The 71637-nt window shown below is 36.9% G+C and overlaps 4 protein-coding genes, 1 long non-coding RNA gene, 1 other non-coding gene and 1 pseudogene across 8 annotated transcripts; 5 read left to right on the forward strand and 2 right to left on the reverse strand.

Moving 5' to 3' along the window:
* The first annotated feature begins 7559 nt into the window (after nt 1-7559).
* Nucleotides 7560-18290, forward strand: LOC121748554 (uncharacterized protein Cbei_0202). 2 transcript variants are annotated; one of them, XM_042142985.1, is made up of 13 exons: nt 7560-7962; nt 8185-8247; nt 14756-15199; nt 15515-15586; nt 15735-15860; nt 15979-16191; nt 16572-16619; nt 16771-16932; nt 17165-17326; nt 17461-17554; nt 17631-17749; nt 17826-17870; nt 17974-18290. In XM_042142985.1, exons 1-13 carry the CDS (start codon nt 7618-7620, stop codon nt 18205-18207), a joined length of 2127 nt encoding a protein of 708 aa, XP_041998919.1. In that variant the 5' UTR covers nt 7560-7617; the 3' UTR covers nt 18208-18290. The 2 variants fall into 2 exon arrangements, with proteins under 2 accessions (XP_041998919.1, XP_041998920.1); XM_042142986.1 differs by having other exon boundaries at nt 14762-15199.
* Nucleotides 18291-23307: 5017 nt separating this feature from the next.
* Nucleotides 23308-28756, forward strand: LOC121749634 (AUGMIN subunit 8-like). 2 transcript variants are annotated; one of them, XM_042144215.1, is made up of 7 exons: nt 23308-23637; nt 25063-26495; nt 26737-26856; nt 27843-27959; nt 28035-28124; nt 28206-28313; nt 28429-28756. In XM_042144215.1, exons 2-7 carry the CDS (start codon nt 25212-25214, stop codon nt 28531-28533), a joined length of 1824 nt encoding a protein of 607 aa, XP_042000149.1. In that variant the 5' UTR covers nt 23308-23637; nt 25063-25211; the 3' UTR covers nt 28534-28756. The 2 variants fall into 2 exon arrangements, with proteins under 2 accessions (XP_042000149.1, XP_042000150.1); XM_042144216.1 differs by lacking the exon at nt 23308-23637 and adding an exon at nt 24626-24975.
* A 2547-nt stretch (nt 28757-31303) lies between these two features.
* On the forward strand, nt 31304-31414 carry LOC121749956 (annotated as a pseudogene).
* Nucleotides 31415-31612: 198 nt separating this feature from the next.
* LOC121749955 lies at nt 31613-31718 on the forward strand. The gene has a single exon (XR_006039757.1). It is a non-coding gene; the product is annotated as a small nucleolar RNA snoR103 (small nucleolar RNA).
* Nucleotides 31719-33188: 1470 nt separating this feature from the next.
* Nucleotides 33189-35497, reverse strand: LOC121748723 (F-box protein SKIP1-like). Its single transcript, XM_042143209.1, has 2 exons — nt 35054-35497; nt 33189-33935 (listed from the first exon to the last, which is right to left on the reverse strand). The coding sequence occupies exons 1-2, from the start codon at nt 35410-35412 to the stop codon at nt 33362-33364; spliced, it is 933 nt and encodes a 310-aa protein (XP_041999143.1). The 5' UTR covers nt 35413-35497; the 3' UTR covers nt 33189-33361.
* A 5119-nt stretch (nt 35498-40616) lies between these two features.
* On the reverse strand, nt 40617-41160 carry LOC121746928. The gene is made up of 2 exons (XR_006039090.1): nt 40959-41160; nt 40617-40875 (listed from the first exon to the last, which is right to left on the reverse strand). It is a non-coding gene; the product is annotated as an uncharacterized LOC121746928 (long non-coding RNA).
* An 18821-nt stretch (nt 41161-59981) lies between these two features.
* On the forward strand, nt 59982-64223 carry LOC121749849 (signal recognition particle receptor subunit alpha-like). The gene is made up of 10 exons (XM_042144500.1): nt 59982-60086; nt 60859-61856; nt 62218-62302; nt 62450-62545; nt 62698-62850; nt 62945-63052; nt 63154-63273; nt 63499-63624; nt 63716-63799; nt 63907-64223. Exons 2-10 carry the CDS (start codon nt 60883-60885, stop codon nt 64030-64032), a joined length of 1872 nt encoding a protein of 623 aa, XP_042000434.1. The 5' UTR covers nt 59982-60086; nt 60859-60882; the 3' UTR covers nt 64033-64223.
* The last annotated feature ends 7414 nt before the right edge of the window (nt 64224-71637 follow it).

The raw sequence follows: 71637 nt of genomic DNA on the forward strand, positions 1-71637 counted from the left end.
TCCAGTTCGGCGAGCTGGCTACTGAATGTACCTCAGCTTCATCAATGCTTCGGTGCATCAATTCCTCCACCTTTGAGCTTGGATATGAGGCTAACTTACTTAAAGTATCTGCTCGGCTGTTTTCCGCTCTGGGAATGCGGATTATCCGAAAATAAGAGAAACTTCGGCTAATGCTTTGCGCTTTGTCCAAGTATTTCCTCATCCTCTCATCACGGGCTTCACTTGTACCCAACAGGTGATTCACTATGACTTGTGAATCACAATGGATTTTGAGAGACTTGATAAATAGACTTTGCGCTAGCTGGAGTCCGGCAAGGAGAGCTTCGTATTCGGCTTCGTTATTAGTGGTTGGGAACAAGAACCGAAGTGAATAAGTTACCTCGTGTCCGTCGGGAGCGATAAGTAGAATACCAGCTCCACTTCCCGTTTTATTCGAAGCTCCATCTACGAATCCGCTCCAGCAATCCGGCGGCTATACTTCGGATTCCAGGGGCTGTGCTAGTTCGGTATTGGCAGAATTTTTCTGTTCGGCAATGACAGGGATTACTTGATCGAACTTTGCCTCTGTAAGAAAATCTGCCAAGGCTTGTCCCTTGATGGCTTTCCGAGGTAGGTATTCGATTGAGTGTTCTCCCAACTCTATGGCCCATTTGGCGATTCTGCCTGATGCTTCTGGCTTGGTCAAAACTTGCCGAAGTGGCAGATCGGTTAAGACGCATACCTTGTGAGCATAGAAGTATGGCCGCAGTCTCCTTGCTGCATTTACTAACGCCAGAGCAATTTTTTCCAGAGGTTGATACCTTGTTTCTGGACCTCTTAATGCTCGGCTTGTAAAGTAGATGGGAAGCTGCTTTAGGCCTTCTTCTCGTACAAGCACCGCGCTAATGGTTTGATCTGATGCCGCTAAGTATAAGAATATTACTTCGGCATCTGTTGGAGCAGAGAGAATTGGAAGCTTGGCTAAATAACTTTTGAGCTCGTCAAAAGCCTTTTTCTGCTCGGCTTCCCACTCAAACTTTGGTGCCTTTTTCAACACTTTGAAGAACGGCAGTTGCTTTTCGGCTACTTGGGAAAGGAATCTATTCAGTGCGGCTAGACATCCAGTTAGCCTTTGCACATCATGTATGGACTTCGGCATCGCCATGTTCTGAACAACTTGAACTTTTGAGGGATTTGCCTTGAGTCCGTCCTTTGAAACCCAACAACCCAGAAACTTTCCCGAATCTACCAAAAAGGTACATTTTTGGGGATTGAGTTTGAGGTTGGCTTTTTTGAGCACGTCGAGGGTGGATTTGAGGTTGTCTTCGTACTCCGAAGTGCTTCTGCTTTTGACGACTATGTCGTCAACATACACTTCAACCTCTTTTCCGATCAAATGCCGAAAAAGCTTATCTACCATCCTTTGATATGTGGCTCCGGCATTCTTTAAACCGAATGGCATCTTTTTATAAGCAAAGATGCCGAAGTCAGTAATGAAAGCCGTTTTTGAAGCATCATTCTCATCCATTAAAACTTGGTGGTAGCCTTTGTATAAATCAAGAAAACAGAAAATTTCGAAGCCGATCAAAGCTTCTACTTTTTTATCTATGTTCGGAAGGGGATAGCAATCTTTAGGACAGTGCTTGTTTAGATCGGTAAAATCTATGCACATCCGCCATCCTCCTTCTTTTTTCTTGATCATCACAGGATTGGCCACCCAAGAAGGATATTTCACCTCGAATAATACATCCGCTTTCAGTAATTGGCGGACTTCGTCATGGATGACTTGATTTCTTTCTGCCGCAAAGAGTCTTTGCTTCTGTTTTATAGGCCGGACTGAAGGATCAATATTTAACCGATGAGTGATTACCTCAGGGGGCACTCCGGTCATGTCCAACGGAGACCATGCAAAGACATCTTTGTACTCCTTGAGGAGCTGGATGGTCTTTTCCCGGAGTAGAGGCGTTCCCGCGAAACCGATCTTGACCGTTCTGGATGGATCATCTTCGTATAACTGAACGGTCATTGAGTTCGACTCTGGTGTGACTTCGGTCATTTCGCTTGCCTCTGACTCCGGCTGCTGTGATTGCTATGCTTGATAATGCCGATCTGATTGCTCGGCACTTTTAAGCGCAATCTGCAGACACTCTTTTGCTCTCTTTTGATCACCTCGGATGACCGCTATCCCACCTTTAGTGGGGATCTTGATGGTGAGGTGATAAGTAGAGCAAACGGCCAGAACTGCGTTGAGCCAGTCTCTTCCCAAGATGATGTTGTATGGGGACCGAGCTTTTACCACAAAGAACTCGATCATCGTACTGGAGCTTGTAGGCGCTTTTCCCACCGTGATCGGAAGGCTGATAATACCTTCAGGGCGGGTGTCCTCCTGGGCGAAACTTTTCAGAGGAAGTGGAGCCGGACTGAGCCGAGCTGGATCCACTTCTAGTTTATCGAAACATTCTTTAAAAAGAATGCTGACTGACGCTCCGGTATCCACAAACACTCTGTGGATCAGTTTGTTTGCCACTCCGGCTTGGATGACAATAGCGTCTTGATGAGGAGAGATGGCCGGGACGGGATCTGCATCTGAAAATGTAATCACTTCGTCCTGCTTCAGCCTTTTATGCGTTGGCTCCTCTCGATTGAAGCCTCTGCGCTCTGACTTCAGGGACGATTTAGTCTTCCCGGCAGGGAGAGCATCAATAGTCAGGATTACTCCATCATATTGCAGCTCGTCATCGTCTTCGGGGTCCTGTTGCTTTTTCGGATCCTGAGGAGCGCAGTTCGCACCTCTCTGCTTTTTGTTCTTTTTCGGCTGCTTGCTTTGGTATTTTTTTAACGTCCCTGCTTTCACAAGAGCATCAATACCTGCAGCCAAATGTCGGCACTCCTCGGTATCGTGACCGTGGTCTTGATGGAAGGAGCAATATTGATCCTGAGGTCGACGCGCGGCCGATTTCGTCATCCGCTTTGGTTTTTCGAACATATCGGAATGCAGTTCGAAAATTTCCGCTCTCGACTTGTTCAATGGTACGAACTGAGCGGGCGGCTTCTCAGGATTGAGACGTGGCCCCAATCGGTCTTGCACCGGAGTCCTTTGAATCCTTTCAAAAGGAGTTCGGCGAGGATGTCCCTGATCGCCAAAAGGAGTTCGGCGAGGATGTCCCTGATCGCTATGATCGGGCTTCCTCCTGTCTCCTCGGGATGAGCTGTCTAAAGACCGTTTGCGACGGTCTGCCTCATCGGCACGGGAGAACTGGTCCGCAATGTCCCACATCTCTTGAGCTGTTTGCGGACTGCATTCCACGAGCTTTCTGTAGAGAGCTCCGGGCAGGATTCCATTTTGGAATGCCGAAATGACAAGTAGATCATTGAGATCATCTACTTGTAGGCATTCCTTGTGGAATCTCGTCATAAAGTCGCTGATCTTTTCGTCGCGACCTTGACGTATAGAAAGCAGCTGAGCCGAAGTGATTCGGGCTTCCGCTTTCTGAAAGAACCTCCTGTGGAAAGCATCCATTAGATCTCGGTAAGATCTAATGCTGCCTTGGGGGAGGCTATCGAACCACCTTCTTGCGTTCCCGATAAGCAGCTCGGGAAACAGCTTGCACATATGGACCTCATTGAGACCCTGGTTCGCCATGTTATACTGATAGCGTCCCAGGAAGTCATGAGGATTCACTAACCCGTCATAAGTCATCGACGGAGTTCGGTAGTTCTGTGGCAAGGGAGTTCGGGTGATATCGTCCGAGAACGGAGTCTTCAATGCTCCGTACATGGCGAACCCGACATCTCTTCGGTATGGAGGAGATGGAGTTCTCCTGTGATTCCGGTACCGAGGAGGAACAGGAACATGTCGGGGTTGAGGATTCTTCTTCCTGGAAGACACGGCACTACTGCGGTTGTGACTTTCATGTCTGGATGAGGAGGGAGAATCCACCGTTTTCGTCTCCGGCTTTTGGCCCTTTTGCAGGAAAATTAAGAACTCTTCCTGCTTCTCGGCCAAAAACAACTTGACAGCCTCGTTCAAATCGGGCTGCTGGGAAGACTCGGTGCGATGAGTCTTTGAGCGGCTTGTTCCTTCTCCGTGAGAACTGGAAGTAGATTTCTCCCGAGGCTGTTTTCCAGACCTGCGGGCTGGACTAGCTTCCTCATGGTTATCACGAACGGTATTATGGGTGTTACGTGATCTGGTATGCATTTTTTTTTTTTGGGGTGGAAAAAGGGTCAAAAATTCGCTTTATCACAAATTTGGTTCTCTGTTTCCCACAGACGGCGCCAGTGATGGTTGGACGAATTTTTGATAGTAATAAATGCGGGTAAAAAAAATATAGATCACGACACAAGGAATTACGTGGTTCGATTTACTGAGGTAAATCTACGTCTACGGGAAGAAAGGAGGGTAAGATTGTATTGCTTGATCTGGTTTACAGCTTACAAATACAGACTTGCTATATGATATTTGATGTCTAGAGAGCTTTTTTTCTCCTCTAGTCTATCTGATCTAAGTTCTATTTATACATTGAACTAAGATCGTGGCTTGCATCACCACTAACTAGGTCGTGGATGTCGTGGAGGTCATGAGATCCTGCATGGGTCCACTATCTCTTTGTTTGGTCCGCTATCCTGCATGAGATCCTGCATGAGTTGACACCACTAAATAGATCGTGTAGTGGAGGTCGTGGAGGTTCTGCATGAGTCCACTATCTCCCAGTTCGGTCGAATACTGAGACCGAACTGCTGAACTATTGCCGAGCAGCTTTTGCCGATCTGAGAGTAGAGCTTGATTGGTCGGCTTTTACCGAGCTGTAGGCTGGGGCCGAACTCTTTGGTAATGCCGAACTGATACTCTTCCTTGGGCTTTGGGCTGATGGGCCGTCACTGCTATTGGGCTTGTTTAGTACGTACCCCATCACATTATAAGCATAGAATGTTTAATTTGCATTATATATATATAGATTGATTGCTTTTGTATACAACTATTTTGCATTATAGACATTAATACAATATTTAACAATCTACACTGCAATCCACCTATTACTATCATGCAATCTGTAGTAACTAATGAATATTGCAGGATAACGTGTCACGTGGCAGCACGAGGTTAGTGGTACGTTGTCACTTTAAAATTGGTATCACCATAATGCACCCCTCAAATGATGTACAGAAATAAACTTAAAAAACAACTCTTCGTGAAGGGTATCGACACTCCAAGTTCGACAAATCAACACGGAAAAGGAAAAGAACAAAAAGAAACCAAATTATGTATAAATATTTAACAACATAATAATGTGCCAGACTAACAAACTCAATTTACTAGTAATAAGGAGAATATTGCGTTAATTAAAACCGGCCAAGCCAGCTAGCTATATGATTATATTAACGTGCAAAACACACACACACAATAATACGTAGTAGCAAGTATATGTTTTCACACACCCAACATGTATATGTGTTAGTTATTCTTCATATTCTACTCGTACTGCTTTGAGATGACCAATTATATGAACGTGAGGGGAGCGCTGGCTCGATAATAGCCTCTCGGTGAGATGAGACCAAGCCACCGTCAAGAGGCGCGACTGATGTGGATCTTATTATTGGATCTCTAAATGAATAAATGTGGGTATAAAAAAAAGGAAGAAAAGTAAGAAACAATGCATCGAATCTCATGATCACGAATGAGGAGGATTTTTTTATTTTCTTTCATTGTAAATGCCACCTTAGATTACACCCTCTCCATCTCCAAAAAAATCCTCTTTCTCATTTTAATCCATCCTTAAAATTAGTCTACTTCTATTTTTACTATTTTTTTCCTTTTTAACGAGATGGAGTTTGCTAACAAAACAATTTTTATATTTTTCATATTTTTAATAATTTTGGATTAGAACTATGTCATTTTCAAATTCTTTATTTATAAGACAATGGAATACGTTCTTTATTATTTATTAATTGAGTCATTATATTATTTTGAAAAGTTTCAACTCTTTTATTCTTTATTCTCTTTTAATTTCTTCAATTCTATTTTCTCTCATATTTTATTCTTGTTTGACTAAAGGCCCTTTTTGATCCTAAACATATGAAGATTTTATGATTTTGGTCCAAAACATTATCTTTTGAATTATTAAGTCTCTCACAAATAAAAACGGGTCACATTTAGTCTGAATTGGACAGAAATGGTTAAACTTAACGATCAATGAATATTAATTGAATTTTGATCGGATTAAGTTAATAATTATATTAATATTAAGTTAAAAATTACACTGAATAATTAATCTGCAACTTCATTATATGACGATGAATTCCCTCCGCCGCAGTTCCGATCTTCATCCGCATTGACCTGGAAATCGTCGCAATTTGCAAAAGGAGGAAAAGGAAATGGTAAATTCGTGAGAATTGAATTAAGGAGCTAGCTGTTGTTTATAGTATACTTGATTTCGTTGTTGCTATTCTGAAATTAAAGAAATAATAACAATGAAATTGCGATGAGAAGAGGCGGAAATTTGGAGTGAGTTTTCAATTGAGCGGAATAGTAATCGTCGGTGTGGGGGTTGGACGGCGGAGGATGGTAGTAATAGAAGGGGAAATACGGCATAATTGGATTCGGCGGCGTCGGAGTGGGGTAATCGGTGGAGCTAGGGTTTGGCGGTGGATAGTACGCGCCGCTGCGGGAAGGTGGTGGATAGTAAGAGGTTTGCGCTGGTGGAGGCGGCTGATAGTAGTAGACGCCTCCGTAGCCTCCGCCGCAGGACGGCGAAGGCGGAGGGGGACAATTGACACCGTATGGTGGCGGGGTAGAGGGGACCGGCTCCAGCGGTGGAGGGGAGAGGACCGGCTTCGACAATGTAATTTTTAACTTAATATTAACTTAATCCGATCAAAATTTAATTAATATTCGTTGACCGTTAAATTTAACCATTTTCGTCCAATTCGGACTAAATGTGATCCGTTTTTATTTGTGAGAGACTGAATAATTCAAAAGATAATGTTTTGGACCAAAATCATAAAATCTCCATATGTTTAGGACCAAAAAGGGCCTTTAGTCTTCTTCTTTCAGTTAATATATTGAACATTCATTTCTTAAAATCCGTGCCGAAAAAAATGACTCAATTAACAAAGAGCGAATGATGTATAATGCATCACTTTAATTTTGTTTTAGAAGATAAATTTAAATATAAGCTTTTAATATGCCATGTCACTAATATGATGTTAGCAATTTAATACTATCATGTTCCTTAAAAATAGAAACTATTTTTATTTTGGATCATCCTATAAAAATAATTTTTTTTAAATTTTCAATTTTAAGAAATGGATCCCACAATCCACTAAAACTCTATTTCTACTATAGTTTCTCTTCATCTATGTATTTTACTCATTTTTCGTCTCCGCTCTTATTTTACCAATTCTTTTATCTTATTTTAACAATTGTACATTAAAACTCATATTATTTCAAAAGTTTTTATTTTTTGAGGAATGAACGATACGATAAAAAAAGTGTTGAAAATTGAAATATTACTAAAGATATGAACCCAATTATAATTTGAAAATACAAATAAAATGAAAAACAGAAAAGAAAAGGATAAACCTCTGCAAAACTAAAGCCCAACTTTGATTTCTTTTCGGAATTCTCAACAGCCGAGAATGCCCGTTGTCTCACATAATCTCACTGTTTCCTTCAACAATTGCTCCACCTCAACATTTTACAGCAGATTCGCATTTCGGAATCCCAACCAATATGTCGAATTCCGACAATTTCCCCGAATATATTGTGCTAAGAAAGCCAAAAGGACCGGGAAGTTGAGGTACCCATCGGAGAAAAAGAAGTTAAGAGAAAAGAAACAGACTAAAAGCGACGCTCCGACACGTCTAGAAGGTGTTTGGAGAATTTCCCGACTCGCAGTTTCGGTTCAAGATGACCCTGGAAAGGACTTCTGGGATATCTCTGAGCCTCTGCTTAAAGAGATTGCCAAGATTCTTGAATTTCCGGTGAGAGATTGAATTTCAATAACTGAGCTCTGAATTTTTGCTTTTTATTTGATGAGGGAGCTTGGAATTGGTTCTTGATGATGCACCATTTGGTAAAAATCGTGTTCTATCATGGAAGTTGTATCAATTTGAATGAAAAGCATGTTCCTAAATTGGATATTCTTCTGTTGCTTTTGGATTTTCTTTGACTACCTATGAAACTGTTTATGTAATGGTTTGCAGGTCTCCTCAATGTTGCCACCAGAAGCGTTCACCGTGGTTAGAAAATCCTTTGATGCAAGAAAGGTACGGAGATTATTTCTTTTAAAGGAACATGTAACTATTTGAGCTGCATAATTGAGATTTTTTATGTGCAAATTTCTCACATGGATTAATGATTAAGAGGAATGTGTGCAACTATCATTGGAGTAGTATATATGGTTCCAAAGCAAACTTTAGCTTAAAAGAAAACTAGCCTGCAATAAAAGAGCACATGGTTCAAGGTGAAGTGCTAACCTTTTTGTGTCTGGTGGCAGAAGCAATTACAGTTCTTGGAGTTTAGGGCCACACACAAACGTATGTGACATAACATTGCCCCCGCTACAATACTAACATATACTTCCTTGTAGGCATACCTATGTGGTCTTGTTTCTAAGTGCTCCTCGTAATTATAACATAGATTATGTAATCCAAAAACTCAAGATGAGCCATTTACCGACTTCTCAGATTGAGAGTCGTGACTGTCTACCAATGGTTAGATACTTGATGATGTTCGTGTAGGAGTTTTGATGCTAGCCACATGTGATGGGCTGATAGCACATGAGAGGAGACTGGTAAAGCAGTAGGGTAGGTACTTGATGAAGTTTGTATAGGAGTTTTGATGCAAGCGACATGTGATGGGCTGATGGCACATTAGAGGATACTTGATAATATACTTTCTTTCACCTTTAAGAAAAAAGTAAAGTCAAAATATAGTGCTATCATGCTAGTTGACTTTGTGCTCATCTCCCGCAATATAAAGTTCAGCTTTGACTTAGCACGGGTTTAAGAAATGTGAAGAAAAGTGAGTGAGAAAAGTTAGTCCACTATTATATACTCCCTTTTGTCGCAGAGTAGTTGTCACACTTAAAGGATGACACAAGATTTCTTATTAGGTGATACTCCCTCCGTCAACCAGTAAACGTCCCATTTTGCCTTTTTCGTAAGTCCCATTTCCTTTTTACTATTTTTGGTTATGGACCCCACATTCCACTAACTTTATCTCACTCACATTTCATTATAAAACTAATATATAAAAGTCGGACCTACCTTCTACTAAACTTTTCTCACCAACTTTCTACTATATTTCTTAAAACCCGTGCCCGGTCAAATGTGGCCTTATAATGATGGACGGAGGTAGTTTAGTGTGTTAAACAGAGAGAGAAAAGTAGTTTAATATATTAGTGGATAAAGAAAAAAGGTAATTGAAGTAGTGTTGTTAAAATAGTGCCTGGGGCACGGGGTGTGCCAACTGAATCGCCCCGAGGTGGTTGGGGTGAGCCACATTCACAGGGCGAGCCTTGGGGCGACCAAAAATTTTAAATCAGAAAATCCTAAAGACTAATTTTATCAAATCTTCTTTTCCTAAAATAACTCAATCATAATTTGAAATCTGATCCTTTAAATCTGATCCTAATCCCTTCAAATCACCAAAAATACAACCAAAAAGTAATAAAATTTGTAATTTCTCCAAAAATAAAACCGTCCCAGCTCTTCTCCTTTTCTCAATACATTAATTATCCCTAATTATCCTCTTCTCAATTAATTCTTCCTTCTTCTACTCAAATTATTTTTTAGTATAGCAAGAAAAGAAGAATTCTAATAGTGCGCCTCAGATTTTCACATAATCGCCATGTTGCGCCCCACACCCCTAACAACACTGAATTGAAGTAATAGTAAAAGGAGAGAAAGCAAAACATGATAAAAACACACGTTTTAGGTAGGATAACTCCAAGATAGAAGAGTTATCTACCCTACCAACGGTTAAAAGTTCTAAGCTATTGAGAAAGCATCTTAAGCATCCATATTTTTTCTTATTCTTTTTTTTGGGGAGGGGGAGATAATTCTCTAGTTTATTTGTTTAATTTTTTTTCATTTTTATTGTGATAAACGCCTTTTCCAAGATTGATATTCTATAACCTTTCATAGTTACTAATTCTACTATGCATGCAAAGATGATTACTTGGCCCTTCACAAATATTTATCCAACTAAGCAGCATTTGAGAGCTCAAAACATTTATTAGAAGCAATCCAATTGAATTGATTAAAATTGAAAACAACAGCATAAAATAGAGGCAGTATGATTAAAGCTTTAATGATAAGTCGAGGCCATCTTCTGGGTGTTGAACCTCTGCATTCTTGATTTGTCTGTGATGCTCTGCATTATCATTCTTTGCAACGGCTGTGGATCTCACATCAGATGTACTTGCGCCTTGTCCTATTGTACACGTCCTTCTCCCAATTGACATAACAGGGGGTATTTCCACGCTTTTGTAAATGCTACCAAGTTCCATAAAGGGATACGGTTCCTTATATCCATGAGAAGTTGGGAACTTGGATCCTGGGTAGTCACAGGCATTCATTTGCGGTTTAGAGGATTGTTTTGGGATAGTGCAAAAGCCACCAAATCTAAACGGCTGAGCTACACCAGATTCATGAGGCATGGGGGAAAAGGAGCCCGGGCACTCATACTGCACTTGATGCTCCATATATTGTGGGTAGTGTGCGCTCTTAATCATTTTTGGAACTTGGTCGAAGGAATTTGGAAAAGGGAAGGAGTTAATGGCATTACCTGGATATCCTAAAGTAGCTTCTTGTCCTTGTAGAGCTCGCTTTTGCCCGACCTTCTCAATTTTATGGGCGTTTTGATGTCCACCTAGCGCTTGCTTATTAAAGAACTTCTTTGGGCAAAAGTTGCAGCTGTATTCTGGTTCCTCCTCGCGTACCACATGCTGAAGCTGCGATGCCTTTGAGGGGTCCAATTTACTGGTATCTGTCAAGTTGGGAAATGGATTTAACTGCAGATCCATTTCTTCTGAGGATTGATTCAAATCTAGTGATGGACAACCTTTTATCACTGATTTATTTTTAATATTCTTTTCCTCAACCTCTTCACTTGGAATTTTTTCCGACATTTTGGTGTAAGACATGTTTTATGTACTTACCCTGGCTCTAGGAAAAGAGAGAGGTGAAGTTTTGGCTAGGCTAATTTTACCTTTTGTAGTGACGAATCCCTTAATTTTTAGAGAGCGGTACCAATAACGGTATTATCCTGCAGAGTGGATGAGACGGCTAATAAAGATGGTATCAGTTGAGGCGGATGTAGATTTTGCAGATTTTATTAGTAAGCCATTATGATTTTCCTTATACATTGATTTACAGGTTTGCGCCTGCCTGTATACATTGGCATTGGATTTCCAAGTAATTTCCTAATATGGTCGGATGATGAATTAGCATTGCGAATTTCAGTTGGATTGACTTACCAAATATGCGAGATTTAGTATTAAAGTATCTGCAATCCATAGCCACACAATTTGAATACAGTCTTGTACCTATCCCATCCACTGCGGACATACAATTAGTAACCTGCCTTTCCTGCCTGTGCTGGGCTGGAACTGGGACAATCTCCTACATATCTTAATATTCCTTGTGTTGAGACCACCCTCGCCATTAGTTGGAAAAGTTTAAAAACTTATACCTTTTCACAAAAAAAGAAAGGAAATATCATGCCTGCTGTCTGTGCTTCTATAAAATAAGAGTTTGAAAAAACTAAAGAATAATTGTAATTAAAAATAACTATTTGAAAAAGACCATTCTAACTAATTAACTAAAACATTGATGATTTCCTATAAATGAAGAATAAATAAGATGTCCTTGTAACCAGAGTTTAAAATTGAACCAGAAACATAGTTCCTTGATTTGTTAGTATGTCCTTGTAAATACACTTTAAAATGTGCTGTTGATTGCTTTCATATTTCTCAAGTCCTCACTTCTTATGTCCTGATAGTTAATTGTGCCATTGAGGATATTAATTTTTTAAGGCTATAGATTTCTCAAGACAATTAGGTACTGCAATTTTAAGTTGCTCTTAATTTTAAGAATAGCAGCTGTGTGATAGGGATCGATTCCCTGTATTTTTTGTAGATATTTTCATAGTTTTCTTTTAGGATATATTTTGATTGGTTTCTGGTTGGAGTAGGAGTCTTGTAAGTTATATTTTAGCTTTTCCTTAAGTGTCGTTATTTAGCAGATAGGTTTTAATTTCCTTTTCCTAGTAGGAGTCTTGTTACAAACTCTACAAATACCCCTTCAATGATAGCAGGAGGTATCTGATAGAGATCATTGTGGACAGAAGTTTTCTGTGGCTCGAAAGAGGACTCTTTTAATTTGGTTTTGATATTTATCATTTAGTTCTTATTCATATACCTCGTGCACTTTAGTTATTCTCTCTGGTCTTTTATCATACATCCTGTGGGTAGTGTATTACTTTCTGCCTTTGCTCCATATCAGAGTGTGTTAGTTTAAGGTGAAGTTCTGTCATGCTTAGTGGTTTTGTTTTCACCTCTCTTGCCCCATCCTCCCGACCCCTTTGGATTTATATGTAAATCAAACATAATTCAAACATTATGTTTATGCTTCCAAATCTCACCCTATTCCAACTACAAATGACCATGAGCTGAATCCACATTATTCTATTCTTGTTTGGCTATTTTAGAGAATATTCTTATTAGTTTTTGGTAATTGAATTTAAAGGTTGATTTGTGTAGAACAGTAAAATATAGATATAAGCGGAAAAGTAAATAGACATAGTAGAGGAAGTAGTAGTGTATTTGGTGTATCTTATTACTCAACACAGCCCACATATATATAGTACAAGAGCCTAAGCTAGGCTATGTCACATCACCGATGTGGGACAAAATACTAATATTCTTAACACTCCCCCTCAAGCTGGAACATCTATATTGGCCAGCTTGGTACAAAGTTCTCAAAAATGTTTTTCCTCAAACATCGGCTGCAATAGTACTAGCCGAAACTATAGGGCAGTAGTAGTTGCAGCTGTTGCATAAGTAGAGTTGCAAGGCAGAGTAGTAGTAGCTGTAGCAGAGTAGCAGCTATAGGGCAGAAGTAGGAGCAGTAGTAGCAACTGTAGCAGAGTAGCAGATGCATGGTAGGAGTAGCAGCTGTATGGCAGTTGTTGCAACTGTAGCAGAAGTAGCAGATGCAGGGCAGTGACAGTTGTAGCAGAGTAGCAACTGTAGAGCAGAAGTAGTAAATGCAGGATAGTAGTGACAGTTGTAGCAGAGTAGTTGTAGAGGTGTAGAGGAGGAGAATAATAACTGCAAGAGTCAGAGCACACGTAGATAAAAAGCAAGCAAGAGCGCAGACAGATAATAGCGCAGAGCAACGGAGTAGGAGTAGAACATCAGGCAAATAAGCAGCAAGCAAATAATAGCGCAGAGTGCGTCAGAAACCCTAGTTTGGGCAGAGTAGTGGAGTAGAGCATAACAGAGCCGTAATTTCGGGAAGAGTGGTATAGCAGAACCATAATTTCGGGTAGAGTAGATCAGAGTAGGAACGGAAGAGCAGAGTGGGGATAGTAGAGCGGGCAGCGGCAGAAACCCTATTTTTTATTTTTTTATTTTTTTTGGAAACCCTAATTTTCTAGAGACGGATTCGAATCCGCTCTGATACCATGTAGAACAGTAAAATATAGATATAAGCGGAAAAGTAAATAGACATAGTAGAGAAAGTAGTAGTGTATTTGGTGTATCTTATTACTCAACACAGCTCACATATATATAGTACAAGAGCCTAAGCTAGGCTATGTCACATCACCGATGTGGCACAAAATACTAATATTCTTAACAATTTGTATTTGATGATATAGTAGTACTTGAATCTATTCACATATTCATATTGGAAATCCTTACCCTTACTTATTCTTGTTTGGTTCTTTGTTTTGCAAATTTTGGTAAATATTGTGACGTACTCACATTAAGGATATTTCCTTGCATCATCATCCACAAAACAGTTAAGCGTGACATCAAACAAAATTTATTTCATTTACAACTCTAACTTCAGCCTCAGACACCAATTAGTGTGTTTTTTACAGGTTTACTTTTCCTTTTCTTGATTGAGAGAGTGAGATACTTGAAATTTTTAACTGGATAACAGAACCGTGTATACTCCTGGGTGAAGGGAGAGAGAGATATTTATCTCTCCTGGAAAACTTCAGCATTGAAATCAACAAACAAAATAGTTAGTGACTTTTGTTCTCAAAGAATGACGCAACTTTTCTGTTCATTGAGCCTTTGGTTTGAAGGACTTCAAAGGGGCACAATATGTTAATTAAATATGATTTTGTTCTAATGATTTCATTTTGTTATGGTTGATATACATTTGTACTCCCTCCGTCCACAACCAAAATCTATTTTCTGTCTTGGGTCGTCCAAAAAAAAATAGTCATCTTCTATTTTCTGTAAGTTTCTCTCTCTAATAAGATGGACCCCATTTTCATTAACAATACTCCAACCATGGCCTTTATCACTCTCCTACTTTACCGATTTTGTATTAAAATCCACTACCAATGCCTTGGTAGTGGACGGAGGGTGTATGTGATATGGCATGTTTGTTGATGCTACTTTTATAGTCGGATTGAAGAAACTTCAAATTTCTACTGTTTTATTAATTTACAAATGAGGATGTTATATCATTCCAATAAAATGCTGTAACCAAAGTTTTACTAGACAAACTAACTTTCATTTGCTTACTTTAGCTGCAGAAGGAGCCAAAGTTTGTATATACTGTAGATATGGATGTTCATAAGCTCCTTCACGTTGAACCTCGTACCTGGGAGTTCATTTCGGAATTGGAACCAAAGAATGGGTGTCTAGAGTTTCTGCATTTTGACAAGACTTTTGGTGACATATCGAGTATTATACGCGAATGCCAAAAGATAAAAGAAAGTGCAACATCTGCAGAAGTTGTTCACAGCAATCATATTACGGGTTCTGAACACTTCTCTGCAACCAGAAAACCTAAAGTAGTAGTTGTTGGTAGTGGTCCGTCTGGTTTGTTTGCTTCTCTTGTGCTCGCTGAAGTTGGTGCAGATGTTACACTCGTAGAAAGGGGGGAAGCTGTTGAACAAAGAGGACGGGACATTGGTGCTCTGATAGTCCGTCGAATGTTGCAAGTGGAAAGCAATTTTTGCTTTGGAGAGGTCATATCTTTATCCAAATAGTAGTTTCAATGTTTTCTAGTCCTTGGTTATGGTTCTGTGGCATCTCTCAATTTTCCTTGATCTGGTTGTGCAAATCTGTCCTATAATTATATAATCAAAACGCAACAGCAGTTGAGTCAGCGTACTATCCAAAGACTAGGACTATATTAGTTTAACCATAACTCAGGCATTCAAATTACCCACTGTTTCAAAGGTTCTGTTCCCACTTCCCAAGTCCATGATTTTGACTTGTTACCATAAATGTATTTCTGCACTTGTTGCCATGGTTCATTATTAAAAGCTTATGTATGACAGGGTGGTGCAGGTACTTGGAGTGACGGGAAACTGGTAACAAGGACCGGAAGAAATAATAGTAGTGTCTTAACAGTAAGCGTTTCTCTCTCACCTTAGTATTTGGTGCAGCTTCCTGCAGTATGCAGGGTTTCTGATAATTTCTACTTACTGCTTCTTGCAACATATCAGCTACTTACATTTGATGGTCATTTCCTTTTGGCTTTATCTTTTGCATCAATAGGTTTTGAACACTTTGGTTAACTTTGGAGCCCCACGTTGTATATTGGTTGATGGGAAACCTCATCTTGGAACTGACAGATTAATTCCGCTACTTAAAAATTTTCGCCACTACCTGCAAGAATTGGGTGTGAGTTCCTTTGTGTGTTTGCTCATCTATAACCAGTTGTTGGGTTGTTCCTGTATAGCTATCAATACTCGGTTGATTTTCCTCTTAATGTTCATTTGTCATTAATCAATATGCTCAGGTAACCATTAGATTTGGGATGAGAATGGATGATCTGCTGGTCAATGGTGAAACTGTTTCAGGTGTTAAAATCTCTGATTCAAAAGGCAGCTTCGATTCTAGTTCGCAGAAGTTGGGATGTGATGCCATAGTTCTTGCAGTTGGCCATTCTGCACGCGACACTTATCAAATGCTTCTTTCTCATAATGTGAATGTGGTTCATAAGGATTTTGCTGTAAGTTTCTTTAGGATTTTTCTTTTCTCTCTCTATTAATTTGTCCAAATTTACTGTTTCTTGTGTTCACTGTTCACAAGTTAACAATGTCTCCCTCAGCTGCATTTGACATATTCATTTACTCATCGTAAATTATTATTGCATGCTTTTTCGACTAGAGCTGGAAAAACTTCAAAGTTGGAAAGATATCAGTGTGTTTTTATTAACCAAGAAGGTTATTATGATCAATAATTTATGTTTTTGGTGATAAAAAGCAAAACATAACAATACAGGAAACATAATGTATTTTAATTTGATTGTTCAGCGGTATTTGCTACGTTCATTTGTTGCAACTGGCTGCTACGAAAACATATAAGCCCATTTTTTTGTGAACTTTACAGGTTGGCTTGCGGGTGGAGCATCCTCAAGAATTGATAAATGATATACAGGTTGGTCACTTACTAGACTAAAATTACGTACGGCTTCCCTGATATTCCCTTTTAACGGGCGACTTTATTGTACGAGTCAAACTATCTGCTGCTTCTCAATTTAAAGCCTTGACGGTCTTATTCTGTGGATCTAAAATGATGATCTTTGCAGTATTCTGGATTAGCCAATGAGGTTCAGTGTGGGCGTGGGAAAGTACCAGTAGCTGATTACCAGGTTGCTCGGTATGTCAAAGGAACAGATACAAGCATACTCTCGAATATGGAGCCAGTTACTCGTAGTTGTTATTCCTTTTGCATGTGCCCTGGAGGCCAGGTATTGTTTATCGTTCTCATCATTTTTACGACAGTCTGCTGTTCATTCTCGCACTATATACGCATCCTTGGACGTACAAAATCCATGTTATCACCTATTCCCACTTCTTGATTAAGAAGCGACTTGCAATTAGCAATGATGCTTAGAATCTGTATATTATCGATACCATATGAAACTGGGTTTCCTCGACAACATTCGTGATTGATAGCCACATCAAACAATTACTATGCAGGTGGTTCTTACCAGCACTGATCCATCCGAACTTTGTATCAATGGCATGTCATTTTCTCGACGTTCATCTAGGTGGGCAAATGCAGCACTAGTAGTAAACGTGTCGTCAAAAGATTTTGAAGATTTAAACTTGACTGGGCCTCTTGCAGGGGTAGAGTTCCAGGTACTTTCTGATGTGGCTGGTTTTAATGGTTTCTTGAACTATTATAAACAAGAAAAACATGCTTAAGTTTCGACTTTTCATTTCGAAATCTCTCATCCTTTGCACATACATGTACGTTGTCATTCACTGTCCAGAGAACATTTGAGCGGAAAGCGGCTATGATGGGTGGGGGTGACTTTGTGGTTCCAGTTCAAACAGTTACTGATTTCCTCGATAACAGATTGCTAGGTGCGAATCTCTCTCTCTCTCGTTCTCGTTGCATTACTGTTCTTGAAGACTTATCTCGACTAGCTTTATTTTGCAGTAACATCAGTACCACCATCCAGTTATAGATTGGGGGTAAAGCCTGCAAATCTTCATGAGCTGTACCCCCTTCATATCACTGAAGCTTTGCAACGAGCGATTTCAATGTTCAACGAAGAGGTTTAACCCCTGCTCCCCGTTACACTTTTAACATTTAAAATTTACCCAAATTAAACTGTAAGAACGTGTATCACAGTTGCCCGGATTCATCTCCAGCAGCGCGCTTCTACATGGAGTCGAGGTAAATCCGCTTGTTCAATTACACTGCCTGTGTTGCAGTACTGCACATACGATTCTTGAAAATGGCGAACAGCTTGTTACGATCACATTCATGTTTCCTGCAGACGAGAACTAGTTCTCCCATACAAATCACGCGCAGAAGTGATACATGGGAGAGCACGTCGCTCAAAGGGCTGTACCCCGTTGGTGAGGGGGCTGGGTACGCCGGTGGAATAGTGAGCGCCGCTGTAGATGGGATGCACGCCGGATTCGCGGTGGCGCGGAATCTAGGCATCTACGACAGCAGCTTGGATTCAGTTGTGGGTAAGGCTCAGAGTGTTGGATTTGTCAAATATTAATTCTTGATCACTTTTTCAATTAACTATTGAGTTAATCGATTAGTACCCAATCTATAAAAAATTTCCCCAAATTTATTCTCAAACGAAATTTTCTTGATCTGCAAAGTATACAAGCCACTTCAAATTAATCACCCTACTTAATTTTCTGCTAGTAATTGATTAAAGTCGGTAATTTGGAATGGACTTTAAATAACTTGATATTGCAACTCAAATATATTTATATTCATATCATATTTGGGTATTATTTAAGGTTGTTGATAGAAAGGTTTTGGGTCAGGGGCCCAATTTTATCAGAAGTTTTGATTCATCCAAAAAATATCAAAGTTGTGATTGCAACAATTAATAAATAAAGATATGCTTTTATTGCTACGGTGTTAAGTACACACTTACTTTTATGATGTTAATAATAATATAAGTTTCGCCTTAGAATTCAATAATTTCATACGTACGCTATTAATTTCGAATAATGATTAACAAGGAACTAGAGTTAAACAATTATGTGATTATGGCTCTTGGAATTTATTGTACTTGTACATTACAGTAGAAGCATAAGCTTGAAAATATCCAGAAACAATCCATCTTGTTAATCCCCAAATTAATTTATTTTTCAGAATAAGGTGTATGAAATTTCACTCATATCATCACCACATTTTAATCATCCCGAAATATTTCTATTCACCAAAAAAATAATGAACAAAATGAGTCTAATTTTCTTGTATTAGATGGATAAACATTATAAATCAAAATTAATTAAGACCTCTTTATCTGACGTCACCGTTAGGATGACTTCTAATAAACAAGGATCAAATAACATTCAATACCCTAATTGACACTTTATTTAAAAAGACAAAGACAAACATCATTCCTAATAAAATTAATAAAATTGGTCGCAAAGAGTCGAAAGCACACATGAAATTGTCATAAACACATAATGCATTTGTTCACAAAAATGTGGTCACGCCTACATAAAGTGACAAATTGTGGGTACTAGAAAAATAAAATATTCCTAATAAATTAATTATATTTTCCCAAATGGTAGGCACTAGAAAAATAAAATATTCCTAATAAAATTAATTATATTTTCCCAAAGGAAAAAATAAACAGAAACCAAAAGCAATTTGGTTGGAAACATGTCTATGAATGTCATGTCCCAATTGATTTTGTCATTATATTGTGGCACATGTCTTTCCATCATTTGGCCTCTGGCCCCCTTCACTAATGAATTTTCATATTCAGCATTTATCACCACTAATTTTCAATTATATAACACAAGTTTTTATTTTATTATTGGAGTATTTTTTTTAATGGCCAATCCTCAAAATTATATGTATAATATTGTAGTGAATTCTAACGGTTTAAATTGAAAAAAATAGAGTGTATATTTTCTGATTGCATATTGCAATATATATTGAAGAATTCTGTTTGTTTCAGAGTTCAGCTATTAAAAACATGCTGTAATAGCGAAATACTAAAGTTATCATATTCGATTGCGGTCAAAGGGAGACTGTTGTCTAATCTTTGGCCATCGTGGTGTTTGGTTTACTTGATAAAATAATGCAGGAAAACATAATCTAAAATTAAGTTGTGAGATTATTTAGTAGGAGGTTGACTATGACTAATTATTTATATGACTATTCATCTAGAATTAAGTCATGAGAATCTCATGAACCAAACATAATACAAATTTAATCATAAGATATAATCTTGTAAACAAAACATGGGTACATGCGTATGTGTATGAATTTATTAGCCTAATAAAAAAAAGCATGACTAAATCATGACTTAGTTGAGACTATTATTATTTTATAAAGTGGAAGCAGTTATTATGAAAAGGGTTTGAAGTATGAGCGACTCCATGTGCGATGTTATTAACGAAATGGAATGGAAATAAAAGCGTTAGGTTAAAAAACATTGGGTTAAAATGTAAGGTAGGGACATTTAAAATCAACAACATCACATGTATCTTCATCACAACGTGGCCAGCAATTTGAGAATTTCTTTGGCTGTCATAGTTAATAACGTTTTAAAACAAATACCTATAGACTATAGTTAATTTATAGTATCAATACACTTGTTTTAACACATAGCAATAAACTATTTGTGCATTAGGAAAATTATAATTACACAAGATTTACCAACTCAACGTTCAAAACATAAGTACGAAAATATTACAGATATTCCAAAGCATTGATGGAGGGCTTTACAATTAACAAAAATCTGTAAAATCGTCGAATCCCGCTCGACGGTTTGAGCATAAAACTGGTCGTGAGCACCTGGGTCGTGCAAAGGTTGAAACTTCACGTACGATCTGTGCTAAGCCCACGCATTCTCAGCACCAAGTTTCCCAAACATCGCGCACAAGCTGCGCGACAAGGGACCATGCACAGATTCATGCCACGCTCTCGCTCGGCACACCAAATTTGCTAGATTTACTAGGGCGCACGGAAGCGCTTACCCGCATAGGTCGTGAGATTGGATTGTAAGTGTTGATTGATAACTAAGTTTGTGAAATCAATATCTCTTAAATTTCATTTTTCACCTGATTTGTAGTATTATTTACTTTTGTTTAATTTTCTTATTTAATTATTTTTTCTAGTTAAAATATACTTAAAATTTGTGTCTCTGTATGACGCACATTTTACAATAAACAAGTTGCAATCATATTCCCATGATCGATATCCAATATTGACCTTTGGTTATACTCCCTCCGTCCCTTTGTAGCTAAGTCGTATTACTTTTTGGATTGTCCCACTATAGCAGAGTCAGATCTCTTTTTTCTTGGCAAAAAACTCTCTTATATTTCTCTCTCTTCATCCCTCTACATTTTCTCCTTCCTACTTTATTCCCTATTCACTTAACTCACTTTTAATACAATTTCTTAAATCATGTACCGAATAAAAATGCCTCTACTACAGAGGGACGAAGGTAGTACCATTTTTACTTGAATAAAAAGTGCACTACCGACCTAATACCCATCGGATTTAGGCTACCTGAAACACGAAAATTATGGATTCGGGTAATTGGTGGAAGATTTTTTTGGAGATGGCCATAGGCCGATAGGGTAAATTTATTTAATCACTCTTAGTTTTAACAATGTTTTCGTGTCCCACTGTTTCAGCTTTAAGTTTCCTTCGCCACCACTACACCCTAAAAATTTACTCCATCCGTCCCTAGTAATTTGCCACCATTTGACTCGGCACGAGTTTTAAGAAATGTAATGAATAGTGAGTTGAAAAAGCTAGTGGTATGTGAGTTGTAATATTATATTTTACTTTTAAAATAAAATGTGAGTGAGAATGAGTTGGTGGAATGTTGTGTCCACTACCAAAATTGGTAAAAGTGAAAAGTGACAATTTTTTAGGAACGGACGAAAAATGAAATAAGTGACAATTTTTTAGGAACGGAGGGAGGGAGTATTATTTATTTTGAAATGAAGTAGTGTCTCATGTTTATTACTAGTATACTATGTCTAGTGATAGTATCATAATAACGAGAAAACTAAAACACTATTGAAGTGTTTTTGAATAATAGTAGTTAAAAAAAGTATAATATTTTAATTTCAATAACTCTATAATCGTCACAATATAATTTAGATAAATAGAATAAATTTAAAATATATTCCATGCTGCTTATTCTATGTGATACATTTTTCTTTTCTGGATGTCTCACTCTGATTAACACATATCCTAAAATAGAAATATTATTATCTATATTTTATTTTTTTCTCCACTCAATTCACAAAATAAGACCGTATAAAATCTCATGCCAAATAGCTAATATATACTTGGTTTAGAGTGGGACAGATGGAGTAATAATATCAAGTTTCTGGGTGCTCTGATCTATCATGTTCAGATACTCTCATCAAGTAATAGTGTGTCTGAATTCACACGCAGACCGAGCATCAGTAGCATATTTGAGAGAATTCGGGGATTGGATACCAACGATGAAGTTTGCCTTCTTGTTGCTCTCATTTATGGACAAGACAACTCGAATAAAATGGCTAAATAAATCAATAGAACTCTATTATAACTTTGCATTCAATGTTTCTAAACCAGTGAAACAAAATTCGTAATCATTAAGCCTTATGAGAGATCCAATTCACCGAAAAATAATTATTTCAAGAGTTTTCTTGTACTGTAATTAAACACTAATTAATGTTCACTTGTGTTGAGCATAAATCAGACTTGTTATTTGTTAGTAACCCCAATTAAAAGTTAATCCACCAAATCAGTTACGAGATGGGTTACATTCTGAGATTCGCCTCTTAGCGCATGTTTAGTAGGGATCAAATTGTATTGAATAAAAATGTCATTTTTTATAGAATTTCATTCCTAATCTACCAAACTTACTTTTATATTATTATGTACAAAAATAGAGTAAATAGTGGCTGCACTTCAATGTCATAAATTAAATAGGTAAATTATTTCATGTCCAATATAAATACCGGCTGCATTTAAATATCTAAAAATAAAGCTGTCCAATGAAATGCTAAGCGTTGATATTTAGGACCCATTTGATAGGAAAGATGGAATATATGAAGATATGTAAAACAAGATAAAAAATACGCAAAGTTAAGATTCTTTTTCATTGTTGTTTGATAGAAAAGATATTATCTAAATTTGTATAGTATATTAAATAACATGGCTTAACTTGACAAATTGATTGGTTACCTAAACATGGTTAAAATTATAATTTTGGTAAGATTGGAGAGGGCCCTTGTCTTATATTAGGCTTTGAATTAAGCTTAACTATGATATCAAATAATTAGAAATGTTCATATATAATTATCTATCTTGGTATTACTAACTTTATTAAGCACTAATCAAATTGATATATTTCTTTCTAACATACCAATCACATTAAATTCTTTTAATTTTTCCTCTCATATCGATTTACTACTTTGCTTGCTTTCATTCGAAACAAATCCGAATTAATTATTTCAGTGTACCAGACATCCTTTTAGTATACTTTATCCCAAAATATAAAAACAAAAAATACAGCAAGAAGAATAGTCATCTCCCCCACTTACCCTTGTTGTTAACCTACCCCATCCAATGAAGTCGCCGCCACCTCAAGCAAATCACAAGGGCAAAAGCGTCAACACGTTGCGTAGGAAAATGAAACTGAAAATGGAAATTGGAAAGTATGTGAATCAAAGTTTAATTAAATTAAGTGTGTCTCCGTATTTAGGTGGCGCGAAAACAACCGCCGCCGGCGCCATTCTGCTCCCCTATATCTCAGTCTCCGTTTACTAAATCTTCCTCCACTTTTAATTTTATTTTATATATATTCCATCTCACTCTATCTAATCCAAAATCTGTATCGGTTCAGTTATTTAATTCTTCATCAAAATCTGGAACGATTTAGATATCATCCTCAAATTCTCAGATTTTTCATAGAGTCCAGAAAATTTGCGGTGAAAATATACAGGTATTTTGCTGTTACTTCTTCTAATCTTGATCACGGATATCAGTCGTCTTTTGCGGCAAAACCGGTGTTTTAATTTTACTGTGTTTTTTTGCTTGGTTTGAATATTCAATCAGGTGTATGAATAATTATATCTCCCGATGTTTAAGTGTATATAAAACAGAAGAATTAAACTTCGATCCATTTGCTGGAGCAGATGTTTTACTGATTAGCATACCGAGTGATTTTTTTTTTTGGGTTTGTGAATTTAGGAACAAAATCTGACAGGGCAGAACTTTTATTTGTTCAATGTATATATTCACGTATAATTTGCAATTTTTTTAAAATTTTGGTGGTATCAAAAATTAGGAAAGCATCGGGCGTTGTTCCTGCATCCTCCTCAGAGTCAAAATTATAGTAATTATTTCTTTAGTATTTATGAGCATAACGGTGTTTTTTTAATGGTGGAATTAACTGTTTGTTGTTTTTTTGCTGATTTTTGTATTTCTTGCCGTCTTGATTTCATGGGGATGGACAAGCACATGGTCTTCCATTACAGTTCCCATCACCCCCCTACAACTTGTTTTCTTGTTATTCTTATTTTTTTAATCTTTTGATATGGATTAGTTTTGTTCTCCACCCTCTTTATTATGAAACAAATTTTTGTCCTTGTCTGGTGATGAGGTTTATTAGTCTAATTTGTTTTGTTAAACTCTGAATTTTCCAATCGATCCGAAAATTAAACTATAGTTGTTCTTTATTTACTTTTTACTTTACTATTGAGTTCTAATGTGAGAGCGAGGGAAGTGCATTGCGTGTGGGATCATTCAATCACACACATTAATCTCTCTGTGGGTGTTTTTTTCTGTGAGGGGTGGTGAACTAATCATTTTCATTGAATTCCCTTTCATGAAAAGGAGTTGGTGTGGGAAAGAAGGGGCAGGACAGAAGGGCTAATGTGAGTCTACCTTACTTAATGTGTGTATAAATTGCATATGCAGCTCCAGCCATGGTATTCTCGTGAGAGAGGCAAAGCTTGGGGACCGGAATTGAGATAAAAAAAAGTGAAATAAAATATCCAAGAGAGGACTTTCTTAGCCTAGACAGCTTTACCAATGCTTATTCTACTTCCTTTTCCCACCATTTTCATTTTATGTGAAACTAAACTAAACCCACTAGCTATTATCTCTTGCTTGTAAATAACTTGTATTTACTCTTCTGCAACTACTGGTGTTTCTTCTCATTATAGGTCTAGTTGCTATGTGGTCTGGGCTACGGTAGATGGTCACATGATATCTCATTTGTATTTGTTTGCTGGTTTTGTGGAATTGGATAGTTTGAGACCTGATTGCCTGTAAAGATGTATTCTTTTGATGATCTTTCCCGTTTTCTTCATGCCTGTTACTCTTTTCTTGATTTCTTACTTTTGCCTTCACATTTATCTGGCAGATTTGCAGAGTGGAAAAGGTTCCCCTTTAGAAGCATTCATTCAATTTTCCATAAATTAATTGGGTTCGGTTACAGCGAGTTTACTAGTATGGTCATACATGTTGTGAGATGATCACAGACATTAATGAGTTTTAGTTTGCTCGATTTGGATGGATGTATGTGAGTCAGAGAAAGCAGTAGGGAAGCAATTTATAACAGTGACTTCGAGGCCACCACTTGTTTCAGCTGACAAAAAGAATGGCGCCCCCACTCGGAGGTCCCGAACGAGAGAGGTCAGCTCGAGGTACATGTCGCCGAGGCGATCTGCAGAAGCTGTTCCGAAGCGCTGCCCCTCACCAAATGCCGGCAGGGCATCCACCCCCTTAACCGTGTCATTGCCAAAGAGAGCTGTATCGGCTGAAAGAAGACGCCCGACTACACCATCATCACCGCGTAGTCCTTCTCCATCAACACCAGTACGGGATACAGCTGCTGCAACGCTAGTGACACCAAGAAAGGCATCGGTTACCAAATCATCGCCAGAGTCTTTATGGCCATCTACAATGAGAAGTCTCAACGTTTCTTTTCAATCCGATGCTGTTGGTGCTCCAAATGGTAAGAAAGAAAAGACGATTTCTCGTACGCCTTCTGATCGGACTCTCAAGCCGCCGTCAAATGTAGCTGCTAAGGGCGAAACACCAACTGCAAGGAAGCCCACACCAGAGAAGAAGAGAAGCCCTCTCAAAGGAAAGAATTCTTCTGATCAGTTGGAGAACTCTAAGCCTGTTGATAGTTTCCATTCTTCTCCGCTAGATCAACATCGATGGCCGAGCAGAACGAGTGGGAGAGCATCCTCTATCCCTAGCAGAAGTTTTGTTGCTGATAAGGTCAACCAAACTCCTTCTTTATCTGATTCTAGGATTGTTACTAGGCCTTCCCTGAGGAGATTATCTGTGGATGGGACAAACAGACCTGTAAGGAAAAGTGCAAGTGGTCTTTTAATGCCCGCATCTCACGTTGAGACTGAAAAACAGATGTTTTGTGGAAGTGCATTTCATGATGGTTCACAAAAGTTACAGAGGCCTTCTTCTTCGAGTTCATCAGAAAGAGCGTCATTAATGAGTGCAGCAGCTAGGATTCAGTCATTACCAATCCCTAGATCACGGCCTCCATCACCCTCAGTGTCCAGAGGGGTCAGTCCATCACGAGGCAGGATTGGTAACCCGTCTTCTAGAGGTACTAGTCCTGCTAGGGTGAGGCCATCAAGCCCGTCCAGACAACCTCAGGACACTTCTGCACTTAGTTTTATTGCGGATATTAAGAAAGGCAAGAAGGCTGCTAATGACATTGAAGACGTCCATCAGCTGAGGCTGTTGTATAATAGACATTTGCAATGGCGATATACAAATGCGCGGACTGATGCTGCAATGCGTTCTCATAAAGCAAAAGCAGAGGTTTGTGACCATATACTTGAACTTAAGCCTTTAAGTGTTCCTTTCACCCACCCACATACTACTGTTCCTTAGTTGTTTTATACAGGTTCGTTATTAGTTTGTTGCTAAGTTCAATTCATGGAACAATTTCATCCCTGGTGCTAACTATGAAAAAGGAATTATATTTCTTTTAACTACCTGGTCCCTTTTCTTGTTTCTTGGAAGTTATGTTTCTGACCATCGAACTTTATTGATGGTGTAGAAAATGTTATACAACATATGGATGATAATCTTAGATCTGTCGGATTCAGTCAGAAAGAAAAGATCTAACCTCCAGCAGCTGAAGCTTAAGTTTAAGCTCTACTCAGTTTTGGTCAATCAAGTAAGACTTACTACTGTAGTTATACATGTATCTTCAAATGTGTTGAATGCATGCTGTCGTGTGGTTTTCATGCTTTCCTTATTGTTTGGATGTAGTTTATTGTGCGAAAGCTCAATGCAAAACAAGCTGGGAAATGAACATCTGATGATTTTATCTCTTAATACATTCCATCTGAGGAAGTACTAAATGTTTTACTAATCAGCGCAATTATTTTTTTGGAGAAGTTAAATTGTCTTCTACCCAGATATAGTATCTGTAGCAGCTTTCTAGCGCTGAACAAATATACAATAAATCTGTATCATGCTATGCAACATATAGAAGTCACCATGGCCCAAGCAATTTGGAAAATGATAATTGTTAGAGTCTTGTGTTTACTTCGAGCACTGAATTTGGAATGCATGCCAGTCAATGTGTTGCAACCGATACTGTTGTTTGTCTCTCATCTTCAAAAAGGCTACCCTAAGTCTATTTATAAGATAAAAACTTAAATGTTTCACAGTTTTGTTAGGAAGGCTTCTGAATGTTGTTTATTTAAGGTATCTGATAGGTTCTCATAATGATTTGCACTATAAGGGTTATTTGTGTCTCAGTCAATTAAGTTTTACTAGTGTTTCTAAATATATTTATATTTTATAGTATTATACTATTTCCATTTAGCTTGCCTGAACTAAACTTTATTGTTGCATTCACATGAATTTAAATTATGCACATATCTGTAGCATAATCCAAAACCCTCATTGTCTCTGTTTGCTACCGCTCTCTGTTTTCCTTCAAATGTTATCTTAATGTCTTATATCCACATGTATTGTATGTTTAAATTTCAATATGTGCATCACTTCCATATTTATATTTTTCAGTTTTCTATATCTATTTAGTCTTAAAAGTACACTGAATATGCACCTCTATAACTCAGTTTCGTCACCATATGCCAGTTTTTGGTTGAAAGACTCCTTGTAAAATTTCTAATCATATTTCAACTTAACCAGGAGAGTTATCTTCATGAGTGGGCTTCAATTGAGAGGGACCATACTAACTCAATAACCTGGGTCATCCAAGATTTGCAGGCTAGCACTCTTCGGATTCCAGTCACTGAAGGAATGAAGGTATCCCAGTTGACTAATTCTTTACACTTAAATTTTGTGAAAGCGTATTTTACTTGATGATTCGTTATATTTCAGGTAGATATTACATCTGTCAAGGGAGCTATATGCTCTGCTGTTAATGTGATGAATGCTATGGCGTCCTCTTTAAGCCCCCGTCTCCAGAAGGTTAGATCTTATGTCACCATACAGTCTCATCTCTGCATCAATTTATTCTCCTTGTGCATGACATGGCTATGTGAAATACAGGTGGAGGATATGAACTTCTTGGTGTCGGAACTTGCTGATGTGGCAGCACGTGAAAGAGCGATGCTTAATGAATGCGAATCACTTTTTGGTTCCATAGCTGCTTTGCAGGTAAGAAAATTCTTTCTAATGAACTGGATGCAGTCTTGAACAGTTTGAACTCAATACATATTCACGTCGGAGATTGTTTTGAGTGTTGCTATGAAGCATGATTTATGATACGCAGGTGGAAGAAGACAGCCTGAGAACTCATCTGTTGCAGCTGAAGCAATCTTGGAGAGGCGACCAACTTTCTTTATTTCGGGGTACTGAGTCGATTCGAGTTCGATAATGCATGCTAACAGATCTCGATTTTTTCCGGTGAAATACAACATCATCTCTTTATATGGTGGTGTATATATGAATGCTTCTACCTAATATTTTTTTATTATTATTTTTAGCTAGAGTTTTAGTTTGCTTTTGTTTTTTTCTTCCTTAGAATAGTGTTCTTCTCCACGTGTATTTATTTTGAAAGAAAAAGAATGTGAAAATAAAGCATTGAAATATAATGTAAATCTGTCTTTTATTTTTTTATCATATCATTTCATATACTCCTTCCATCCCACAAGAAATATGCACTCTTTCCTTTTTAGTCCGTTCTACAATAATATGCATTTTCTAATTTTGGAAATTCTCTCTCTAACGAGGTAGGTTCATTCTCCACTAATAATATTTTAATTATTTTTTCTTTCTATCACTTTTTTACTTTATCAATTATGCGTTAAAACTCGTGTCCAACCAAAAGTGCATATTTATATGGGACGAAAGAAGTATATGACATCTAATAATCGATAATGTTCAGCAAAGATCGAGAGATTGAAATATAGAAAGAATATTGCATAGGGGTGAGCAAAAAAACGAATATCCGAACTGAACCAAACCGAAATTTTGAAATTCGGTTCAGTTATTTCAGTTTTTCAATTCGGTTCGGTTTTGAAAATATAAAAATTTCGGTGTTTTGGTTCGGTTTGGTTCGGGCGAAGTATAAGACAGATAAACTTTGATATTTAAAAATGAATATTGCAAGTATTGAAGCTGAATTCATATATGCTTAAATTAAGTGTTATGATATTTAAAAATTGGATGCTCCCTTAATCATCCAGATCTGCTGCCCCAGATTCAATTTTTTTTATTCTTATTTTCTCAACCTATCTATTGTTAGTGTAGCATTTCTAGTTTCCTTATACATTCATATATTCTATGCTTCATTGCACATAACTTATGGCATTATTTTGTATTTCAGATTTTACAAAGTTGATTCAAAGCTTGTGATAAAAGTTATGGCCAAAAGATATGGCCAAAGCTCATCCCGTGGAACGAAGAAGATTGAAGACTTGAGAATGGATTTACATTGTTAATTTGTTATAATATGTTGTAAATTAATTAGATATCATGAAACTTTATTTTTTATTATGTTTTGGTGGATGTTATTTATGTTACTATGATTTTTTGTGTTATTTTCGATTTTAAGTTTTTAGGTTTTTTAAAATTGCACAAAATTTCGGTTTTTCGTTTTATTTCGGTTTTTTAAGTTCGATTTTTAATTTTTTCGGTTTTCGGTTTTCGGTTTCGGTTCGGTTTTGATTTTAGCCTAAATTCGGTTTTTGGTTTCGGTTCGGTTTGTGTGAAAAACCGAACCAAAACCCGAATGCACACCCCTAATATTGAAGGCTATAACTAAGTTTTTAAAAGTATTGATTGTATTGTGTGTATCTTGATAATTTCAAAAGAGGATAATATTATAATATCATTTCTAATATTATAAATCCACATTCCATTACTTTTTTCTACTCAGTTTTACTTTAGATTTTTCAAAACTTGTATCGAACCATGTCGATGTATTAGATTATTGGGCCTTATCCGGATCGGAGTCGGGCTGGTTTTTAATTTTTAAAAGTTTACTACTTATATAACAGAGTGAAAAAGTCGGGCCGGCCCATTTGACATAAGCTTAAATGCAAATATTTTCTTCCAAGCATTTACAAGCGATTTCAGTCATCGTGAAAAAGTTTTTTTTTTTATTTATTTATTTAATCTCTTCAATGATTTTGACTGCATTTCTCTGAGTCTCACAGAGAGGGGAAATTAGGTGAGTATTCGGCAGCGAGCTCCGATCTTCCCCTGCTGCCTCCCCTTGGCGGTATCGCTGCATCTTCGCTCACATCCCTCAACGTCGTTTTTTACTTATTCTTTATCAGATCTAGGGTTTCTTTTCTGTTCATAATGTATTTTTCGAAATAAAGTTGTTTTACGTTGTGTATCTTGGTTTAGTTAATTTTAAGTGTGCAGTGATTATCTGTGAATTGTTACGCGTATGGTATGAGTTTCTCAGCATGTACTGTGACTTTTAGATTGATAAATTTGTTTAATAAACTTATGTATTCTGTGAAAATGCGCGCCAGAATGTTTAATAATTATTCTTTTCAAAATTTATGTTAGTATTTATCCATCTTCTTTGTCTTTAAGATTTCCTGATGATGGTTTCAAATAAGATGGGAATGTGCATGTGAAAATATGTGTTTTGAGCTGTACTTGAAGTTGCAATGTTAAATTAATAATCCTTTGAGATTTTCGATGTCTGACCTATCGTTGCAAGTTACACATTTTTTTTCTTCGTGTCTATATTAGTTGAATAAAGAGTTCATATATTCTTAAAAATAAGTCATCACTTTGGTAATCCTGGATTGGCATGACAGTCTTGTTTAGTTGATTGGGAGTCTTTTCAAATTCTTGTCCTAATTCTTGGCAGTGCACTTAAGGAGTGTGTTTGCTGTAAATATGGATGTCAATCAATATGTAGGCTTTATGAGGAAGACTGAATGTGCAAGAAGAACTGCTTGCCCATAAAGAAATATATGGATATGATATTTTGTATTTAGCTTGAAATTCTTGTCCTAATTCTTGGCAGTGCACTTAAGTTGTGTATTTGCTGTAAACATGGACGTAAATCAATATGTGGGCATATGATGGATGTGCAGGGAACGGCATGTCTATAAAGAAACCTATGGATATGATACTTGGTATTTTTAGCTTGAAATTCTTGTCCTAATTCTTGGCATTGCACTTAAGGAGTGTGGTTGCTGTAAATATGGACGTAAATCAATATGTAGGCTTTAGGTGGATGACTGGATGTGCAAGAAGAACTGCATATCCAAAGAAACCTATGGATATGATACTTGGTGTTTTTAGCTTGAAATTCTTGTCCTAATTCGTGGCAGTACACTTAAGTAGTATGTTTGCTGTAAACATGGACATAAATCAATATGTGGGGTTAAGATGGATGTGCAGGGAGTGGCATTTCCATAAAGAAACATATGGATATGATACATGGTATTTTAGCTTGAAATTGTTGTCCTAATTGTTGGCAGTGCACTTCAGGAGTGTATTTGCTGTAAAATATGGACATAAAGCAATACATAGGCTTTAGGTGGGTGTGCAAGAAGAACTGCATGCGCATAAAGAAACCTGCGGATATGATAATTGGGATTAAGCTTGTAATAATGAATTTCTTAGCTGGATTTGTGTTCAATGAGGTTTAGTTTCTGTTTAGCCTCATCATGTGAAGCTGCTCTTGGCATGACATGCTTGTGATGAACACATAGCTTATTTTTCTTCACACGCTGTATTCATGCTTCTGGCAAATTAGAATAATTACAGTTTTCTCCAATTTTTTCTCAGTTTAAATAGTGTTTGTTACCTATAATCTGGACCTTTTCCTGGTACCCCAGATACTGAGAAACCATCAGCTCCAACTACAAGTTCGAACCCCGATGACTTGAGAGGAAGACAGTGTCGCATCTTGAGGAATACTTCGTCGTCCGACTTTTGGATGAGGCTTTGCAATGCGTTAAAGAGTTGGAAGTCTCCTCAGGTTGTCAAAGAGGCGATTTCACTTGTGTCCAACCTATTGGTCTACTGCTAGAATAAATGTTTGTGAAAAAGGTCCTTGACGTTACTGGATTCCTCCGATAATTATATGCTGCATCAGTGGATGATCCCGCTATTGATTCGCCAACAGCACCTGCCAATTTTGGCGAGACCATCGGGATACTAGTTGTGGTCGGATGCTTGTACTTGAAGGCAGCAAGAGACATTTTGGCTAAGGCAGGTGAGGACTATTAGCAGCAAAATTGGTGGGATAGTTTGAATACAGACTTTCTTTAGTATTTCAGTTCCATATATCATCATTCTATAGTTAGCGAGATTCGTTGAGAGTGTATTTGTTAACATAATCATAAGCTGATTTATTTTTTTGAGATTATCAATATCATTATTTCTAGCATTGTAGTGAGTTGGTTGATGATTATAAACTTGAACTATTCACCACTTTTCCTTTCCACAATCAATTCATTGTTAAGCAAGCGCTTGTAAGCCGATTTCTTACTCTTCATGCAAAGTTGTGTAGATTAACAGTTTTTAAGTTCTATATTTTATTAAACTCTCAAGTTGTGGCCGTAATGTAGCTTAAATTGTGTAACTAATTGACTGATTTCCTGCTCAAAATATATTTAAAACAATATAAAGATGATTGCTTATCTAGCTTAAATTATGAAACTATTACATTTAACAGTTTTTAAGTTCTCCTAGATTTTAATAAAATCTAAATTATATAAATAATTTTTTATTTATATATCTTAATTAATTTTAAATATACTTTGAGTTGTTTGTGCAAATTTATAGTATGTTGTATGTGGAAGTCCACTGACTCTACTTTCGCTGAGGTTTCAGATGTTGTCTCTACTTGTAAAGGGGAATGGGTCCTTACAAATGCTTCATTGAATTGAATAAAGTGGTAAAAAATTGTGTGAAAATGATGAAATGCCACGATAAAAGCATTCGTTTGAATTGAATAAAGTGGTAAAAAATTGTGTGAAAATGATGAAATGGCACGATAAAAGCATTCGTTGCGATTTTAAGGCATACTGTGGGATTTTAGTGACAACAATATGATCAAACAATGTTACTAAATTTAGTCAAATTTACAATAAGTAGTAGTAACAAATATAGAACAAAGAAGTTGCAATTTTGAATTTTCAGATACAAACGCTTCACAAAGCTAGGGTCCAACGATATATACACAAAATAGACAAACACAACTTGTCAACGTACCTTCATCTCCATCAAATTCTGAATACATCTGTTTGAAACCGCTCGTCGTACAACTGCCAATGCCCATATCTTTCTGCGTGGAAAGATGACCTTGGGATATAAAAGTTGGGCTTCTTGATGGTTTTCAAGTTTTTCAAATTGAGAGATGCATAAGCGATATCTCGACCAGTCACATTTGCACACCCAGATAAGTCGATGTACTCCAGCTCCTTACACCCTTCAGAGATTAGAGTGACCCCTTTTGCTGTCAACTTTAAGAATCTGAGTTCAAGATGGAGAAGATGAGGCATACATTTTGAGATGGCGGCAGCTTCTGAATCCCCATCCTGAGGACATGCATTTAGATATTCGTTGGGGACAATTCCTACATGCTGGGAAGGATCCAACCAGTTCATTAGGTTTCTCTTAAGCACATGCAAATTTGGACAACGAGAGCCTATGATTGCCAGAGATTTGTCAGATATTTCATAGCAGTAGCTGATGTCGAGCTCCTCGATCTTGGGACAGCCAGAAGCTATTTCAGCCATGATTGCATCGGTAACATGAGGAGAGCTCCTGATAGAAAGAATTTGAAGATTCGGGCACCTGAAAAACCACAAAACAGCAGTTTCTCTCTTATGCTTATGAACCTCAATACCGACCAAACAAACTGAAAGATGTCAAATTTTATATCAACAAACAGATAATATAAAAACAAGAGCATACCTTATGCAAACTTACAAACGAAATGGCAGAACAAAATGAAAGTTTCTAATCTGTTAAGGCTAAAGCTCAAATTATGGTAAGAATAGTTGTATATAACTTGATATTCTGCAGGTTCCATTTTATAGGTAAAATTTAAGAGTTTTATTAACCTTTTGGGCCGTTTATGGTAAAGCTAAATCAAAATTGCTTTTTTACAACTAAAAGATAATCGGACAAACTCCACGTCAACTATGTAATGTTTCGGACAGAGACATTAAGTTCAGTAAAGAACTGAGATATTTGGAATAGGTATGCACTATGCAGTAAATGACACAATGGCAATTACAAATATTCAGAATATTGCTCATGATTTAATCCATACCACAACCTCATATCATATGCCTTGAGAACAATTTACTTGTACCATGGAATTGGGGGCTTGGATTTGGAAATGGAACTCAATTCCAATTCCATACCTTTGAAGGTAAACATTTAGAAATCCAAATAGCTATAAAATAGGGTTTTCTTTATGAAACCCGAATATGAATGGCATCAGCTTGCGCTCTGAACCTCTGATAGCTCTCCACTTTCCACTTTTTATCCCACCGCTTCATCCACACCCCCAAACTTCCGTATCTGCATCAATGGTGAGCCTGTGGCGAGCGGGATGGACGCCAGCCAAGCCAAAACCAACAACTATGACGGCATCTAGTAGTTTGATTTTGATTTTGATTTTTTGTCAGGGTTTCGTGTAGTTTGATTTTGATTTTTTGACTTGCCAAAGGAAGGTTAGAACTATGATAACACATTCAACTATCAATCCAAACGAGCTTCCAATCAAACAATTTCAGAGCTACACTAAAAGCGACTAATTGGCAGTCATGGATAAATATAATCATCTGCAAGTCGAGTTCCGATCAACAAAGTAGGAAAGGAAATGATCAAAAAGGCTTAATTCAGTCAATCAATATCCAGATAAAAATAAATTAAACCAAATCAATCAAATAAAAAGAGGATACCTCTGGGCAACAAGGGCGAGAGATCGATCGGAGCAATGCCTGACGCGGATCTGAGTGAGGGAACCTGAGCTCCAAACGACGACGGATCGGAGCATATTATCAACCCTGCGCTCGAAGTCGGGAGTCCAGAAGCGGGGTAATTCATTGACGGGGACGAAATGAGATTCGAGGTCGAGAACCGAATTGAGGTAGGGATCCTTGCAGGCTTGATGCCACGCCTTGCACACGCGCATAGCTGCCCGCCATCGGTCCTCCAAGGAGAGGCGGAAGAGGATGTTGATGAGGCACTCGTGAGTCAACTCGGCCCACTCCGACTCGGTGGTTCTACTCTCCCTCTCTGATTTCTTTTCCTCATCCATTTCTTAGAGACCGAATGCAAATTGCGAGTTGTCTTTGGATAATCAATCACAGTCATTGCTCTCTGTCCATCAAAATATAATCGGTGTCACAAATTTTAATGCTCTTCCTCATATTTATTTTAATACACATGATAAAATAAGAATAATAAAAAGAAAAACAATTAAAATATTTTATTTGTGGAAAATTGATCACATCAAATCAAATTAGAGAGATAAGACTTTCCAAAATAATTTATATAAGAGCATCCGCAGCAGTGCTCTTTGAAAAGAGCAGCCGCCGGCGAGTACCATGCTCGCTGTTGTACCCTTGTCAATGGCACGGATGGACTCGATAGCAAAAGCACCACCGTGCCGAAGAGCACGTCTACGTGGCGTCTCCTGATTGGGATCGTTTTTATTCCATTAAATTTAATATTTTAAAAAAATCTTAAAAGATAAGAAATAATCTGAAAAAAGGAAAAAATATTTTGAATTCCCAAAAATATAGCCATTTTCACTGTTTTTTTCAATTTTTTTATTGTTTAAAAAAAAATTAATCCCAAAATCATCTATAAATACCCACTTTTATCATCATTCTTTACATCAAATTATTTCTCATTCATATTTCAATTTTTTTATTATAAATTTAATTATGTAATTTTTAATTTTTAGGATTTTAATTATCTAAATTTTAATTTTTTAGTAATTTGTAATAGTATTTCGGGTATTTTTTAATGCATTTTAATATTGTGGGAATGTTTTTAGTAATTGAAATATTTAAATTGAATAATTGTGAGACTCTTGAGCATGCTCTTGCGGAAGAACATGAATGTGGGTGGTGTGCTCTTGTGAAAAAACATGAAATTAAAAATGAATAAAGGTGAGTCCGAACCCACATCCGTATTCTTGGCAAGAGCATGGATGCTCTAAAATCCGTGTTACTCAAGGAAAAGTATCTTGGAATACAATTTTTTCTTTTAATCTCGACCTTTGGTATAAATACCGCATTTCTAAGACTACTTCGTATTTTACAACTTAAAATAATAATCTTCTTCGTATTTTACAAATTCCTTTCATTTTTCTTCCCAATCCTCTTAATATTTTCAACTTTTCTATTTCATTCTCCATCTCCACTGTGGTCTGGCTTTGATCAAGATGCCATATTCGGAACATTGTATCATACAATCAAACAGTTTGTACTTTGGAATGCCTACTTAGGGGTGGGTCGGTACGGTATACCGTACCGACCGTGCCATACCGCATATCGTACCGGAAAGTACGGTATGACAAAATTCAATACCGATACCGTACCGAATTTTCGGTATACCGGAAATTCGGTATGATATTTTTTGATACCGTTACCATACCGTTATTACGGTATACCGTACCGTGTTTCGGTATACCGTTTATACCGTAATAACGGTATGGTAACGGTAACGGTATACCGAAAAATAATTAGTTTCTTGATTTGTTCATTTACTAATTGGTTTCTCGATTGTTCATTATTTTTTGCTATCGGTAATTCGTCAATCACTCTATTCAATTTTATATTTTGGTTAGCATGTTATCAAGTATCATATTATATTTGTTGTTGTCGATGATGTTGATCTTTAAGTATCTTTTAATATATATTTATGGATTATTTTGATTACATATATTCAGAATTTTATCTCATAATCGTGGTTAATGATAAAATGAAGGTACTTATTGATTTTTTTGGCTATTTAGACCAATAGTAGTAATAATTGGTCTTATAAATAAAATCTCCAAATAGATTTACAAGTGTAATGTAATAAAGATTCAATTTTTTCCCCCTAGACTTTAATTTCAATCTATCATTATAAACATGCATACAAATTCTCAAAAATATTAACAAGGCACGGTCTTCCTTTGATTTGAATAAATTTTTAAAATACTAGCAAATAATATTTTTTAATGTGAAAATACTAAAATTCAACATATATCAAAATTTGGCTCATTTGTTGGTTATGATGGGTATATTTTAAAGTTAATGGTTTAGGATTTAGGTTTCAAGGTTTGAGTTTTAGTGTATATGGTCGCTATATTGCAATGAAATGAATCTCGACTAGAAAGTGTCTCACCAGTGCAATATTAAATTATTGCAACGTAAACTTGCTCCTACAGTTATAACTCAACGGTTAATTCATATTTTCACAGATTTAAAATGCTTTTTAATTTTAAGTCTGATATTTAAATGTCAAGACAGTTTATTAAAATGTCAACACAAATATATGTTGAAATTTTAATGTGATCGTATTGACATTTTTAAGAAAAGGTCGCATTTAAACACACTCTTGTGTCTATGTGGGGTTAATGTGATTGAAAAAGTATAATCCAAAGTAAGAGGATGTCGAATATTCTTTTGTTTATCATTTCACAACTTTTATTTCGCAAAATGAAATAAATATGAACAAATTAAAATGACCCGTGCATCGCACGGGCGTGACACTAGTTAGTAATTTAAATTGGACATTTATTTTTCTTTAAGAATTAAGAATGACTGATCAGTATCCTATTTATTCATCCTTCAATTTAAGTAGTATATAAAATAAGATAACATACAATGAATTAAACACTAATTAAACGATTTGATTCATTTTCAGCTGCACATATTTTTAATTGACATTTTATGAAGTGTGACGAAGAATAAAACAAAATTTTTAATTACTTTGCATATTTGAAATATGACATTACACAAAAATCATATACTAAATGGTGTGAGTTAATACAAATTCTTTCAAATGTGCTCTGTTGAAACATATTCCCGATATCGTATTTCCAATCTTCTTTCGGTGTTATGTGCTATTGTGTTTATTATATTTAATAGGATGAGTTGATAAAAAAAATAATTCAGGTTAATTTTGAATTTGTTTGAATAAATTATCATTTGAATGTTTAATTTTATTGTATTAATTGATGTATTAAATTTTTTTAATATAATATATATATATATATATAAATGTATATAAATGTAATATATATATATAATAATAATAATAATAATAATAATAATAATAATCTATCGGTATACCGGTATACCACGGTATTCCGAATCTTCGGTATACCACGGTATACCGGTATACCGTGGATTCGGTATATACCGAAGTTTCGGTATACCGCGGTATAGAAAAATTGATACCATTACCGTACCGAAACACTGCGGTACGGTATCATACCGTACCGAAAACTGCGGTATACCGAAAAATCGGTATTTTTGGTATTTTTCCGGTACGGTAAGTCCGGTATTACGGTATTTCGGTATAATTTCCCACCCCTATGCCTACTCCAAGAGTCCAAGGTCTTCCAACTCAAGTCTCCAACTTTTCAACGGCCTGTCCTCTCCCTAAGGTTTACACACGCGCTATACGAGTATAGTTCACGATGAAGAAATCAAGGAGACTTTTAGGTGGTATTCGGTTTCTTAGATAAAATAATATCAAGATATAATCTAGGATTGAGTTGTGAGACTATTACTTTAGTCATAGGGGTTAGCAATGACTAATTATCTCATTATTATCCATCTAGAATTGAGTTATCTCATGAACCAAACACACTACATATTTAATCTCTGGATACAATCTTACAAACCGAACACTCTCTTAAAGTTTATGTGGATACAAGCGAAGATACAATCATCGGTAACAAAAAAAAAGGCTTTTTGGGAGAAACCTGTAATAAGTACAACAAGAACTACTTAAGGCATCCAAATAGCACATATAAAATGCTTCAATCTTGTTTCAACTAGGTAAACCAAGAAATCCAAACATGATCTGACATCAACAACTTGAAGTAAGAATGGAGGAGCGTCGCAAACAAGGCGGGTATTCTCCGCGAGACAATTGCGTCCTACCAAACTGAGAACTACAAGTCTATCAAGTACACTATTATTTCGAAGAAGGTGTGCTACGAAAAGTGGGCAGGGTAGCAAGCATCGAAAAATGGCCAACCGAAGCGCCCAAAGCATCGTAGGCTGCCAGTGCTCCACAAGCAGTGGATCGACTCCAACCGTTGCAAGCGACAACAGCCATGAGTAGTACGACATCAATTGATACGATCAGTGTCCGTACAACACTTGAAACCATAAACGATTCTATGTTGTGCAATTTTTATTACAAAGACTACAACAAAATCCTGTCTCATGCTCTCGTATCAACAAAACCATGTCACTAAGCACCAGCAGAGCATCCCATTGATTACTCCTCAAGTAGATGAATATACCAGAAACTACTCCAAAAAAGAAATTATGGAAGGATGCAAGAATTTTCTAAGTAAAAGTGTCAAATAATTACACAGAATCTAGAGGCACAATCCACAACAGAGACCTAAAACCAGTATCAATATGAACACTGCAAACTTAACCAGCAAAAATTTCATGGCTAAAACCGATCAGATTAGAAAGAAACAAGTCTCTAACTTAATATGCAAGATCAAAACATGGCAATTAAGGGCTGTTTACTTTGAGTGGTGAGATATATTGATATAAATAATCTCCGTAATCCATTGTTTACATTGACGGATTTATTAATTTTGAGTTTGTTCGACCATATTATCCTTCAACTACTCAATCCAATGTTTTATCAATCTATCGTATCACTCTAGTAAACGTCTCCTTAGAGAAATGCAGCGCATAGTAAAAAACAAGACGTGCAGAGATCAGGTTTATAGAAAATGTTTCAAATGGAATACAACAGGGCTGCGTTATAAAAGAGAAGTGCTACAAGAGCAGCTGAGCAACACCTCACAACAACAGAGTTTATGAGAAACGAGGAGCAAGAACTAGCAATGAACAATACCTCTATACATTGGACCTACACCTCATACTCACTAGATCACAACACCGAAATTCCCTAGATTTTCAGCATAACCACCCGAATGAATCTTACTGCATCTTCAATGTGGTCAGATTACCTCTATTCAGGGGATGTTGAATAGCCTGATTCTGGTCTATGATGAAAAGCTATGCTGATTCTAGATCAACTCATCATTAGAAACTAAGGAAAACCAAATCTACATTTGTTGATATCCTAATACAAGAAACTTGGCAATGATGATTGCTTCTGTGTCTCTTCCACATGATTGACTAAAACCCTAATCCCTAACAAAAACAGCAGCTACCAAACCGGAAAAGCTTCATATACCTAGATCAGCTGCGCCACAAAATCATGGCTACGAATTGAAAAGGCAGCACAATTGACAAAGCGGACTAGAATCAAGCATCTCCATTAATCAATTCTGTCATAAAAATTACACAATAAATAAATAACATTAGCATAGAAGTAATACAATTCATCACCTAACATAGAGAGCACAATCGAAGAACAGGAAACGAAGGGCGAATCATGCTAGCACATAGTACTCTCCGCGAAACCTATCAGGATCAAGGCAAGCGATTGCGTAGAGAGCGTAAATGATGCCAGGTACATACCCCAAGATAGTCAACATCAAGCAAATGAAGAACTCCACCTGCGGTCAAATTGAATGAACGATTGTCCAAAATCCAATCAATCGTCATAAATAAGGAATCGTGAGAAGTAAAATGATCTTACCGTGCAGCAGCCATGGCGGAGGCAGACACCGAGAGGAGGGAGCAAGATTGCGAGTAGGATCTCGCAGAATATTATACAACAAGACATTTTCCTCTCTGTTTGTGTATCAAGCTACAAGCGATTGGCTGATAGTGGGCTAAGTAATGTTGGAGACAATAGGGTTTGATTGTTTCAAATTTGGGAGGATATATTTACAACACGACCAAATTATATAGTTTTATAATAAAAATATGAGTGGAATAAGTTGATGGATTATATAATTTATGATAAAAAAAAGTGAAATATGACTCTTATTCATGGACGAACGGAGATGATAAAACATGACTCTTATTAAGGGAAGAAGGAGTATTTCTCAATTTTAGTTGAGTAGGTACATTGTAGTAGTAATGAGAGTATTTATTAAATAGAGTTACATGCATATAATGGTCTTTATTTATTTTCTTGAATTAAGAGGTACTCTATAATACTACAACAAACACAATTAAGCATAATTATGTGACAAAGCATTCCACCACTATTTTCAATCTAATCTCATAACTATTAATCACGTTACGTTTGTAGCATATGCTCAAAGGTCATGAGGGAAATTATTAAATAATTTAGAACTCCACAAGTTTAATATAATTGATTTCGGTTACTTCAATCCCAATAAAGATTATGGAAGATGGTATTTAACATTTATTTCATCTTATAAAAGAAAAGATTTAACAATTTTTAATTATAAAATTTGGAGAAGAGCAAAACATTTTGGAGAAAAAAAAGTTGATTTTAGTGCTGTCAAAGATAAAGAAGACAATGAATTTGTAAGTTAGAATATATTTTAGATTACTGAAATATAAGTAATTGAGAATAGAGAAGAATTAAGGATTAATGGGGTGCAAATAATCTTCATCATCCCATGGGCTACCTCGCACCACGATGGCATAAACAGCATAGATAATCCCAGGGATATAGCCTAATAGTGTGAGCACCACACATATCAAGAACTAACACTGCAATCAATCACAATATCAAATTCAAATAGAGTATAAAAAAATAGAGTCAACTGTCTAAGATTGCAGAAATATGTAAACATACAGACACAGTGCAGCAACCGTTTCTGAAGAAGACTCCCAATGGTGGGAGAAGTACTGCAACAATAATTTCCACAAAGAGTGCACATCTTGATGCCATTTTGGAAATATGAATTAGTGGATATATATTAATTAAACTTATGTGGAAATTGATGTTTAAGAAATGCTGGTCTTTAGGCGATGAATGATAGTGACAGTTAGTAGTGAGACCACTCCTAAATCTTAATTTTAGGATCATATGATTTATTGTATGACCAACTTTTTCATTTTTGTGAAATTCATACTGTACCCAAAGGCCAAAACTGATGGATGGGCATTCCAATATTCGAGATGCATTTTATTTCAAAAAGCTGTCTAAGATCTATCAAAATTCAATCTAAATCATATTCCCTCCGTTCTACCTTAGATAACACATTTATTTTTTCATACATGTTTTTTGAGAAAATTATAGTAAATAATTAAAATGGAGAGGAAAAAATAATAATAATACAGATGAGAATCTCATACTTTGTTTTTTCTCTATTTTAACTATTTATTACTATTTTCTCAAAATAATATGAAAAAAATGTTATCATTTAAGGTGGGACAGGGAAAATAATTAATAATATATTTATATTCTTATTATTATTTGAATGGTTTGACTTTTTTATAAGTACTATCTAATATTATCATCTTATATAAGTACTTTATTTATAAACTTGAATCTTATTTTGTTCTTTATTGTTTTTCCTATTAACAGGCTTCATAATTAGAATACATGTCAGGTGTAATAGAACTCTGAAGAAAAAATATAGTCTCTTTGTCTCATTCAAGATGTCCACTTTTTCTTTTTAATTTGTCCCACTCAAAATATCTATTTTCTATATTTGAAAATAAATCTCCCCTTCCTCTCTATTCTTTATAATATTCAACTACTTTTTTCTCTATAACTACTTCACATCTTCACCTAACAATTTCTTTTAAATTCCCGTGTCACTCAAGAATGTCGATATCTTGAGTGGGGCGGAGGAAGTATAAAGAAAAAAATTACATGGAAATGAAACCATAAAAGAATTACGCAAAAACCTAAACAAAGCTTTGAAAAGCCGAGTTGAGGAATGTCTCTTTTCAAAAGACAAGATTGTGACAGTTGGGAGCTACATGTGTGCTGACAAGGAGACACACCTGGATAGGTGTTCACATCGATGGTCGTTCTGAGAGACGTATCTGGACAAGTGTCCACATCGTTGGTTGTTCTTGAAGACAAACTTGAACAAACCTATGTGCATACATGAGCTCAATGTAGAAATCGGGCCATGCGTAAATTAGTTTGTTACTGTGGTATTAAATTGGGTTATTACAGTGATTTTAAGGAACGACCTTCCTAACAACACCTCACTAGAATCTTAAGAAAGCAAGTCATTCATTTTATTAACGTAAAAATAAGTGGGATATAAGAAACCAAGAACCTTGATAAGAACATCCTCAAAAACGCCCTAAGAACATGTGCGTGATCAATCAACAAGTTGGATTGCTATTGTAGTGTCAACCAACTCAACGTTAGTTTTAATTTATTGTACACATATAATGACAGAATATTAATAGATGCACCCAAATCCCACATAGAATGTTCCACCTTTACAATTCCAATATGGATGGGTAAGGAGAACATACATGGATCTGTACACTTGTATAAAATTTCTTTTGAATCATAACATACACGTTCTTGGCAATAACAATATTTCCGAATCCCCTCGCCTTTCTGGCGATGAAGTCCTTGATAGATAAAATGATTTGTAAGAGTAATGTGTTGTTTAACTATTCCAAATTTAGAAAGTTCATACTTTTTAAGGACTGACTAATAAGGAAATAGTTCATACTTTTACGGGACGGAGGGAGTATATAAGTGGCTCATATACCACTAACTTTTTCCTCCCACTTTTCTTAACATTTTTTAAAACTCATAGCGAAAAGAAATGAGACTTCAATTCACAAATGAAGGGAGCATTACTTTTAAACATCTAATAAACCTTTTTCTCTCTCTTCATAAATTCCTTGGAATAAGATTGCATAAAATTGTTGTCCTAGAGATTATCTTCCTTGAGTGAAAGTGAGTATTTTATCATATTACTCCCTCCGTCCCCAAATATGCTCTGAGTTTGACACGAGTTTTAGTGCAAAATTGGTAAAGTAAGAGATAGGTAGAAAGAAAAATTAATTAAAGTATTATTAGTGGAGAATGATGTTAGAAATTTGAGCTTCCACGTGACTAATTTAATGTGTATGAATATCTTTCAGTTGCCCAATTAAAGTGATCCTATAAAGATTAAAGTTTGGGCTAAAGTGTATTTATTTGTTATGGAATTAAATGTAGATATCATTTTGTGATTTTTCTATTTGTTGAGGGACCGAATAGAAAATAAAGACTCTTATGTTTATAAATACTATAAGATTAGGTTATGGTCCGCAGACGTCAGAAGAACATTCGATATCTCTGTATTCTCTCGGCAGACTATTGCAAAAATGTCTCTGATCGTTTGGAAGACCCATAGCCACTGCAAAGCAATTCTGTCGTTCGATTTTAGATGGATCAAGGTACGCTTCCGCTTTATAGATTTCGCTCCTTCTCCGCCGTTCTTGGTTAATCATCATAGAGAGTTTTATGTAATTGTTCACTCAATTATTCTAACAAGTGTTATCAGAGTCACTCTATTGATGATTCTCTAAGAATTGGGAAAAGAAAGAATTAGGATTTTGTGACAACTTTTCTTAAAATTACGCATTCTGGCCGCTGTTTTGTAATCAATTTTCAGATTGAGTTTTGGAATGAGTATATGTATATATGGCCGCTGGTTGTGTTTATGAATTTGTATTTAGAATTAAAAAAATTAAATTTCTTGATATTAGGGTTTGTGATAATTTTTTTTGTGGACGGCGATGAATTGCGCTTTTGTTTCATAATTTGGTTCGATCTTAGTGAGAAATGTTGTGGATTAATGCTTTTGTACGCATATTCGATATTGCTTGATTATTGAGATACCAATTCACGTTTGTGTTTTGGGTACGCATCTCATAAATAGAGTTTTGGATTATGTTTTACCTACAATTGCTTTCGGTTGATGAATTGAGCATCTTAATTGTGAATTGAGAATTCATGGTTACGTGTTTGGTTATTTTAGTCTATGTAAAATTTTGCAAATTGTATATTCATGTTCGGTGAATAAGGTTTATATTCTTGCTTGTTATGTGAATCCATAATGTTAAGGATTTGGTTTTGAGAATTGTTTATTACATGTGTTGACTTTGGTTATAGAAGTTGATAATATATGCCTTTGCGGTATCGTTTATTATTTTGTGGAATTATCATTATGCACACATATTTAGGGAGTATTATTGGGATTATTGATTGAGAATGAAACGGTTGTTTCGTAATTATGGTAATGAATTCATTGTGATTGAGAATTCAATTTGTATGTATGCATATGTTGATTATGTTGAATCAATATAGACGTTTCAATATTTGGCTGATGCATTGATACAAATTGAAATGTGAAATTGATGATTCCATTGATTATGTATTATGCACGTTATATTTTAACGTCAAAAGTTTAGGAATTGAATAATCAATTCATATAAACTCTCTCAATTAATTGGCTAATTAATTAGGAATTAAGAATTCTTTTTGAGAATTCAATTAAAGTTTTAAATTCAATAATTTTGGTGCATCATGTTCCTTTATTGATGTGTGTATTTTGATGCGGATATTAGTTGGCCCAAAGGAAGATTAATATTTAGCACGAGATGCACACATACCTTTGGTGATAAATACATGACAATTATTCAGTTTTGTGTAAGTAGTGTGATGCCAAGGTGGACATTACTTGACATGATTTTATTGTCAGTGTTTGATCACTATAGAAAGGTTACCACTTACAAGTTCATATTACTGTCCAAAGACTTGATGTGAATGTTGTGCTCGATACCTCACCATAATTTACTTATATTCAAATTAGATTAGTCGAAACAAGACGTTGCAAAAGTAGCACCTCTTCTCTAGACTTCTTTATTGCGACTGTTAGGACGGTGATGTGTGTGTGGTATTTTAATGCGGATATTAGTCAGCCCAAATGAAGATTAATATTTGACACGAGATACACATATACCTGTGGCGATAAATGGGTGACAATTATCCATTTTTTGTGTAAGTAATTGTGATGCCCAAAGGTGGACATTACTTGACATAATCTTATTGTCAGTGTTTGATCACTACAAAGAGGTTGTCACTTACAAGTTCATATTACTGTCCAAAGACTTGATATGAATGTTGTGCCGGTACCTCGAGATGTTACCTTTTTATTTGAATTTTATTATGTGAGCATGACAACTATTTCGGTTTTGGTTCTCTATTATGTCATTATATATGCTCCTACAACTTCTTCCAACGTGAACAATATGTCAGTGTTGAATGTGTCAAATTTTAAGGATTGAAAAGATTATATTTTGATCTCTAGGTTGCATGGATCTGGATTACGCACTAATAATTGAGCAACCTGCTTCTCCTACGGATGATAATACTTCTAATCAAAGGAGAAACTATGAGAAGTGGGAATACTCGAATTACGTAAGCCTGCTGATCATTAGGTATAGTATCCCAGAAGCCTTTCGAGGCACTGCATCTGATTATATCGGTAAGGCCGGTGAATACCTTGCCAAAATTAAGGAACGTTTTGCTAAAAACGTTAAGGCTGAGACAGTCATGCTTGATCTCAATAAAGTATAAGGGCAAGGGCAAGGGAGCACATTATGAAAATGTCTCATGTTTTTTCACTTAAGCTTGAATTCTAGACTTGCTTGTGCATTTGGTGTTGCACATCTGGTCAGTATCTTAAGATATAAAGTAAAGGGCATTAAGAAAATGTGTATTGAGAATGCTGTTATGGATAAGAGTTCATCACAAAAGAAACAACATAAGGATAATGATAGTTGTTTCTTTTGTGGCAAACATGGATATAAAAAGAAGAATTGTAAATATCACTCATGGCGTGCAAAGGAAGTTACATTCTTGTTTTGGTATGTTCTGAAGTTAATTTGGCTTCAGTCCCTAATGATAATTGGTGGGTAGATCTGATGCTACTACTCACATAAGGTTATCAAATCACAATTCAAGACTGTTTGAGGTGCCGAAAGTCAATTGATGGTGAAAGATACATCTAAGTATGATATGACAAATCAATGGAAGTATAGGCTATTGAGCATTGTAGATTGTTATTAAAAACTGTAATTTTTCTGGTTTTGAAGGATAAACTCATATGTGTAGAATGATAAACTCATATGTGTAGAATGATAAACTCAGAAGTAGAAACAAAGATTGAGATGAAAGGGAGAATTTTATTCACAAACTCCAATCAATGAATATAAGCAATACACGAGCTAACTATTTATACAAGAAGCAAGATATTTTCAAGAAACAACCAACTAACTTCCTAACTAACTCCATGCTGGCTGGATGCTCGGTCATTGACAGCTGGATGCTAAGTCAGCCGACTTCACGCGTCATGCAATTCTCTTTTATTCCATGCACACGCATCCTTCTCTTCTTTGCTTCATGCACGATTCACTCTATATCTTTCACATGCCCCTTCAAGATGGATTGTAGAGGCTTTCAAAATTCATCTTGCTAAGTATAGAATGAAAAGCCATAGGCCCTAATGGCTTGGTAAATATATCAGCCACCTGCAGATTATTTCTGATATGCAAAGGCTTAATAACTCATTCCAAAAACCTTTCTCTCATGGTGTGGCAATCTATCTCAATATGTTTTGTTCTTTCATGAAACACTGGGTTAGAACAAATGTATATGGATGATTGGTTGTCACAATATAGAGGCACGACTTTATCAACCTTCACTCCAAAATCAGCAAGGAGAGCCACTGCCCATACCACTTCACAAGTAGCTTGAGCCATGGCTCTATACTCAGCCTCTGCTGAAGATCTTGAAATGGTATTATGCTTTTTGGACTTCCAAGATATCAAGGAGCTTCCTAGATACAAACAATAGCCTGCCATCGATTTCCTTGTGTCTTGGCATGATGCCCAATCTGCATCAGAAAAGATGCTCAGATTCATCTTGCCGCTGCTGGAGTAAAACAAGCTGTGGCCTGGAGATCCTTTCAAGTATTTTAGGATCTTCTCTGCAGCTTCCCAGTGTTCATCAGTAGGATTTGCTACATATTGACTTAGCTTGTGCACAACAAAAGTCACATCAGGTCTAGTGATGCACAAATATAGTAATCTGCCAATCAACCTTCTATATTTTGATGCATCTTAAATAGGCTTTCCTGAATCCACTCTCAATTTCTTCAAAGGATCCATAGGCACTGCAGAAGGTTTGCATCCCATCATTCTCGTGTCTTTCAACAAGTCCATTATGTATTTTCTTTGAGATATTAGAATGTCTTTCTTGTTTCTGGCGATTTCAACTCCAAGGAAATATTTAGGGACTCCTAGATCCTTGAACTTGAAGTGTTGGGAGAGATAATTCTTGAAGCTTTCTGTCATCTCAGGATCAGTGGTGGCCACCAATATATCATCAACATACACCACAATGCCAAAGAAACCATTGTTGTCATGTTTGAAGAAGAAAGAGTGGTCTGATGCAGACTGTTGCAGACCAAAACCCTTCAAGACTTCGGAGAATTTCAAGTACCATTGCCTAGATGCTTGTTTCAAGCCATATAGAGACTTCTTTAGCTTGCAAACCAGTGTGGATTGAGATGTTGCCCCTTCAACAGTCTGCCAGTCCACAACATACCCCGGTGGAAGAGTCATGTATATATCCTCTTCTAAGTCTCCATAGAGAAAGGCATTATTTATATCTAGATGTGTCAATGACCATCATTTTCTTGCTGCCAAAGCCAATAGAAGCTTTACTGTTGTCAACTTTGCAACAGGAGAGAAAGTGTCTAAGAAGTCCACACCCTCCAATTGAGTGAAGCCTTTGGCTACGAGTCTTGCTTTAAACCTTTCTACAGATGCATCAGGGTTATACTTCACTTTGTAGACCCATTTACAGTCAATGGGTATCTTCCCGGATGGCAATACTGTAACGAACCATGTCTCAGTTCTCAAGAAAGCAGCCAATTCCTCTTGCATTGCTTGCTGCCACTCAGGATATTGGGAGGCTTGGCTATATGTGGTAGGTTCATACACAGCAGACATGAGGATTATATACTTGAGATATTCTGGAGAAAGTTTGGATAGGCTGAAGTATGAAGAGATGGGATAAGGAGTGCTTGAACTGACAGAATTGCAGATGAAGTCAGTCAAGTGGGATGGTGGTTTTATGTTTCTTCCAGTTCTGGAGGTAGTTGGAACTGAAACATTAGTGTTTGGGCAAGGTATAGGTGGAGTAGAATGATCTGAGGTTGAAGGAGAGTCAGTAGAGTTTGTTGGGATATCAGTAGATGTAGGTGAGGGATCTGCTGCATCAGATGAGATAGAAATTGGAAAGATGGCTGAAGGTAAGTGAGATAGAGGAAAAATATTCTCATGGAAAATATCATCCCTTGTGATGAATTCTTGCATATTTATCAAATCTAAAACCTTATATCCTCTGAAATCTGAGGGATATCCCAGAAGAATGCACTTGATTGCTCTAGGTGAAAACTTATCTCTGCCCCTTTGTAAAGTGGAGGCATAACATAAGCATCCAATCACTTTAAGATGGGAATATGAGGGTGGTTTCTGGAAAAGAATTTGGAAAGAAGTCAGATTGTGTGGTAGAACTTTGGATGGAATTCTGTTTATTAGATAGGAGGCACTAAGAATACAGTCCCCCCAGAAATGGATAGGCAAGTGAGATTGGAATAGGAGACTCCTAGCAACATTAAGAAGATGCTGGTGTTTTCTTTTTACCCGGGCGTTTTGTTGAGGAGTCTTAACACATGAATGCTGCACTACAGTCCCAAAGGAAGAGTAGAGAGAGGGGATGTTGAATTCAGGCGCATTATCACAACGAATGGCCTTGATTTTCTTTCCAAATTGGGTGGACACAGTGTTAAAAAACTGAGGCAAAATGGCTGCAGCATCTGACTTGTTTTGCATCAGAAAAGTCCAAACGAATCTAGAGCAATCATCAACCAATGTGAGGAAATATTTGAAACCTTGGTTGGTAGGGGGATTGAAGGGACCCCAAGTATCACAATGGATCAAGTCAAAACAATTTTCTGCTATGTTATCTGACCTCATGAAAGAGAGGTGCTTCTGTTTTGCAAGGGACAGATTTCACATAAAGAGGGAGCAGTTTTATTGATGAAAGGAAGTACATCAGACATAGGTTTTAGTTTGCTATATGATAAATGCCCCAATCTCTTGTGCCATGTATCAATACTAACAACAAAATTGGCACAAGGAGCAACAAAAGAAGCTGAAAAAGAAGAAGAATCTGAAGCAGTTGGTGGAGAAGAAATGGCAGAGCCTTTGTTTTCTGTAGAGTCAGAAATATCCAAAGTGTAGAGGTTGCCTATTCTGCTACCCCTCCCAATCACAATTGCCGGAGAAACGCCCTGAATTTCAAAGGAAATGTGATTAAAAACAACATTACACTTGAGTGAAGAGGTTAAGGAGCTTATAGAAATGAGATTGGAGGTAAAGCTAGGGACACAAAGAACCGAGGCAAGAGTAATGGATGAGCTGAGAGTTATGGAACCAATGTGTGTAACTGGTGCGGTGGCACCATTTGGAAGATGAACAGAAGCACTTTTAATGGCAGTATAGCTATCAAACATGGACAAATCACAACATACATGATGTGTAGCCCCTGTGTCTAATAGCCACTGTGGATTTTGTATAATAACTGAAGCAACAAAAGGTATGAAGGAGATAGTACCTGTGAATGAAGTACAATTTGTGGATGGTGAAGGATTGTTTAGTGCGGCTGAAGGAGGAGGTGTTGGTGAGGATAGAGTGGCAGAAGAAAGCTGAGTCTGCAAAAGATGAATCAGCTGCTGACATTGTTCCGAAGATGGTATGGCAGCTCCATTGGATATTTCACACGAATCTTCAAAACTATTCTCCACAAAATTCACTGATTTGGAGAAATTGTTCTCCTTAACAATCGGTTTCCCTCTTCCTTTGCCAAAAGTAGGAGGAAATCCATCAAGCACAAAGCATCTATCAACCGTGTGATAGGTCTTCCCACAGTGAGAGCACATCTTGTTGTTTCTATTGAATGATTGAGCAGCATTGGCAGAATATAACTGCTCACTCATCGAAGGATTGACAGCAGAAATAGGAGATGAATTTCCATCAATTGTGCGTTGCCTCTCTTCATGCAAAACAAGAGGGAACACCTTGGATAAAGGAGGTGTAGGAATCATAGACAAGATACTTGACCGAATCTGAGAGAAGCTGGGGTTAAGCCCGATCAAAAACTGCATGCTACACTCTTCTTCCTGGTATGTGTGCCACTTTGATGCAATATTGCATCGACATGTGCCACAAACACACCAAGCAATAGGCTGTGAATGCCTGTACTCATCCCAAATTATCCTCAAATTTGTGAAATAAGTGTTGACATCATCATTTCCTTGCATAAGAGACATAATCTTCTGCCTCAACTGATATGCACGAGCTGTATCAAGCTGTGAAAACCAATCGCGCAAATCTGACCAGATTTCATGCGCATTATCAATATACATGATGCTCGAACAGATCTGAGGTGAGATGGAGTTGCGAAGCCATGATACAACCATACTATTGCATCGGAGCCACGCCGGGAACAATAGATCATCATCGGCCGGTTGAAGAAGAACTCCATTAACAAATGCAATTTTATTCTTCGCTAACAAAGCCGTGGTGATCGATCTGCTCCAGTTCATGTAGTTTGATACAGTGGGAACGTGAGGGACCAGCTGGAAGCTAGGATTATCACTCGGATGGAGGTAATAAGGACTCGAAGTATCCTCCATTGGAGAAACTGCAGGTGGATTTCCACCGCGTGGATTGCGAGCCGCCATTGATGAAGAAGAACGAGAGATGTTGAAGGGGAGCGGAAGCGAAGAGAAACGATCAATTATGATCGATTGTCTACTGATACCATGTGAAAAATGATAAACTCATATGTGTAGAATGATAAACTCATATGTGTAGAACGATAAACTCAGAAGTAGAAACAGAGATTGAGATGAAAGGGGGAATTTTATTCACAAACTCATCAATGAATACAAGCAATACACGAGCTAGCTATTTATACAAGGAGCAAGATATTTTCGAGAAACAACCAACTAACTTCCTAACTAACTCCATGCTGACTGGATGCTCGATCATTGACAGCTGGATGCTAAGTCAGCCGACTTCACGCCTCATGCAATTCTCTTTTATTCCATGCACACGCATCCTTCTCTTCTTTGCTTCATGCACGATTCACTCTATATCTTTCACATTGAGAATTCATGGTTACGTGTTTGGTTATTTTAGTCTATGTAAAATTTTGCAAATTGTATATTCATGTTCGGTGAATAAGGTTTATATTCTTGCTTGTTATGTGAATCCATAATGTTAAGGATTTGGTTTTGAGAATTGTTTATTACGTGTGTTGACTTTGGTTATAGAAGTTGATAATATATGCCTTTGCGGTATCGTTTATTATTTTGTGGAATTATCATTATGCACGCATATTTAGGGAGTATTATTGGGATTATTGATTGAGAATGAAACGGTTGTTTCGTAATTATGGTAATGAATTCATTGTGATTGAGAATTCTGTATGTATGTTGATGTTGAATCAATATAGACGTTTCAATATTTGGCTGATGCATCGATACAAATTGAAATGTGAAATTGATGATTCCATTGATTATGTATTATGCATGTTATATTTTAACGTCAAAAGTTTAGGAATTGAATAATCAATTCATATAAACTCTCTCAATTAATTGGCTAATTAATTAGGAATTAAGAATTCTTTTTGAGAATTCAATTAAAGTTTTAAATTCAATAATTTTGGTGCATCATGTTCCTGTATTGATGTGTGTATTTTAATGCGGATATTAGTTGGCCCAAAGGAAGATTAATATTTGGCACGAGATGCACACATACCTTTGGTGATAAATACGTGACAATTATTCAGTTTTGTGTAAGTAGTGTGATGCCAATGTGGACATTACTTGACATGATTTTATTGTCAGTGTTTGATCACTATAGAAAGGTTACCACTTACAAGTTCATATTACTGTCCAAAGACTTGATGTGAATGTTGTGCTCGATACCTCGCCATATTTTACTAATATTCAAATTAGATTAGTCGAAACAAGACGTTGCAAAAGTAGCACCTCTTCTCTAGACTTCTTTATTGCGACTGCTAGGACGGTGATGTGTGTGTGGTATTTTAATGCAGATATTAGTCGGCCCAAAGGAAGATTAATATTTGACACGAGATACACATATACCTGTGGCGATAAATGGGTGACAATTATCCATTTTTTGTGTAAGTAATTGTGATGCCCAAAGGTGGACATTACTTGACATAATCTTATTGTCAGTGTTTGATCACTACAAAGAGGTTGTCACTTATAAGTTCATATTACTGTCAAAAGACTTGATATGAATGTTGTGCCGGTACCTCGAGATGTTACCTTTTTATTTGAATTTTATTATGTGAGCATGACAACTATTTCGGTTTTGGTTCTCTATTATGTCATGATATATGCTCCTACAGCTTCTTCCAACGTGAACAATATGTCAGTGTTGAATGGGCCAAATTTTAAGGATTGAAAAGATTATATTTTGATCTCTAGGTTGCATGGATCTGGATTACGCACTAATAATTGAGCAACCTGCTTCTCCTACGGATGATAATACTTCTAATCAAAGGAGAAACTATGAGAAGTGGGAATACTCGAATTGCGTAAGCCTGCTGATCATTAGGTATAGTATCCTAGAAGCCTTTCGAGGCACCGCATCTGATTATATCGGTAAGGCCGGTGAATACCTTGCCAAAATTAAGGAACGTTTTGCTAAAAACGTTAAGGCTGAGACAGTCATGCTTGATCTCAATAAAGTATAAGGGCAAGGGCAAGGGCAAGGGAGCACATTATGAAAATGTCTCATGTTTTTTCACTTAAGCTTGAATTCTAGACTTGCTTGTGCATTTGGTGTTGCACATCTGGTCAGTATCTCAAGATATAAAGTAAAGGGCATTAAGAAAATGTGTATTGAGAATGCTGTTATGGATAAGAGTTCATCACAAAAAAACAACATAAGGATAATGATAGTTGTTTCTTTTGTGGCAAACATGGATATAAAAAGAAGAATTGTAAATATCACGCATGGCGTGCAAAGGAAGTTACATTCTTGTTTTGGTATGTTCTGAAGTTAATTTGGCTTCAGTCCCTAATGATAATTGGTGGGTAGATCTGATGCTACTACTCACATAAGGTTATCAATTCACAATTCAAGACTGTCTGAGGTGCCGAAAGTCAATTGATGGTGAAAGATACATCTAAGTATGATATGACAAATCAATGGAAGTATAGGCTATTGAGCATTGTAGATTGTTATTAAAAACTGGAATTTTTCTAGTTTTGAAGGATACTTTATTGTACTGTATTTAAGATAGAATTTGGTTTCAATTTCTACTTTCGACGGATTTGGTTTCTCTTGTTCATTTAGAAATAGTAAGTTTCTTCCTTAAAATAATTCTAGTATTGGGGGCTCTTTTTCCTTAAGTGTCTGTGTGATACGCTCGGATTTTTCACTGTTTTAAGGCCTTTATTTGGTCCGTTTTTAATGTCAAAATCACAATTCATGCCCATATTTTGCATATTTTCTCTATTTTGGTATCTTGACGTGTTTTGTGAGATTTATGCATATTTGAGCCTAAAAAGACAGCAAAAAGTTGAAATAGGAAATCTGGAGCATTCAAGATGCCCAGCGGTCCGCTGCAACACGCACAGCGACCGCCGAACCAGTAGCGTTCCGCTCCGGAGAAAGTTGTGCTGAAACAAAGAACACGCCCAGCGACCGCTGGGGAGTGGGCAGCGACCGCTCGAAGAGTTTCCGAAGCTACGGGACTATTCACAGCGACCACTGCAATACAGTGTAGCGACCGCTATCCAAGAGGCAGAGGCTACGGATCAATGTGCAGCGACCGCTGGCCAAGGTACAGCGGCCCGCTACAAAAAAGCGGCACACGAATTTTACCTACCTTTTCCCCAAGATTTACCAAACTTAGCCACCTTTTACCTTATTTCATGCTGCTCGATTTTTCCCCTATAAATATCCCCTTAAACCTCTTCATTAGTATCCTCTTTTTCCCTTATAATTCTAGAGCATAAATTTGAAAGTTCTTCATTGTGCAAGGGGTTGAAGAAGGAAGCAAGAGATCATCAAAGAGCTACAAGGATTCAACCTTTGGGTTTTATTAGCTTTAGTTCTTATGTTTATTTTGTCTTCCCTACAATCTATGTTTTTAGCTTATTCAAATATGTGTAACTAAATTCATAGGATTCTAGGGATGTGTTAGTAACGACTTTGGTTATACAATTCCGTTTTCTATTTAATATCCGTTTTGTTTTTACTTCGTTTCTTCCCTAAGTTGTTCCATAATACTTCACGTTTGAGTGACACATTCGGTGATGATTATATATAACTTGCTACATAATCGTGAGAGGTGGTTAGCGAGTTAGATCCACTTAGTAGACACCACAATTAGCTTCACTTAAAACGGCACTGGTAATTGAGAGTGAGGACTTTTCAAGGGTCTTAGGAGCTTTTAGGAGTTACGGATCTAGGATTGACAACCCTAGTGTTAGTAGTCTACGCTTGTACCGCATGGGCAAAACTTATGTGACTCGTTCTATCGAAGTATAAACTGTGCTAGGGTATTGTAGTTGGAATTTGTATAACCATAACTGTGAACGCACATCCCTGGAATTCTCTTATCTCTCATATTTTTACCTCTTTAATTATTTGCAATTAGTTGTTTATTGCTTTCAAACTGTTTTTAGTTTTCAAAATCTCCAAAACTTTCAGTTTTCCAAATAGTGAACGAAGCTTAGTAGAAGGTAGCCAATTTGTGATTGTTTTCCCTGTGTTCGATATCCGATACTGACCTTTAGCTATACTATATATACTATGTATACTTGCAGGTTTATTTAGTGCTAATAAAAAGTGCATCACTATGACAATCTTTGCAAGCTTAATTATGTTACTTCATATTACGAAGATTTACATGTTGAATCAAAAGGGACTAGGGAAAAATTAAATAATGAAAATTTAGTAATTTATGGCACAAGCATTTAAGTCATATCCCAAAATCAAAGGTTGAGAGACTTGTGTCAGATGGTATATTGAATACACTTATCTTTTCAGAATCTGATTTGTGCGTTCTGTGTATCGAAGGAAAGCAGACCAACCATAAGAAATTAGGTGCCAATAGAGTACAGACGTCATTGAATTGATATATACGGACATTTGTGGTCCATTCCCTTCAGCTTCTTGGAATGTTCAACAGTATTTTATATCAATCATAGATGACTATTCTCATTATGGGTACGATATTTAATGTGTGAAGAGTCTGAGGTTCTAGACAATTTCGAAATATTCATGGCTGATGTTGAGCTTCAACTCAACAAAGGCATTAACAAAGTCAAGTCTGGTCATGGTGGCGAATACAACAACATAAATGACTGCTTAAGTGAACAATGTCAAAGACCTTTTGCTCTCTATATGGAAGAGTGTGAGATCATCCCTTAGTATACCATGTCGGGATCACCTAGCATGAGTGGTGTAGCTGAAAGATAAAATAGAACTCTTAAAGATATGTTAAGGAGCATGATTTCTTTATTCTTTGTCACATTATCTTTGGGGAGAGGCAATGAAGACTATAGCGTATATTCTCACTTTGGTCATCCAGAAGAATTTTAGGGTTCAAATTTTATGATCCCACAAAATGAACTAATTTTGGGATGACAAATATAGTATTATTTGAGGATGTTGAGTTTAGGGGGAAGAATGTAATAAAGGACATTACTTTTGAGGAGGAGTCTGTTTTGACACCTAATACTACTTCTGACAATGTTTAGGGATCAATTTGTATCATTGAAGAAGAGGCGGGTCAAGAACCTCGGTATGATAATGTTTAAATATTCAATACCATGTTGATGAGATCATCCAAAACCAAGCTCAAAAATCTCAAGCAAGACTCTCGTCAATGGTACCCCAAATTTTATGAAGTAGTTTTTCATTTAGATTAGGAAAGAATGTCATTGATGGTTGTACGTATCACAAGTTTAGTGGGAGCAAATGCATCTTCTTGGTTTTGCATATCGATGACATATTGATTGCAATTAATAATAAGGAATATTGCACAACACCAAGAATTACTCTCGAAGAAATTTGAAGTGAAAGATCTTGGGGGAACCTTTTGTATTTGGAATCGAAATAAATTGAGATAGCTCTCAAGATATTCTTCGGTTGTCACAAAAAGGTATACGGAGTATATTGAAAAAGTTCATAAAGTATTTGAGATGCATAATTGCAAGTAAACAAATACCCATATAGCTGAAGGAGACAAACTTAGTCTTATTCAGTTCCCTAAGATAAATCTTGAGATTTAGAAAATGCAAAATGTTCCATATGCTTCGGCTATTGGGAGCTTAATGTGTGCTCAAGTATGTATTAGACCCAATTTGATTTTTATTGTTACTAGGTCGGGCAGATATCTCAGTAATCCGATATGGATCATTAGGAAGTAGTGAAACGGGTTATGAGATACTACAAAGAACTAAGCGTTACATGCTCACATACAGAAAAATCAGATCATTTGGAGAGATCATTATGCATTCACTGATTCTAATATTGTTAGATGCCAATATAGTAAAGGATCCATTTTAAGTTACATATGTTTGTTGGCTGTGGAGCCATTTCTTGGAGAAGTGTTGAGCAAACACTTGTATCACCTTCTGCCATGACAATAAAATTCATAGCTTGTTCTTGGACATCTAGTAATTGAATATGGCTACGAAACTTTGTCACATGGCTGCATATTATAAGGTATTGAAAAACCGCTTAAGTTATGTTGTGAAAATAACTCTGCAGTATTATATTTCAAAACATCAGGAGCTTTGCTATGTCATAGCGTCCTGGTTGTAAAATAAAAGGTCTGGAATGGACAAATACATATAGAGCATAAGGGAACATATTTGATGATAGCAAATCCGCTTATTAAAGGACTATCACCCAAGGTCTTTCACGGGCATGTAGCCCAAATGAGTGTTATGTTGTTTAAGGGTACTTCCATTCAGTGGAAGTAGTTTTGGTTATTGCTCCATATTGTGTTTTGAACTTGCAGTTATAAAACTCATGTTATTCTCTCCAGAAATAAAATACTTATGTTTTGTCATTTATTTGTGTTATTTAGTTTTGGTTTGATCTCACTAAAGATTTCTTAGAACCAGTTGGAAATAGACATTTATGATCATCTTGCATGAAATTTCCATGCTACACTCCATAATTGATCTGTTGTTAATTATATTTGCATATGTGATTACTGATGGGTATAATCATGAAAAAATATGGTGACTGCCTCTTTAGTCCTATGCCGTTATGGTTGATAATAAGATTGTTCGGGAATACACTATGTGATAGCATATTTGAGCGCTCATTCGGTTTGTACACATTCATTCTGTGTCATGTGTTGCCCAAGTGGGAGATTGTTAGAAATTAGGGCTTCCATATGACTAATTTAAAGTGTGTGACTATCTTTCAGTTGCTCAATTAAAGTGATCCTATAAAGATTAAAGTTTGGGCTAAAGCGTATTTATTTGTTATGGAAATAAATGTAGATATCATTTTGTGATTTTCTATTTGTTGAGGGACCGAATAGAAAATAAAAGTTCTTATATTTATAAATATAAGATTAGGTTATGGTCCCCAGACGTCAGAAGAACATTCGATATCTCTGTATTCTCTCAGCAGACTATTGCAAAGAATGTCTCTGATCGTTTGGAAGATCCATAGTCGCTGCAAAGCAATTCCACCATTCGATTTTAAATGGATCAAGGTACCCTTCCGCTTTACAGTTTCCGCTCCTTCTCCGTCGTTCTTGGTTAATCATCATAGAGTACTTTATGTAATTGTTCACTCAATTATTTTAATAAATGCGTCAACCTCATTTAAGACAAAATAGTTTCCAAAATTGGATAAGTGCATATTCTTATGGGACGAGCTAAAAAGAAAAGAATGCATATTCTTGTGAAACGGAAGAGTATTGATTAACGAGGTGAATTTCATTATCTACTAATAATATTTTAATTATTTTTTTATATTATTTATTAATTTGATATCCAAATTATTTTACTACTAATTTTGACATCAATTTACCGGTTCAACGAGGGTAAATCTGATTGACGTTAGAGCATCTCCAATGGCGGACGTCCGGTCGGACATCCGGTCGGACGTGCCGACGGGCGACCGGGACGTCCGCCATTGTGGCGTCGATGATCGGATACGGACGTCCCGTGAGGACGTCGGGTGTCCTCGGACATGCGGGCGACGGGCGGGCGGACGTCCGCCACTGTGGCGAGGGTAGGACGTCCGGGTCGGACGTCCCGTAATTAATTTTTTTATTTATTTTTTTATGTAATTAAATTCAGTTTTTATGTAATTAAAATTATGATTCAGTTTTTATTCTGTGTCAAAATTATAATTCCGTTTTTATGTAATTAAATTATTGTGATTTTTTTTATTGCGGGATGTCCTAGTGGGAAGGGCGATGGGAAGGGCGGATTGTGCAGGGGATGTCCTAGTGACGTGGCAGTGGGATGAGAAGTCCTAGTGACGTGGCATGAGGTGTTTTTGGGATGTCCTAGTGGATGTCCTAGTGGGACATCCGCCCACTGGAGATGCTCTTAGAGCACACGGACACCGGTTTTGCCCGACCAACTATATATTCCCAGTCAGCTCCCATTTTCAAAAACCATTTTCTTTTCTTTTTTTAGGTTTATTTTCTCGCTTCCTTTTTTGACAAGGGATTTCCTCCCATCTCCTTAACAGAATTGGCGTTAACGATTTTCAGGTGATGAATTTATTATCAGATCAGTAGATTTAAGGATTTATGTGATTCGTTCGTCGTTTTCAATTTTGGGTAATTTTATGATTGGTAGCCGTACTTTGTTGTTGATCTATTCTGGTCAAGGGATTGGGGTAAAGCTCCTTGATGTTTCTGATCTTCGATTAGGATTTCGATTTTTCGTCAATTGTGTCGAGTGAATTTTGTAAATCTCTTATTTTCCCCTATTGCTTCTTAAATTTGGGGTACCTTTTTGGGATCTGATATATTTCTGCGATTAAATTGACATGCAAAGGAATGTGCTTGTGGTTTCCTCTTTTATATATGGTTAGTCAGAATCATGGTCTTTGCAGCTTATCTGATGATTGATAGCTGTTTAGAATTTGAAGTTGCAACACTGTTTAGAATTGGTGAAAATTGATGCCCCAAAAATTTGGATCTAATGGTTTGGATATGTTGATGTCGATGCATGTGAGGTGATCTGTATGATACTCCGCTTAAAGACATAGGACTACTTTTTCGCAAAAGACGTTATTCAGGAGAATTGCAGATTAAGTAGCTATCAAGGGAGCTCCTAATATGCTTTGGAATTTCTTAAAGTTGTGCTTGTTTTTTTATTAAGTGTGTGGGTTTGACTATCATTAATTGCTCAGTGGCTCAATGGTTTTTATGAAGTTTTTCAGTATTTTTGAGATAATCGTTGAATATTTAAGTATCATTTGAATTGGTGATTTTAAAAGGTTTCTGAAGATGTCACTTTATTGTAATACTTTTGCAGGATAGGACTCTCTGAGCTCTAGAGATGTTAGAGCAGTTACTCATATTTACAAGAGGAGGTTTAATCCTCTGGACCTGCAAAGAGCTTGGGAATGCTCTTAGAGGGTCGCCTATTGATACGTTGATAAGGTCCTGCCTTTTGGAGGAAAGGTCAGGTGCTGCATCATACAATTATGATGCCCCGGGTTGTTCATACACTCTTAAGTGGACGTTTCACAATGATATGGGGCTTGTTTTTGTCGCTGTGTATCAGCGTATTCTCCATCTCTTGTATGTCGACGATCTGCTTTCTATGGTTAAGCAAGAGTTCTCGGTGATTTATGATCCAAAGCGAACTTTATACAATGACTTTGATGATATATTTCAACAGCTTAAGAAGGAAGCTGAAGCTCGTGCAGAGGAAATGAAGAAATCAAAGCAGGTGGTCAAGCCTGTGAACAATAACCTTGCTAGAAAGCAAGGGAATGTGCAAAATGGAAACATGGATGGAGGTAATCAAAAAAAGAGTGGAGGTGAATCTGGAAATGATCATGCCGGTGAAAACTTCAAAGGCCGCCTTTCAGAAAATGGAAATCTCAAGAATAATCATATTGGTAAAGGGGAACCAACTGCAATAGTTAAAAATAATGGGAAAGAGAATGGCGTTTCCAACACTGGTGCTTTTGATGTAAATAAGCTACAAAAGCTTAGGTCGAAAGGTGGAAAAAAAACTGAGAGTTTTGCTAACAAGGTTTCCAAAGAGGAACCTAAAAAGACAACAAAAAAGAACAGAGTTTGGGATGATTCACCAAAAGAGGCAAAATTAGATTTCACTGATCCAGGGAGTGAGAATGGGGAACAGCACATATCAGTTGTATCGACAGATCAAGGTGAGAGTATGATGGACAAAGATGAGATTGTTAGCAGTGACAGTGAAAGCGAAAGTGAGGATGAAGAGACTGGAAAGGATAATAAGAATGATGGAAAGAAGAAAGGGTGGTTTTCATCCATGTTCCAGAGGTACATATGTCTTGACCTGAACTGAGCTAAAATGATTTTCTCCTCTACTTACAGCATGTTCAATTTATTAAACATGGAAAATGTTGCTAGAGCTATTTCTTCAATATGTACTTCCTTTATTTAGTTAAGTGTGAGGCAACAAAATGAGTACTGGATCGAGTATATTATGGAGTGCAAGTCAAGATGTATTCCTTCAGGCATTTTACCAATAAATATGACCATGAAGATAGTGTGACTGTGCGAGTATTTCTCTTTTTTTTTGGGCCGAACTTATTGTCAATCCTTCTGCATTTCAGGCATATAATTTCAGCTTATTAACAATTTTACAAAAGATACGTTTTGACTTTTTTATCTGGTTCAGTATTGCAGGTAAAGCAAATTTGGAGAAGTCTGACCTAGAACCAGCTCTTAAAGCTCTCAAGGACAGACTTATGACCAAGAACGTGGTAAGTTGTGGTGTCTTATCTACTACGAACTTCCACTTCTGGGGTCTATCACATGGCAATTGATTTCTACTATACAAGTTAGCATTGCAATTTCCATGAAGTGTCTGGTAATATGTTTTTGTTCCTACTTTGAATGGTCGTCAACAGGCAGAGGAAATAGCTGAGAAACTTTGTGAATCAGTGGCCGCAAGTCTTGAGGGGAAAAAGCAAGCTTCTTTCACAAGAGTCTCATCAACAGTTCAGGTATCGAAGAATATCTGAACCTCTTCTATCAGGCAGGAAAAGTGAAAATATTACATCTATATGGATAATTAGGCATAATTGCTGCTATCTATTTCTCTTGGTTCATATCTAGAACTTCCTCAGTGATCTAATGGTTCTAATGATTCTTCCAGGCTGCTATGGAAGATGCACTCACTCGCATTTTAACTCCTAGACGCTCAATTGATATTTTGAGGGATGTTCATGCTGCGAAGGAGCAAGGGAAACCTTATGTTGTGGTTTTTGTTGGAGTTAATGGAGTAGGGAAATCTACCAATCTTGCTAAGGTAGTCTATGTTCACATTTAATATTTTAATTTAAGTTGAAGATTTGACCAACTGCACACTTTCTCCTTATGATTATACCACATGTCTTTGCCAGGTTGCCTACTGGCTTCAACAGCATAATGTCAATGTAATGATGGCTGCCTGTGACACATTCAGATCAGGTGCCGTGGAGCAGCTGCGTACCCATGCACGGAGACTTCAGGTATATTGTAGTGCCACACTTTTATTTACCTGCTATATACATGTCTTAACTGAAATAGTTCTAACTTCTAACTGGAATGGCTATGATCTTGTCACCATCAGATTACCATATTTGAGAAAGGTTACGAGAAGGATCCTGCAGTTGTGGCTAAAGAAGCAATTCAGGAGGCCAGTCGAAATGGTTCAGATGTTGTTCTGGTGGATACAGCTGGACGAATGCAGGTACATTACGGATGTTCTGGTTTTCTATGTGACAATGACATTTTTTTTACTGTTTGGTTAATGTTAAAAGATGTGGCCTGTGGGTGTGCTACTTTAGTGGTTTTTACATTCGAAATCCATTGCTACATGATCTTATGTTTGACTCCCAAGTTGCTGGATCCTGTGTTATCTTGAGTGCATTTTCCAGCTAAGTGCGTGCTCATTGAGATATTTTCATGTTTGCAGGATAACGAACCACTGATGCGAGCTCTGTCAAAGCTTATCTACGTTAACAGTCCAGACCTTGTTCTGTTTGTTGGCGAGGCACTTGTGGGGAACGATGCTGTTGATCAGTTGTCAAAGTTCAACCAGGTTGATTCTTTGTTTCTTTTTCATTTGTCCTCATTAGTTCATGCGATGCTTATACGCCACTTAACTGGTCATTGTTCTTGAATTTGTACAGAAACTAGGTGACCTCTCACCCTCGCCAAATCCCCGACTGATAGATGGGATCCTGCTAACTAAGTTCGACACCATTGACGACAAGGTCTGTATCCATCCCCATCAAATCATTGTTTTGTTTGACATGACATGACATGACATAATAGTTGGCATCAGATTTATTTACTCAAAACAATAAAAAAAATGGTGTAGGTGGGAGCTGCATTATCCATGGTTTACATATCTGGAGCACCGGTGATGTTTGTTGGATGTGGGCAATCCTATACTGATTTGAAGAAGCTCAATGTGAAGTCCATCGTGAAAACGCTTCTCAAATAGATCCATTAGCCTGCCTTGCTTGCTTTTGCTTTTGCTTTTACCGTTTTAAACTTGGATTTACATCTACTCTTTGTTTGTTTCTCAAGCTTAACCTGTGTTGTGTGATATTACTTCTAATGAACCTGGATTCTCTCTCTCTCTCTCTCTCTCTTGAAATTCCTGAATCTGAAATGTCATTTCAGAGTGACTCATTGCCCTTGCATTTTGCGGTTGTCATACTACATTCATTGAAATTCTTTTAATGTTGGCAGTTCGAAATATTTCAATATTAATCTTTTATTTTGGATGGTGAGTCATGCTTGGTAAATATTAAACTCAACGATTTCTTAATAACAATAAAGTCGTATACTTTTGAAAGCTCTTATTAAGACTATGAGTGTATCTCTAGCTCATGTGCAGATTAAACAGATGAGGGTTCACGCACTTGACCAAGATAAAACTTTCAACGGATCAAGTAAGTTACTAACTAGTCGTTGGGTGTGCAAATTGAGAGACTTAGGGCTTTGAAGACCTTAATCCACAATACTATAAACTAGTAAAAGGAAATAAGGGTCGAATCCCTCAGAGACGGAGACATGTCTAGTTGTGTTTGGGACATTTGGGAAAATTTGGCTGCTGCCACGCTTCAGTGGGCTAAGTTTAAAACTATGGAACTAAACTGATCAAGTCACAAAAACTAATGAATCAACTAAGCTAAACTAAACTAGGACAAAGCGAAGACATTAAAATGATCAACTGGACTGACACACTAAAGGTATTTCTGCAAAAGTAAATCGAGACCATTGACTCAAAACCTGCCCACTACAATAAAGTTGAATAAATGGAAAAGGTGACAAAGATGGTTATGCTAACGAACTACGACCTTCTTCTTCTACAATTAACCAAAAGTAAATTAGCTAAGTAACGACGACAGATCTAACAGAGTACCTAGCATAAAACAGGAAATACGACTAATCTAGATCAGATACATGCAATTCAAGCAAAAGAAAAACAGATCAACAATAAAATGCTCCTGCACCATGCAAACTGACATTTCCAACTCAGTTCCAGACGTAAACTAACTAAATCAAGCAGATCTAAACATCTAACACGAATTGAAAAGCTATCTAAACGATCAGCGAAAATCAAACTGAACTAAATCTAGACAAAGCAAGCTCCAACTCAGAAAATATCAGATCCAAACCAACGTGCATTGAAAACTCCATTTCATAAACAACTTCAACAATTCCAGCTCAAATTCAAAATTCCAACGACAAACTCGAAGATCAAACGATAAAAACTACTTGCATACGAATTAACTGAGATCGAAACTCAAAAGCAACTGTAGATTCAAAGTTTAATCGAGAACTGGAGCTGAAAAACTAAGTAAACAATGTATCAACCCCCCAGGATGTAGGTAAACATAAGCGAACAAAAGTTTCTTCTAAAATTAAGGCTCCCTTCTTCCTTGGCGAGGAAGAAGAGAGGGATGTAGCGGTAGAACTTCTCCTTCGGCTGCTGCTATCATACTTGCTCCATGCTAGCCTGCGGTGTGGAATGTGAAGCGGTGATAATTTCGTGATGATGGATTCCCCCTTATGTGTGCATTCCTTCCACTATTTATAGGACGGCTTTTGGGGCACAAATCCCTAGGGTAAGCTCCTTATGATTTGGCGTTAATGCCCTTGCATGAGAAGGCATTCTTTTTTTCTCTCCTATAACCCATCCTTCGCTGCTTCCTGATTTCATCTTGTCTTGATCAACTCGTGCAGCTGCCAGGTCCAGTCTCTCAGTCTGCCTTCACTTGATCAGTTTGCTTCAACTTTGGGCAATTTTATGCTTCTTTTCTCAATTGATTAAGTCGTCCCAATGCTTGGCCGTTATGATGCTTTTTAGCTCCCGCACACTTAATTCACCACTTTTTTCCAATATTAATACCCCGATTAGTATAGTAACCACTATAAAACCATGCTTGGAAGGAGCCCTATCAACTTTAATAGTAAAAACAGACATGAACATATTCATAAACATAGAGAAAAATCGTAAAATACTTGCGATGGTGTTTGCCATTTGAATTTTAATTCGAAACACAGCACATGACTATGAGCATATTCAAGAACATAGAGAAAAATCATAAAGTACTTGCGATAGTGTTTGCCATTTGAATTTTAATTGAATGATTGAATAACGTAAGAGAAAACAAATATATTAGTAATTTTTATCAAAAGGTGAAATAATTTATTTTGTTGGAAAAGTCTGAATAGGAATAAAATGTTGAATTGCAATGGAGGGAGTATACGTTATAGTTACATGGATATATTGTTCGGGTAAGGTTAAAAATAAAATGACACCTAAATGACTCCTAATTTTATACTCTATCCATTCTAGGTTTATACTCTATCCATTCCCTAGAGATAGACCATTTGAGAATGACATGGATTTTGAGAGCATCCACATCCATGCTCTTTCCCAAGAGCATGGTTGTGAGTCCGGACCTACATTTATTAATTTTTTACTCTCTGCTCTTCCACAAGAGCACAACACCCACATTCATGTTCTTCCGCAAGAGCATGCTCAAGAGTCCCATCATTTTATTATTCAATTTAAATAAAAATATTTTCACAATATTAAAATGCATTAAAAATACACGAAATACTATTACAAATTACTAAAAAATTAAATTATTAAAATCATAAAAATTACATAATTAAAATCCTAAAAAAAAATTACATAATTAAAATCCTACAAATTAAAAATTACATAATTAAATCCTAAAAAGAAGACTAGCCCGATGGCGGTATCCCCAATTGAGCTCGGAGTGCTCGTATCATTGCGTGATGTGAGTCAAGTTGCTCGGGAGTCATCTGAGACGTATCGGCCATAGTGATTTGACCCAAAAGGTCGCGGTGCGGCTTGGGTCGCGGTGCGACGGCGGTTGGCCATCGCCTGTTTTCTTCCTTGCCGCCGGTGTTAGGAACTGTTTGGGTCGGCGTCGGGGCTACACAAGTGAGCTCCGGAAAGCTGGCTAGACACCTCATCCTCGCTGGCCTCGGATAGGGATACCGACCTCGACCGTTTGCTGGAAGAGCTGGAGGAGGATGTGACGCCTCCCTTATAATTCAGATGAGTACGCACCTCCTGCCAAGCGTCAAGATACTTGAATAGTTTATACTGAATTGAATGGTAGGTCGACATGGCGACCGTGATGATGTCGACCTCGCTCGTGCCGCTCCCTGCCGAGCACTGTTACTGGAGGTAATACCCCTAGAACTTTTGGATTTCTTCGTTGGCTCTTCCGATGGCATTGCGCACCATACTCTCATTGCGCTCGATGGTGTCATCCGGTCGGTAGGCATTGTACCGGCGAGAGACGCGCCACAAAAACCTTTCCCCGGTTTGGTTCGTTCCGGTTTCTGCATTTTCGGAGATTTCCAAGTAGGCTTTGAATAAATTCTGCATCTCCTCCAGAGTGTACGAGGTGCGGACGTTGGTGTCACCTCCGGTACTGCCATGAGTACGAACACGGGCACTACGAGGACGAGGATGAGCGCCGGAACCGACCTCCGGTGGCGTCGGGGCGCTCCCTCCCGTGCCAGTTTAGGGAGCCCACCCGTACCCCTCGGCATCTGGCTCGTCCATCGGGTAAGGCCGGTAGCCACCCGGAATATGCGAACCTTGGTTTTGAGGAGGAGGCGAGAAATTCGTATTCGGATTAGGGAATGGCGATGAGCCGGACCATTCGTGGTTCCGTCCGCGGGAGTCGGAGGGGTGATCGTCGGAGCCAGACATTTTTTGCAAGAGTGAAAGAGTGGAAATTTAGATGAGAATTGATGAGAGAATTTAGAGAGAAATGTGATGAGAGAAGTATTTTGTGTAGTGTATTGTAAAAAATTTTGTGTGAAAATGGAGGTATTTATAGATGAAAATGTGAATTTTGGGATAAAAATAATTAAAAATAAATTAAAAGTGGAGAAAAATGGATATATTTTATTGGGAAGTGGAAAAATATTTTTTTATTTAAAATCAATTTTTAAAATATATTTCAATTTTTTTTAAAAAATAAAAGAAAATGCCAACGGCTAGGCCGTTGGCCAATCACAACCGGCCACGTCAGCCTGCTCAGTGGCACGGCGGTGCTCGATGCATCGAGCAGGACCGTGCCGCTGGCAAGAGCACAACGGCGAGCAGGTGACGGTCCGCCGATGCATCGAGCACTGATATGGTTGCTCTGATGCGTAACTGGTAAAGTAAGAGAGAAGAAGAAAATGTAGTTAAAATGGAGTAGTATCATGGACAATGGAGTCCGTAAATGATAAAATAAAAGTAAAAATGAGAAAAATTAATTGAAATAGTGTAATGGAAGGTGAGACCCATATATGATAAAGTAAAAGGGAAAATAGAAAAGATTTCCATAAACGAATATGGACTCTTTCTATAAGATGGACGAAAAAAGAAATTTTCGATCTATTTGTATGAGAGGATGGAGTATTAAAAATCAGCCAAATATGGAGCCTTTAATAAAAAAAATGGATGGTGAAGATCTAGGGTTTTAGTGTGTACATTAGTTTTATATGAGTAAGACATTAAGGTTAAAACGATCCGATTGATAATTGTATTAAATTTACATATACAATTTGAAAATACGCATATCTTATCAGCATTATATACAGTGTTGCATTGAGGGCATTACATTGCACTTGATTCACTACTCCGCTACAACATACCCCCTTCGTCCAACTTAATTAAGACATTTCTTTTAGGTACGAAGATTAAGAGATTTTGTTAAATGAAATAAATGAAAATAAAGTAAAATATAAGAGTAGGAGAGAGAATAAAATATGAATGATTAGATATATTTTTTTTACTATAAAGAAAATGACTCAACTAAGTTAGGACATCCGAAAAAGAAATACAATTCAAACAAGTTGAGATGGAGGAAGTACTTCGTTAAATCATACTCCCTCCGTCCACGAAAAATAGACCACATTTGTCATTTTTGGTTGTCCACGAAAAATAGACCAGGTTTGAAAAATGACCCCACATTTGCTACCTAACACAATTAAACACTACTAATAATTTGGACCTCGCATTCCACTACCACTAATTCTCTCTAATTTTTTTCTCTTCTCTCTTACTTTACCAATTCTACATTAAAACCCGTGTCATTCACAATGTGGTCTATTTATCGTGGACTAGGGGTGTGCATTCGGGTTTCGGTTCGGTTTTTTGCCCAAACTGAATTTAGCTGAAAATCCAAACCGAACTGAAACCGAAAAACTGAAAACTTAAAAACTGAAAACCGAATAAACCGGAAAACCGAAATAATAAACTGAAATGATGAAAAACCGAAAAACCGAACTGCAATCATAGAATTTTTCATAACATACGATTTTACACAATTTATCAAACTGAAATCATCAATTTTACACAACATTTGTGTAACTGAAATGATGAAATCATAACATTTTACGTTACAGTGAACATACAATTCCTAATTTCCTATCAAACAACAATCATACAATTTTACATTACAATAAACATTCAATTTCATCAAATACAGAAAACATAAATACATACAATGAACATCTTCTTCTCGAGGCGTGTTGTGGATGGGTGTAAGGCTGGAGACGATGGAGTGAATCTAGAGCTGAAGGCGTGGAGCAGCGACAGCGTGGGTGGAAGGGTGGAGGAGCGACGGGCTGGAGTCGTCGTGGGTCTTCCGGAGGCGACGGGCTGGAGTCGTCGTGGGTCTTCCGGAGGCGACGGCGACCGGCGTGGATGGCTGGACGCTGGAGGTGGAGAGATTAGGTTTAGAAAATAGGGAAGGAGGCGCTAGCGTGAGGCAGAACTAAATTAGGGTTAGTTTTTAGGATTTTATATTTAGTTATAATTAAATAATATATGGAGTATAATATTATATTAAAATAAATTCGATTTCTCGGTTTTTTTTTCCTCTGAAACGAACCGAAAAATTGAAATTTTTAAATTTTCAAAACCGAACCGAAAAAATGAAAAATCGAACCGAATTTTGAAATTTCGATTTGGTTCGGTTCGGATATTCGGTTTTCGATTTTTTTGCTCACCCCTATCGTGGACAGAGGGAGTAGTAGTTGTTTGCAAATTAAAAAATACACTTAGTATTGCTCATCTGTTCCATAAAAATAAAAACTATTTCTATTTTAAAATAAAGTAGGACATAAAAAGAGAAAAATAATGAAATTAATGTTAGTAGATTGTGAATTTAACTTTCTAAAATACAAAATTTCTTATTTTATAAAATAGATCGAATAGGAAGAATTTCTACTTTTAGAAATCGAAGAAAATACAGTACTTTTAACTATTGGCTGGCGATGAATGGCAGAATAATTATTTTCATTCACGAGCCTTTTTCGCTTACTCGGTTATTCCCAACATTTTCAAACCAAATTAATTTTGGTATGCTCATCTCTGTAGCAATTGAAAGCCTTAAATTTTAGTAATGCTAAATGATGACGCGAAACGGTTCATTCTCATTTCATTTCCATAAATGAACAATTACTTTTCAAATTCCAAAATAATCTATTATACACTGGCATACTGGAAGAGAAAACGAATAGAGATGACATTAAATAATTCTAAATTTCATAGTATTACATTCTAAAAATGTATTTTATACTTTGTCCGTCCGTCATTAGGAGTCTCGTTGACTTTTTCTACACTCGTTTTATAAAAAAAATAATAATAAATATTTTAAGTGTAGAAATGGTAAAATAAGAAGAGAATAATGTAGAGAAGAGTTATCATTTCTCCACTTTATAAAACGGATGCAGAACGACTCGTAATAGCTGACGGAGGGAGTACAATATTTTGTCAATATTCACCATCCATATTCAAATTGAGACCTCATAATTAAAATACTTAAATTGTGAAACGAGAATCAATTACAATAATTGGCCAACATTTGTGTTATAAATAGGATCAGTAATCCTATCATTATTCCCAACAAATAGTTTGAAAAAAAATGTCTCTGTGGAAAGCTCTTCTTCTCTGCTTGGCTCTTCTTCATGTAATGAGCTTTTCTCAAGGTATAGAATTTGACGACAAGCACCACCACCACCACCACCACTCCGCCCTGGCTCCCGCCCCATCGCCCACCGCTAATAACGCCCCTGTGCCCGCCCCTGCTCCGGCGCATCACAGCGCCGCCGTGATGGTTCAATCTGGTGTAGTGACCGCCGCTGCGGTGGCTTTGTGTTTAGCTCTTGTTTAGGGCTCGTTCGTTTCTATATAAAGAAGAGTGATTCTATTTCGTGTTTATCAAACTATTTGTTCATTTCTTCAAACTCCAAATTTGTCACATTTAATGTACTTTTCAACTTGGAGGACTAAATAGTGTGTGTTGCAGCACAATGAATTAAAGTAAATACGTTATTAATATCTTCTTTAATAGAATAAGTAACTGTTATCATTCTATTTAAAATTCAACTATAGAAGGCTTTTCATGATTACATATTAATGGACAAAGCTTATACGGTAAAGTGGCAAGAAAATTGGAATATTAATTAGTTAGGATTTGACAAGAATAATTGGATTATTGTTATTATAAATAGTTACTCTCTATTTTATAATAAATGTCACATTTTTCTT

Source organism: Salvia splendens, chromosome 9, assembly GCF_004379255.2.
Source record: "Salvia splendens isolate huo1 chromosome 9, SspV2, whole genome shotgun sequence".
In the NCBI taxonomy this organism is placed as follows: Eukaryota; Viridiplantae; Streptophyta; class Magnoliopsida; order Lamiales; family Lamiaceae; genus Salvia; species Salvia splendens.

What these genes read in the sequence shown, in the direction of transcription:
- LOC121749634 (XM_042144215.1), top strand. Translation starts at nt 25,212, where the DNA reads ATGGATGTATGTGAGTCAGAGAAAGCAGTAGGGAAGCAATTTATAACA. An exon ending in CTCATAAAGCAAAAGCAGAG is followed by an intron (nt 26,496 to 26,736) that starts GTTTGTGACCAT and finishes TTGATGGTGTAG; the next exon opens with AAAATGTTATACAACATATG. An exon ending in ACTCAGTTTTGGTCAATCAA is followed by an intron (nt 26,857 to 27,842) that starts GTAAGACTTACT and finishes CAACTTAACCAG; the next exon opens with GAGAGTTATCTTCATGAGTG.
- LOC121748723 (XM_042143209.1), bottom strand. Translation starts at nt 35,412, where the DNA reads ATGGATGAGGAAAAGAAATCAGAGAGGGAGAGTAGAACCACCGAGTCG. An exon ending in CTCGCCCTTGTTGCCCAGAG is followed by an intron (nt 33,936 to 35,053) that starts GTATCCTCTTTT and finishes GTGGTTTTTCAG; the next exon opens with GTGCCCGAATCTTCAAATTC.
- LOC121748554 (XM_042142985.1), top strand. Translation starts at nt 7,618, where the DNA reads ATGCCCGTTGTCTCACATAATCTCACTGTTTCCTTCAACAATTGCTCC. An exon ending in TGGTTCATAAGGATTTTGCT is followed by an intron (nt 16,192 to 16,571) that starts GTAAGTTTCTTT and finishes TGAACTTTACAG; the next exon opens with GTTGGCTTGCGGGTGGAGCA. An exon ending in AATTGATAAATGATATACAG is followed by an intron (nt 16,620 to 16,770) that starts GTTGGTCACTTA and finishes TGATCTTTGCAG; the next exon opens with TATTCTGGATTAGCCAATGA.
- LOC121749849 (XM_042144500.1), top strand. Translation starts at nt 60,883, where the DNA reads ATGTTAGAGCAGTTACTCATATTTACAAGAGGAGGTTTAATCCTCTGG. An exon ending in CCCATGCACGGAGACTTCAG is followed by an intron (nt 63,053 to 63,153) that starts GTATATTGTAGT and finishes TGTCACCATCAG; the next exon opens with ATTACCATATTTGAGAAAGG. An exon ending in AGTTGTCAAAGTTCAACCAG is followed by an intron (nt 63,625 to 63,715) that starts GTTGATTCTTTG and finishes GAATTTGTACAG; the next exon opens with AAACTAGGTGACCTCTCACC.